The sequence below is a fragment of the Sander lucioperca genome, chromosome 2, assembly GCF_008315115.2.
Source record: "Sander lucioperca isolate FBNREF2018 chromosome 2, SLUC_FBN_1.2, whole genome shotgun sequence".
NCBI classification, from domain to species: domain Eukaryota; kingdom Metazoa; phylum Chordata; class Actinopteri; order Perciformes; family Percidae; genus Sander; species Sander lucioperca.
Window position 1 is genome coordinate 47,588,617 of NC_050174.1, and position 65,259 is coordinate 47,653,875.

At 39.0% G+C, this 65,259-nt stretch overlaps 5 protein-coding genes across 15 annotated transcripts in view; all 5 read right to left on the minus strand.

Moving 5' to 3' along the window:
- The window catches only part of LOC116056732 (ras-related protein Rab-14-like), a 6,582-nt gene extending 6,045 nt beyond the window's left edge, over window positions 1–537 (minus strand). The window contains exon 1 of one of the 2 annotated variants that reach the window (XM_031309054.2): window positions 328–537. The gene's annotated coding sequence lies outside the window, so the exon portion shown is untranslated. The remainder of the gene's footprint in view (window positions 1–327) is intronic. The other variant, XM_031309055.2, reaches the window with a different exon arrangement.
- A 2,485-nt stretch (window positions 538–3,022) lies between these two features.
- On the minus strand, window positions 3,023–23,666 carry si:dkey-220o5.5 (actin filament-associated protein 1-like 2). Of its 3 annotated transcripts, none has more exons than XM_031308857.2 (16): window positions 23,511–23,666; window positions 16,894–17,031; window positions 15,413–15,490; window positions 15,114–15,169; window positions 12,751–12,862; window positions 12,416–12,648; window positions 11,950–12,129; window positions 10,829–10,915; window positions 10,299–10,368; window positions 8,587–8,810; window positions 8,426–8,505; window positions 7,734–7,851; window positions 7,500–7,587; window positions 6,938–7,104; window positions 6,247–6,357; window positions 3,023–5,490 (listed from the first exon to the last, which is right to left on the minus strand). In XM_031308857.2, exons 1-16 carry the CDS (start codon window positions 23,524–23,526, stop codon window positions 5,464–5,466), a joined length of 1,785 nt encoding a protein of 594 aa, XP_031164717.1. In that variant the 5' UTR covers window positions 23,527–23,666; the 3' UTR covers window positions 3,023–5,463. The 3 variants fall into 3 exon arrangements, with proteins under 3 accessions (XP_031164717.1, XP_031164716.1, XP_035854959.1); XM_031308856.2 differs by having other exon boundaries at window positions 15,114–15,172; XM_035999066.1 differs by having other exon boundaries at window positions 15,114–15,190.
- Window positions 23,667–28,848: 5,182 nt separating this feature from the next.
- LOC116056638 (dematin-like) lies at window positions 28,849–56,910 on the minus strand. 7 transcript variants are annotated; one of them, XM_035999077.1, is made up of 18 exons: window positions 56,787–56,910; window positions 43,934–43,981; window positions 41,450–41,512; window positions 40,067–40,101; window positions 38,900–38,983; window positions 38,626–38,754; window positions 36,173–36,217; window positions 35,457–35,646; window positions 34,442–34,486; window positions 33,977–34,132; window positions 33,246–33,355; window positions 33,037–33,142; window positions 31,959–32,017; window positions 31,835–31,877; window positions 31,655–31,662; window positions 31,454–31,510; window positions 30,163–30,243; window positions 28,849–29,557 (listed from the first exon to the last, which is right to left on the minus strand). In XM_035999077.1, the coding sequence occupies exons 4-18, from the start codon at window positions 40,076–40,078 to the stop codon at window positions 29,444–29,446; spliced, it is 1,239 nt and encodes a 412-aa protein (XP_035854970.1). In that variant the 5' UTR covers window positions 40,079–40,101; window positions 41,450–41,512; window positions 43,934–43,981; window positions 56,787–56,910; the 3' UTR covers window positions 28,849–29,443. The 7 variants fall into 7 exon arrangements, with proteins under 7 accessions (XP_035854970.1, XP_035854968.1, XP_031164720.1 ...); XM_035999075.1 differs by having other exon boundaries at window positions 35,457–35,649; window positions 56,787–56,909; XM_031308860.2 differs by having other exon boundaries at window positions 31,835–32,017; window positions 35,457–35,649; window positions 38,900–38,980.
- Window positions 56,911–58,604: 1,694 nt separating this feature from the next.
- Window positions 58,605–63,546, minus strand: rsph14 (radial spoke head 14 homolog). Of its 2 annotated transcripts, none has more exons than XM_035999081.1 (6): window positions 63,235–63,546; window positions 62,300–62,405; window positions 61,691–61,809; window positions 61,010–61,247; window positions 59,997–60,133; window positions 58,605–58,967 (listed from the first exon to the last, which is right to left on the minus strand). In XM_035999081.1, the coding sequence occupies exons 1-6, from the start codon at window positions 63,407–63,409 to the stop codon at window positions 58,690–58,692; spliced, it is 1,053 nt and encodes a 350-aa protein (XP_035854974.1). In that variant the 5' UTR covers window positions 63,410–63,546; the 3' UTR covers window positions 58,605–58,689. The 2 variants fall into 2 exon arrangements, with proteins under 2 accessions (XP_035854974.1, XP_031164723.1); XM_031308863.2 differs by having other exon boundaries at window positions 62,300–62,402; window positions 63,235–63,541.
- A 511-nt stretch (window positions 63,547–64,057) lies between these two features.
- srp19 (signal recognition particle 19) overlaps window positions 64,058–65,259 on the minus strand; it is a 6,423-nt gene continuing 5,221 nt past the window's right edge. The window contains exon 5 of the mRNA XM_031308867.2: window positions 64,058–64,623. Within this exon, the coding sequence (XP_031164727.1) occupies window positions 64,493–64,623 (131 nt within the window). The 3' untranslated portion in view covers window positions 64,058–64,492. The remainder of the gene's footprint in view (window positions 64,624–65,259) is intronic.

The window sequence follows — 65,259 nt, forward strand, 5'->3', positions numbered from 1 at the left end:
CAGCCGGGCTAGGCTAACACACAGCTAGGCTAACACAGCGAGCTCAGAGTTAGCATGAGACGTTAAACACCATGACAGTCCCGAAGCGTGAAAGCAGTCATATTTAGCAGACGTAATAAACACAATCAGCTGACTTCCCTCTCTCAGAAACCCTTTTTTTTTTTTTTTTAGCTTAGCTCCGGAGCTAACCGGCTAACAGCTGCAGTGCTGTCAACGCCTTGCTAACAGGCTAACAAGCAGGAGGCCACTTTTATCACAACAAAAAAATATTAAATAAATAATTAAGCAGACAGACGGAGAGGATGAGTTATAAATGCGGATGTTTACCTTCGGTCCGGGTGTCTATCTAACCGGTATACCTGATTAAACTGCCGATAAGACGGGTAGTTATCTTTGTTAGCTGGTTAGCCCGGTGATCCGTCAGGAAACCTTTCCCTTCTTCCGCGATTATTCTTCTTCAGCGATCATGCGGGGAAACACCGCTAGACTGACAGGTGTCTACCGCCGCCCAGTGGATGAGAGGAGACTGATGCCTGTATCCACTGTTTTTAAAGGGGTGATAGAATGATTATATAGGGTATTTCACACTGTTCCTTAAGGTCTCCTAATAGGGTATGTAACATTGGTTGGGCTGAAAATTGCCCGAATGCTATTTTATTAGGCCCTTAACTACCCTGTGAATATGGCTCTATTTGGAACAAGAGCTTTTCTTCCAAATATGGTATGCTCATGAATATTTAGATGAGCTGCGCGCTGATTGGTTTGAGCGAACCCCATAGAAACACATTGGAGACGAGACAGCAGGTCTCATATTTCAGACACTGCAAAGTTATATGTTGTTTGTCGGGCTATTTCGTTATTAAATTCACTTCTGATACGTTTTTATGCGAGAAATGAACTATATAAAGCTCAAATATTGGCCGTTTTACGAAAATTGATGGCTAATTGCAAATTTGGTAAGACGTGTCGGACTTTAGGAGCTCCACACAGTCTGACGAGAAAACGGCAACCTCACCCAGTGAAAGTCACCGTTTCTCGGCTACTGGACTACTGGGACTCGGGGGCTCCGTGGAGCTGGCTGGCTGGCTGCCAGCTGCTGGCATAACTAGAGTATATTTAGTTTGCATTTCGTCACACCAGTTATAGAACATATACCCCAAGCAAGGTCTTATAAAGCTAACTATGGTGTCCGATTTCAATTTAATGCATTTTTGTGAACATTAGGGATTTTGTTAGCTGCTACTGTCCCTTCAATCCTATAGCTATGTGTACAGATCGCGGCTAGCTAGTTAGCTTCAATTTCGGCATAATTAAAGTCTATTTACAGTTTGAATTTCGTTACGCCACTTAATAGAACATATACCCCAAGGTCTTATAAAGCTAACTATGGTGTCCGATTTCAATTTAATGCATTTTTGTGAACATTATGGATTTCGTTAGCTGCTACTGTCACTTCAATCCTAGCTATGTGTACAGATCGCGGCTAGCTAGTTAGCTTCAATTTCGGCATAATTAAAGTCTATTTACAGTTTGAATTTCGTCACACCACTTATAGAACATATACCCCAATGTCTTATAAAGCTAACTATGGTGTCCGATTTCAATTTAATGCATTTTTGTGAACATTAGGGATTTCGTTAGCTGCTACTGTCCCTTCATCCTATGGGTAGCTAAAGATCGCGGCTAGCTGCAGGCCCTGGAGCTCCATCAGGGCCTCGGCATTTTGTAGTCCAGTAACCCAGAACCGGTGACTTTGCGCGGGTATGGAGCGCGGTGGGCTTTACTTCGTGACGGAGATCCAGCTAGCTCACAGCGAGTCTATGAAGTAGGACACGCCGAGCGGCGAGGCAGCACCGGCCGCTGTCACATAGCCTGCTGAGCTCCTGCTGAACTGCGACACACAGTCGGACAAAATTTGCAATTAGCCATCCATTTTCGTAAAACGGCCCATATTTGACCTCTACATAGTTGATTTCTCGCATAAAAAAGTCTCAGAAGTGAATTTAGTAATTAAATAGCGTACCTCTGGAGATCTGCATGACCTAGCTAGATTCAGAAGACTAAGCTGACCTCTGGTCAGTGGTGTAGCCTATGCAAATGTTGGGGCGTGACTTGAGATCATGACGTCAACATCCAGCTTTGTTGAGATTCGCCCGTTTTCAGCCGCAGTTTCAAAATGTGAGATTTGCTGAGGATAGGGGTATCAATGGGATTTTGAGCTTTTATGTATGTCTTATTTACCCACCGAACTGTCGTTATTCAACTATGACAAGGTAACATCGGTTTTGCATTCTATCACCCCTTTAAATAACTTAATTATAGTATAGTTTAGTCAGTGGTGGAATATAACTCAGTACGTTTTATGAAGTACTCTACTTAAGTACAAATTTGAGGTAATTGCACTTTACTTGAGTATTTCTATTTTCTGATACTTTATACTTCTACTCCACTACATCTAGAGAAAAATATTATACCATTACTTAATTTGTATGACATCTTCAATTACTACTTATGAACCACCCAGACCTCTCAGGTCGTCTGGGACAGGTCTCCTTGTTGTCCCCAGAGTCAGAACTAAACAGGGAGAAGCAGCGTTCAGTTTTTATGCTCCACATATCTGGAACAAACTGCAGGTCCGCAGCAACTCTCAGTTCTTTTAAATCAAAGCTAAAGACCTATCTTTTTGATGTTGCCTTTCTTTAAATAACTGTTCATTTCTTATATTGAAGTTGCATTGTTGACACTGTATGACAATCTATATAAGCTTATAAAGAGAAATTCCGATTTTATCTGCTTTTATATATTTAATTTTTTTAATTGCTCTTCAATGTTTCATTTCTTATACTGCACTGTAACTTTTATTCTCGTATTTTATCTGTTTTAAATTTTTTTATCTGTTTTCATGTAAAGCACTTTGAATTGCCCTGTTGCTGAAATGTGCTATACAAATAAAGCTGCCTTGCCTTGCCTTATTTTACAGACTCAGATTAAAAGGCCTAATACAAAATATGTATAACAAATATTTTAGGTTAATATAAATCTTTATTTATCCGCGGGGGGATATTCAGAAACTACCCAGCAGCATATGGAATTAAAATGAGCTCCACCTTCATCAGCGGCAACATTAAAGTGATGAACACATTAATGCATCAATCATTTTTCATTGAATATAATTCTGAAATGGGTCATTCTGCATAATGAGTACTTTTGCTTTTTATATACTAAGTATATTTTGATGCTTATACTTTTGTACTTTTACTCAAGTAAAATGCTGAATGCAGGTCTTTTACTACTACATTTCTACACTGTGGTATTACTACCTTTACTGAAGTAAAACATCAGAGCACTTCTTTCACCACTTTTTGTATCCCTGCTGTAATTTCAAACCTTTACAAATACTAAAAAAACTAAAATGCAGTTTTTTATATTACAGTATCATTTTACAGATCAGAGTTTAGTCCAACATCAATAAAGAAACGCTCTCCTGAGATTATTATAAAATCCAAGAAAATATAAGTCATGGAAATAAACATAGGCTAAATCATCATGTGTATAATAACATTGTGCAGATCAAGTAAGAAGAGATATAAAACAGTTTCAGTTAAAAGACAATTACATCAAAGAGAACATGTGGTATTAAACTAAATAGAACTAACTTAAACAAATGTGCGACCTGAAATTCACAACAATAAGTCATCAAACTGAACACAGAGAAGAGGATTTCTATTACAATTTACAGACTTCACCACACAGGATTAAACACACCGTAAAGTCCGCAACATATCTGCTTTCACACTGTACAGACTCCAGCTCTCTGAGTGGCTTTAAAGAAAGAAGTGCCTATAGCTCATTTGCTACAGCTGATTCAGAGCTCCAAGAACAACAGGAAGTACACTAGATTCATAAGCACCTATATTATTGCGATGGATCTTATAATATCTAAAAAAAAAAAATTGTTTATTATTTATTATTTTAGAGACTTTGATATATATATATCAAAGTCTCTAAGTGGACTAAAATAAACCCTGATTAGTGTTAAGATGAAATGTGCAGTGTGAGGGCTTTTATGTGTGTACTTATGAAACAAAGGCAGGTGTGAGACTCAAGCCTGTGTACTCACTCTCTCAACAAATCCTAAAAGCCAAAGGATCATCATCAATATAATAATCTGAAAAAATAGGGTTCCCCAATTTTGACTTCTTATTTTACTCTGATGCATTCCTGATGTATAAAGTTATTCATAATCTTGCACACCCTTCTGTTAAAGGATGCCTTGCCTATCCCGGCAGCAGCAGTGCCAGTAGGACTAGAGACTCTGCTCAGGGTGACTGGGTACCGCAGTTCAAAAGGGCCTTTGGCCTTTGGTCAGTCTGCTTTCTCAGTTAAAGTAGTGGGGAAGTGAAATTGAGTATGAAATTCCATACTCACAAACAGACTCAGGATGCTTTGCAGTGTTTAAAACCAGCCCCAAAACCAGTATTTATCACACTGATTTGATGCATTATCTCGCACTGATTGACTTTTATGTATTGTGCTGTTATTATTTGTGTAGATGCCCAGGGGCAACAGATGTAAATTAGCTGCAAGCTAACTCTTGTGCAATTACCTTCAATTGTGCACTGGCCTGCAAAAATGAACAATAAAATAAATGAAAACTACTAACATCACTTTGTAAAGGTCTAAAACCAGCCGTGCACTTTGTTCTGTTTAGACTAAATCAGGTGTTGCACATACAGACATGTTTTTTTGACATGTACAGTCGCTGCAGTCTGAACAATCATAACTTTTGGGCTGCTTGCAGAAGTCATTTTAAAGTCACACAAGGTTCTCTTGATTTTGGTGACTTGTTCGGTGAAATTAGGTAATTTCTCAGCACTAATCCAACATAATACCTAAACATTTGATGTGGACTTTAATCAGTGGTGTGAGTACAATTTTGAGATACTTGTTCTTTACTTAGTGTTTCCATTTTCTGCTACTTTATACTTTTACTCACTACATCTCAGACTGAGATGTTGTACTTTTTACTCCCCTACATATATCTGATAACTTTAGTTACTCTACAGATTCAGTCAAAACAAAATATAATCAACTAATGAATGATGATGTATTAACTACCAGGTGCGAAACTAAAGTGATGAACACATTAATGCATCAATAGTAGTAATCCAATAATATATATTATTCTGCATAATGAGTACTTTTACTTTTGGTACTTTAAGTATATTTTGATGCTAATACTTTTGTTCTTTTACTTAAGTAAGATTAGGACTTTTATTTGTAACAGAGTATTTTTATACTGTGGTATTACTACTTTTATGGAAGTAATATATACTTTCTCCACCTCTGACCGTAATGAGTAACTTCATTCATTGTAAAGCATGCCAGAAAGTTCTTCAATTGAGAGGACTGTTTGTAGATGATGATGATGATGATGATGATGATGATGACAGACGGTTGGTATCAAGCAGCAGCTTTGGTTTCCCATTCCTGTGAAAACAGTAACAGCAGAGTTACCTGGACAACAGAGACAAATGATTCAATACATTTTATGAATGGTGTTCATATGCTGCTGTTTTCTGTTAAAGTCTTTGCCGACCTCCAGTGGTTTAACTTGTCACCTTACTGCAGTGATGCACAGGTGTACTCCAAGACCCTGTGACATCACTGCTGGCTGTGGTTACAGGTGAAACTTTTAACCAGAGAGAAAAATACTGCTTTACAACCTGCTTACTTAAAAAAAAAAAATAATGTTAGCATTAATAAGCTAAACTTTAAATGCTAAACATGCTAACGTGAACACGTTAACATTAGCATGCTCAATTTTGTAGAGTAACTACTTTTAGTTAGTACTTTGTTACAGTGTGGTATTCGTACTTTTACTTAAGTACAGGATGTGAATACTTTCTCTGCCATCGGTAAACTGTAGCAGTGTCTAGATTTGAATTCACTAAAATTTGCCTTGAAATACAAAAACTCTGGATTTTTTTGACTAAATCTGTATTAAAACATGTTGACTATGATCTATCTGCAGGTTCATTTTGCCAGAAATGAAATAAGTGACATAAAGTACATGTCATTTTTAGTTTATGAGCTAAAAAGCAGCGGAGTGAACCTTTAACCCAGAGAGTTGTAAACTGAGGCATTCATGTGCAGCTATAACATAAGTTTGTGTGTGTGTGTGTGTGTGTGTGTGTGTGTGTGTGTGTGTGTGTGTGTGTGTGTGTGTGTGTGTGTGAAACTCACCTTCCTCCTCTGGAAAACCTTCCCATGTTCAATGAACAGCGCTGAAGGAGCTCGTCTGAGAGAATTTTTAGCTGAGGCCGTCCGTCGCAGCAGAGGGTTCAGGAAACCCGCCTGCACCAATAGACCACCAGAGACCAGCAGAGACCAGAAGAGACCAGCAGGGACCAGCAGAGACCAGCAGGGACCAGCAGGGACCAGCAGAGACCAGCAGGGACCAGCAGAGACCAGCAGAGACCAGCAGAGTCCAGCAGGGACCAGAGAACAGAGGATGTCAAAACCACAGTGTGGCTCAATTATAATACATACTGTATATGCTCTGAATCCACAGCAAGATGAAGTCTATGCAAATATATATGTATATGTGTATATGTATCTATGTACTTTAATTTAATTAAATGTATTTATTTAACATTTTTTTCATTATACAGTGGGTTAGCTTTATTATTAGTAATGTGTTATATACATCTCCAACAAGTAATTTTACTTGTATATACATTTAAGTTGATGTATCATTATTAATGTTGTAATTAACATTGTTCTACCCTTGTGTGTGTCTGTACACTGATGTGTAGTTTTCCTTTCTTTTAAATCTATTTCTTAATGCAGATATGCATATGTGTATGCATCCATCTTATTGTAATGCACTGTAAATTGAGATGTTTGTAAAATTGCTGTCCCTGTTTTTCCTCACCTGAGCACGCTCACTGCAGATGGCCAGCGACTGTCTAAAAGAGGTGCGTTTGTTTTGCTTTCCGACAGACGCCAGGTTGATCTCTGACCCCGCCCTCAGCTGCACCGTGCTCTTCCCCGTTAACTCCAGCTTCTGAACACCTCGTTCCACTTCCACCGACTTCCTGTCTGAAAAAACGGACAAAGATCTTGACTGGCATGTTAAAAATTACTTAAAGCTATAGTGCATAGTTTATGCCGCCCCCATGAGGAATTCTAAGTAATGACAACAAAACTGTCAGCACATCCACATGATACAAGCCTTCTGTGACCGCGCAAATATCAGCATGCAGATGCAGCTATACCAGCCTGTATGTAGCCTGAGAGGGAGAGAAACATCTGCAAAGCTCCTTTAATAACTGAAGGCCACAACTTAGATCAGTGAATCAACATTTTTATCAGCTCAGATCTTCTCTTGTCTGTACTGTGGTGGCTGAACAGTCAGAGGATTTCAGTGAGAAAATCAACTACAAACTATGAAACTGAGATCGAGTCTTCATGCTTATTTATAAGCTGAGACTCACTGTGGCCGGTGAAGACGGTGTTGCTGTAGGCCACTGAGTCTCTGGACGACACCGAGCTGCAGTGAACTGAATCCTGAGAGCTGTGGAGCTAAAACGCCACAAACACTGATCATTGTTATTATCTGTTCAATTCAATCTTGTACAAAGAAACAAGTTTTATGACAGTTTCCTTGTTTGTATGAGCAAAGGAGTGATTTTAAACGGAGCTTAAATCCTTTGCTATACGGAGCGTACCATGAGCTCCAGTATGGAGGTGTTGGAGTAGATGGGCTGGTCTTGGCCTGCTCCACTAAGGTGGAAGGGGTCGTCCATGTAGGTGTTGGCGGTGGGAAACCTTCGAGTCTGCAGCCCACTGAGGAGGGAAAAAAACTAAATCACTAAAAGAGAAGAAGAAGAAAACAAGTACAATACCACGTGGGGTGCATCAGGGTTCTTTTCTTGGACCATTTCTCTTTTAGATTTACATTAATGATCTTTTTTACTTTTTGCAGATTGTATTAAACTAATAATCTCAAGTAAGTAAAAGTCACTATTACCACACAGTAAAAATACTCTGTTACAGTAAAAGTCCTGCATTGAAAATGTTCCTTCAGTAAAAGTATTTAAGTATAATCATAAAATCGTAGTTAAATTATTAAAAGTATAGAAATATCCCCTGTGACTGTTCATTCATGCATTAATGTAAAAGCAGGATTTTACTGTTGTAGTTGGTTGAGGTGGAGCCCATTTTGAACTATTAACTAATGATTCTTTTTCATTATGAATTAATCTGCTGATTATTATCTCCATTAATCGATTGTTTGGTTTGTAAAAATAGTGAAAATAGTGAGAAATGGCGTAACAATTACCTAGAGCCCAAAGTGACAATGTTTGTATGTATGTGAACACCCTGACAACATGCTCTGTAATTGTATTAATTATTTTACCTGAGAGCTCCACCTGTGTTGATCTGTGTGTTGTCCTGCAGCAGCTTTAGCCATCGCTCCTTTTCACCTGAACTACTCACCTGAAGGAAGGAAGTATTGACACATGAAAATATAAACAGCAAACTCCAACCCCTAACCAAATGAATGCCTGGTCAGCTCACCTCCAGCACAGCCACCTGGTCACCGAGCATGCTCAGTGTGATCCTGTAGGAGTGGTCGGTGTCAGGCCCGCCTCTGACCTCACACCCTCTGAGCTGGACGGTGTACTGAGGCGACCTCTCTACCTCCTCCTCCTTCTCCTCCTCTCCAAACATTTTGAGTAGACCTGCCTCCACCTGACACAGTAAACTCTGCCACTGACAGTTCATCAGCACGCTCAGGAAACCTGTCAGTTAAACACATCTGAGGTCAGAGCGAGGTCACTCTAACATGACATCATTTAGTGACTTAAAGGAGCTTAACACTGTTTTAGCCTGTTTATTTTCTTTTCATTGTTGTCGACCAGTGGTTGCCTGGGTCCAGACCTTTTAACCCACTCCACTAAGTTGGCAGATTTGTGTGGCATTATGACATGAACCAGCAGTTTTTGGGATTAAAAACTATATAAACCCAGTTTATGAACAGTGTATGAAGCATATAAAATGAAATCAATAAAATGAGCTCCACCTCAACCAACTACGGAATTGAAGTACAGCTCACATACATCATTAATACAGTTTTTTTCTGACGCTATGGTACTATTCTCACAAGTATGTGGTAATATTTCACTACCTTAAATACAAATAAACCAACAAATCATCAAAGAAAAATATCTCTTTTCACAACTCTAAGTACATCTGACATTGACTGTGTACAAAAAAACATCTAGAACTACCAGTTTTACTATAAAATACACTATGGTCATACAAAGTACATGCATAACTTATGTATCTATACTATATGTATGGTTTTAAATTTTGCCTATTATAGTCCGATGCAAAACTTCAGAATCACCAACCTAAGGTGTGAGATTTAATGTGAGCTCAGTGGGATTTGAACCAACAACCTTAGTATTAGTAACTTACAGTAGTGCTAAAACCATCAGGGCCACAAAGAACCACTGCAATGATTACAGTGTGTACAATACAATAGTGTGGATGAGGCTTGTAATGACATCACTGCTGACCAATGTCAGGCTTGGATTCAACATTCAAGAAGATTTTTCCAAAGGTGCATGAACTATGAAAACATACATTGTGATGTGGATGAGAACTTATGGCCAAATCCAGAAGACCGAATTAATGCAGATTAGTGTAGTGTGTACTACAGAAAACGTTTGCAGTATTTATAGTAAACAATTTTCTTTCAGTTCTGTTACAGTGTTTTATTTACAGTATTTGATTAGACAAAACCTTACATAATTTTGCAATACAGTAAAAGTTTGTTGCAAACAGATCATCTTTACCACTTCAAAGGGTAATTTTAAAACATGTATCCTACATCGTTTGGTCTTGGACTATGGGATTGTTACAATAACTTAACTGAAAGAATTGTACTATGTATGATATGTTTAGGTGACTTAACAAATTTACTCATTGTATTTCACTAGAAACTTAGTGGTTGAAACATTGGTCTTGTATTGAAAGATGTTTACAAGCCAAATGAAAAGAGAATCAGTTGCTTTGAATGCAAGATTTAATGATTTAGAAGTATGATCAGTTGGGAGTCACTGCACCATACTATTGATAATAACAAAACACTGACAGGATTTTGTTGATAATACTTAACTGACATTTCAGTTTACTGACTGTAATCAAAGTATGTTTTAAACACTGCAGATTTAACAGTCTTTTCTCCAGCTTACAGATATAATAATAAGTAATGATTTCAGTACCTTTGTCTTTGTTGAGGCTGCAGCCAGCTGAAGGTTTCTCTTCCTCAGAGTCAGTCTGGACTGTACTGGACTGAAGAGAAACAACATGGACACTTTTTATTTGAATGAAGGCAATTAATTATTGTTATTGTGTCATGCATATAACTATGCCTTACAAGACACCGAAAATGTATACAAGCAGGAGCAGAGAGCTGTGTATACGTTTACAAACAACAAACAAAGTTCAGAAATAGAGAAACAGCTAAAGCATCTTTTCACGGTCCAATCGTCCAATAAATCGCTGACAAAAACATCCACTATACCGAATAAGTACGTATTAAATAATCTATCTTGCCTGTTTCTCCAGGCTTTTGAGACAAAGGTCAACACATCAAAATAGTATAGTTATATTTTACAACCTTGTTTGATATAAGACTCTCTGCATCAGAGTGGAAGAACACTTAATGTGTGTTGATTTGTTTTACTTTTATGTGTTACTGTCTGAAGGGTTTTGGTTAAAGTTAGGGAATACATTATCAACATGGCCTCACCCTGCAGGACAGCAGCCGGTCTGATCTGATCAGAGACAACGAGCTCTGAGTCTCCACTTCACCCCCAGCACTCACCTCCTCTATCACCTGCACACACAAACATGTACAGCTGATATACAGTACTATGAATACATACAGTAATTATATGTGTGTGTGTGTTAATGTATGACCACTAATGTTATCTGAAAAAAATAACAATTAATGGTGGAAGAAATTCTCACATCTTTACCAAAGTAAAAGCACAGAGCTACAGTTAGCTAGTTTAGTTCAGTGGTTTTTAACCTAGGGGTTGGGCCTCTGAAAAGGGTCACCTGATAAATGTAAGGGGTTGTCAGATGATTAATGGAAGAGAAGAAGAACAAGAAACTAACTTAGGATACAATATGTTTTAAACTTCTAACTTCATTTGAACAGTTAATACAATGAAACTGATGTATGTGAGAAGTTTAGAGGAGAAATATCAACAACTAAACAACACAAACACAAAAATGTTTAATCTTTAACAATGTATTATATTTTATAAGCTTACCATATGTATTGTATGTAAAATCTTAATCAGAAAAATAACTACAGCTATTAAATATGTTAAATGTAGTGGATTAAAAAGCACTAAATTTATCTCTGAGATGTAGTAGAGTAGTAGTATAAAAGAGGATTAAATGGAAATAATCAAGTCAAGTACAAGCACCTCACATTTCTACTTAAGTAGAGTAAAGCAAAATGTTCTGAAAACTATCAAAAGTAAAAGTTTCCATTAAAGCCAAACAGACTCTTTCAGAGTATTTATATACTCGCACCCTAAAGGAAAGATTGTGGCAGACCCCTCCCACCCTGTACACAAACCCTCAGGCAGGAGGCTGCGATCCTTTAGAACCAAAACCTCACGCCACAAGAACAGCTTCTTATCGACTGCAGCTGGCCTCATCAACAAGGCCCAGCACCCCCACAAAAATGACTTCTCTCTGAGATGTACTGAACTAAAAGTATAAAGTAGCATAAAAATAAATACTTCAACTTAAGCAAAGAATCTGATATATACAGTCACATCCCACAACTGGTGAATAGGCCTACAACATATTGAGTGTTAGTAATGAGTGCAGTGTGTGCTGTGTGTCTCTGACCCTCCTCCATTCGTCGGCCTGCTGGAAGCTGCTGTAGCCCAGCACCAGTGTCTCTGAGCCCAGTAACACCAGTTTGAGCTGGTGCTGGATCTTCCTATTGCTCTTTGACTTGTAGACGAGCTGACAGCCGCGCAGGTTCAACTCCAGCTGAGGCAGCAGGTCCTGAGCACACTTATAACACTAATACACACACACACACACACACACACACACACACACACACACACACACACACACACACACAGCTGTATTTGTAACTGTTTGGGGAACATCATATTTTATGAACTCTTTTTATGTTTCGTTTGCAAAAATCTTAATTTGTAAAGTAGCTAAAGCTGTCAGATAAATAAAGTAAAGTAGAAGTGTAAAGTGGCAGCAAAAGAAAAGTACAAGTACCTCAGATTTGTACTTAAGTACTTGAGTATATATATATATATATAATAGGCTACTTAGTTGTTGGTCCTACCAGCATCACGTCGCTCCTGATGATGAACAGCTGTTTGGTCCACTGTCCGAGCCACTTCCTCTTCCACAGGTAACCACAGAGGCGGGACTCGGGGATGGGTCTTAGGCAGGGCTGGGAGGCGCTCCATTGGATGTAGTGAGCTCTGTCCTTCACAGGCTTCTCATCATCATCATCATCATCATCATCTTCCTCCCCGTATGACTCGTAGTGACTGCTGTCTGACTCCGCCTTCTCTGAGGGAGGGACAAAGACGTTTTTATTAAAGCTTTCACATCATGTTTCTGCGCGTGTGTGTGTGTGTGTGTGTGTGTGTGTGTGTGTGTGTGTGTAGATACCAGTGTTAGACATGGTTGTGTCAGGTAGGTAAGGTTCCGCCTCCTCATAGGTATCTTCATCATCCTCATCACCTCCGAGACCTCCTGGAGGTAGGGGTGGCACCTCAGGGCCCTGGATGGATGGAGGGGGGGAGTTAAAGGCTGATGTTTGTAGACGTTATCGACTTAATTAAGATTGAAAGTTAAATACATTTACTGAGGGGAAAGAGCCTCCTCCATCGCTGCCCCCTCCCTCTGGAACTCTCTCCCCCACCACCTGAAACATTCTCCTTCACTCACATCTTTCAAAAAAAAACTCAAAACCCACCTATTCAAATCTGCTTTTCACTGTGGTTATTGTTTCTTTCTCATAGTTGTAGTTGTATTGTTGTATTTAACAAAAACAAAGAAGTGGAAACATTTCCAGTAGGGTTTGAATATCCATGTGACTCCTGTATTAAAGGAATAGTTTGATGTTTTGGTAAAACTTCACTATTCAGATTGACTAAAGATTGAAGTTTGATATCGTTACTGGTTGCTGGTTGTGGGTTAGGGAAACATGTTTCACGCAAAACCAAATGGTACTACAACACACAACAAACTGTGACTTTCTCGACTTCTAAAATTATCTTTTAAATAGACAAACATATGTGTAATTAATGGCACAATTCAAACGTCATCAAATTATTTGTCCCTTGCCATTGACTACTGTACATATTGTTTCCACAAAAAGGTTCCATGGGGGACACTGGAAGGGGAGGTACTTTGCCTCTCTATTATTTGTGTATGGGACAAATAAACCTTTGAATCATTGAATGGGTCAAACCTAAGTTAGAACAACTAAACCACTAAACAAAGTACCAACCAAACTTTGTGCTTATGGTTAAATATTGAACAGGTCAACGCTGACAAGTATTAGAGACATTAACCCTTGTACGTCTGTATACTCTCACTGTCCTCTCTGCTAAAAAAGTCACACTGAACTGAACTGAAGTGGAACTGAACTGGAGCTAAATACATTTGCAAATTAGTTGCATACGAACAAAATTTCCCAGGAGACAGAGTTAGTGTGTGTGTGTGTGTGTGTGTGTGTGTGTGTGTGTGTGCGTGCGTGTGTGTGTGTGTGTGTGTGTGTCCATCACGTAGACCAGATGCTAATCGCCCGCCATCAATGACCACTTCCTCCCTCTGCAGAGCTCTCAGCCAATAGGAGGACAGATAGAGGGGAGATGGCCTCATATGTAAACACTGAACATCCTGTCACTCCCTCCAAAACACACACAGACACAGACATAGACACACACACACACACACACACACACACACACACACAGACACACACACACACACACACACACACACACACACACACACACACACACACACACACACACACACACACACACACACACACACACACCGCCATCTCCTCCCTAACCCAAGGAGGATTCAGTCTGTCATTACTGACCTACATCACAAACCCTCCTCCTTCTTCTTCTCCTGTTATCTAAAAAAATGTCAGTTTTTCTTTAACCACAGGGGGAACCATCATGAGGTCAAACAGTGCACGAGAGTAAAAAAACAACACTGTCGAAACCTAAGTTAGAACAACTAAACCACTAAACAAAGTACCAACCAAACTTTGTTTGTATTAGAGACATTAACTCTTTGTACATCTGTGTACTCTCACTGTCCTCTCTGCTAAAAAAGTCACTTTGAACTGAACTGGAGCTAAATACGTTTGCAAATTAGTTGCATACGAACAAAATTTCCCAGGAGACAGAGTTACTGTGTGTGTGTGTGTGTGTGTGTGTGTGTGTGTGTGTGTGTGTGTGTGTGTGTGTGTCCATCACGTAGACCAGATGCTTGACTGCAGAAATGTCAAGAAAAATGACTTTAACCATCAAAATAGTTCAACTCATTGATAACGGTTTTAGCTGTACTTATATAAATTGTTGGGGAGTTTAATTTACAACAAAACATAATGTTTTTTAATACACTCGTTATATGTTTTGTGTATAAATTCTGAGGAAAATACTGTACTTTTTACTTATCTACATTTATTTGATAACTATAGTTACTTTACAGATTCAAATTATTAAAACAAAATATAATCAACTAATAAATGATGATGTATTAGAGATTAAACTACCCGGCAGTGTATAAAGTAATTAAAATTAGCTCCAGCTTTACCAGCTGCAACATTAAAGTGATGAACACAATAATCCATTAATAATTATAATACAATAATATACATTACTACTTTTACTGAAGTAAAATATCGGAGTACTCCTTCTACCTCTGATTTTGTTTAGAGTCGCAGGCTGGAGTCTCTCCCAGCATGCATTGGGTGAGAAATGTGAGAGATGTGTGCAGTGACTCACCCCTTTTGTCTGCCACACAGGTGAGTCCTGATTTAAGACCAGCTCAGACTGGACACCTTCTGGACAAGCAAACAAATCTGGTTTCAAACTGTCTTTTATATCACAAACAACATGTAACATGTTTCATTTTCCATCTTTACAAACATTATAACATTGTTTTTAAGTTTAACATGAATTTGTATATTCTGTAGAATATTGACCAAAATTATCTGGAATGTGTCTCATTTCAATTCAAGTTGAAGGATCAGAAAATATGAAATTCTGAGTGCACGTGTCTTGTGATTTAAGCTCAGTGTTACCTGTCCCAGGTGTGTTTGCCAGCTCATTGCTAGGAGACGATGATGGACAGCTCATGATCATGTACTCAGCATCTTCTACTAGAAACACAACAGACATATTCATATGTGGCAGTAAACCTCAACAGTAGCAGTTATTACTGGATTAATCAGTTAGTTCTAACTGGTTTTAGTGGTAGAAGTGGCTCCAGCATTTTAACTACTTTCACATCTTACAGTCAACTGACACTTCAACTGCTTACAGTGCACACACTTCAACTGTCTCCAGCCCTTTTCAGAAATTTCAGCTACATTTATCACATACAAAGTGACAATTTGCCTCCTTTAGTGGTTAACTGACACTTCAACTGCTTTCATCTCTAAAGGGCCGTTCAGTGTCAGAGTGTGCGCTGCAGTTGACTGGAAAAGGCAGTTGTGTTGGTAGACTATAACCTTCTATTTTTTGTTCATAAAATGTACCTGAATTCACGAATATGTAGGATATTACTAGTGACATTACTGTAATCTTACATTGCTATGTCTGCTGTATTGGGTTATTATGTGGGCTATTAGAGTGCGTGCTTGACGCCACTGTTTACAGTACATTATCATTCAGCAGTGTGGATGCTCACATTGTTGTAGTTATAGGTATGGTTATATCATTCTTGATGTGGATGGCACTTTACTCTCCAACTGTCATTATAACTGCTTATAGTGCAACCACTTTCACTTTAACGGTTTCAACTTCACTCAGCGCTGACACTTAAATTAACACTTAAACGTCATTCAGTGCTTACTTAAGTGCTGACATCTTTCAGTAATTATATTTTAACTGCCACTTCAACATCTTTCAGTATTTCATCTATTTCAAAAGTTTCAACTACATATATTAAGCAGCGAGCACACAAAGGTTTTTCTGATAATTTTGCCTTTTTCCACTTAGTAGTAGTATTAGCATTGGTAGTAGGAATAGTAGAAATAGTATTTTCAGTAATAGCAGTAGTGTTTTCATATTTTACTCTTTAAACTACAATTCAACCGCAGTAGGCTAATTGTATTTTAACTACCACTTCAACTCCTTTCAGTATTTTAATGATTACCTCCACCAAGTAATGTTTTCAGTTTGGTTTGTTGGTTAGTTAGTTTATCTGTCAGCAGGATTATGGAAAACCTACTGGCCCGATTTTCAATTTACCTTGGTTGACGGGTGTGGCATTGGCAAAGGAAGAACCAATTACATTTTGGTGTGGATTTGCATCACGTGGCGAATACAGAAACTAATTTTCCTTAACCCTTGTGAGGTAGGGGATTGGCCTTGGCAGAGGTCTGCGCTCTCCGAGTGCCCTTCTTGTTTCAAATGTTTTCAACTGCAAATATTCTGCAGCGATCACACAGATTTTCTACAGAAACAAGCAGTATTACTCTAGCTTTGGTGGTAGTAGTGGTAGCAACAGTAGTAGTAGTAATAGTAGTAGTATTATTATGAGTAGTAGTATTATTATTACCAGGAGTGTCGTTTGTTTGCAGTTTGGACAGCAGCTCTGAGATGGATTTCTTCTGAGACTGAGCGATGTAACTCAGGTTCTGTTCAGAGTCCAGAACAGACAGGAAGGACTGCAGATCCCAGATCAGCTTGGCCAGCACTAAAGACAGAGGGACAGACAGGAAGAGAGTCAGGTGAACAGCTAGACCCACAGACTCCTCAGCTGTCTGCCTGTTTGGCCTCATTAAGGGGGTAAACTCTAAAGGGAAATAACAGAGAAAATCACCACCAAACAGTTTGACAGACTTTATCTCTGAGTCATTTTAATTGTTGACAGAGAAGCAGAGCCATGAGTCATGTTTGATTACTCAGTATCTGTCTCTCTAGCATTCTCTTTGTACTTGTCTAAGGCGGAATGTAACTAAGGACATTTACTCACTGTACTTAAGTACAATGGGAGGTAATTGTACTTTACTTGAGTAATGTGTTCTCATGCCACTTCCTACTTCTAAGAGAAAAATGTACTTTTTACTTCACTACCTTTACAGCTTTAGTTATGAGTTACTTTACAAATTCAATTAATTAAGTTTTTGGAAACAAAACACATGAATGTACATGAATTGAAACGATTAGTTGATTAATCATTTGACAGAAAATGAATTGGAAACTGTTTTAATGGTTGAAGTCATTTTTTTTCATGAAAAAAGATTTCATTGTTTCCAGCTTCTCAAATGTGAAGATTTGCTGCGATATTGTTATGATTTAAAGTAAAGTTTGACCAAGGTTTGTTTGAAAACGTAATGTTTAATTGAGCTGAGTTAAAAATATGTATTAGAATCAAAGTTTAAAAAAGTAAATTCGTTAGATAAATGTTTCTGTCCTCATTTCACACACAAAAACTGATGGGGGCTCCGTTTGTCGTCAGCAGGTTGATAAAACATGTCTGTGTTCGTGTCATGAATGAAGCTGTTGTTTCTCTCTCACTCATTGAATACTTACTTTGTGTTTTGGCTTCAGAAGAGTAAAGAGCTGAAATCATTGAAGGCAGCGACGCCCCTCACTTTATTATCCACTACAGATAAAAATACAAACCAAATATTGTCCTCTTATACAACTCATATCTCTATGGCTATGCTATGTCTCATTATTTACAATAGGGGCTACATCCCCTATTCCAGGCGTATGAGGTGCTGCCATCAGGCAGAAGATATACGGTGCCGTCCTTACAAACCAACCGGGCTCGCAAATCATTTATTCCTACCAGCATTACACTACTGAATAAGTTAGGGAAAATAACTTGATCCTTTCTGTGTGATAATACTGCACTTTGGTATAATATTAAAATGTCAGTGATGATGTGGCACCTTACTATTGATAGCCCACTGATGCTAATGAAACTGCACTTTACTATTTTATAATGTAGAGATATTTGGTGTTGTGTATTGTTGTTGTGCAGGGGGGGAGGGAGGGTTTAGTGGTCCTGTTGTTGTCTTTTGTCTATGGTCTGTTGTCTGTCTCTCTGATGAGCTGTATGGTGCAAGATGAATTTCCGAAAGGATCAATAAATGTCTATCTATATTTATAATATGATCCTGTTTCTTTTGAGTTTTTATGAGAAGTCCTTGTATAAGCTTTTGTTTATTGACTATATATAGGTGTAAATGTGTCTTGTATATGACTGAAATATCTATAAGTGGAATTTTTGTGTGTTTTTGAATTAAATAAATAAATAAAAATGTCCTCGTCAATATGTAATGTTCTAGCTCTCACTGTAATTCCTCATCAGATATTTTTCAGTAACAGAAGACTTCACGTTCCTATGATATTTGTTCCAAAACTGACATTAAGGTGTTGAAGGGTGAAACTCTGTCTGTTGTTCAGGTTATTGATTCTGTTAATGAAACACTGAACTGACTGCACCTGTTCAGGTCAAATTTCCCATCACACTATTCAGATGCTCTGGCCTTGACATGTTAACTGATGTGACAGATACACACTGATAAGCTACTGCTAATGTTTGACACAGAATAAAGAGTGTGTGTGTGTGTGTGTGTGTGTGTGTGTGTGTGTGTGTGTGTGTGTGTGTGTGTGTATGTGTGTGTACGTGTTACATCATTTAACTGAAGGTCCCTGTACAATAACTGAGAAACAGGAAGAATGTGTCTGCAATTCTTTCAGGAGGGACATTTTTCATTGATTTGATAGACAACAGGGTTGTGTTTGTTTCTGTAAACACCTACCACCTACAGGACATGTACAACCACCTCAGTGACCATTAGAACCACTAATGGGATCCCTAGACACTCTTCAGTGATCCCTAATACATCTTTAGCGATCTCTTCAACCTTCTTAATGACAAATTAAACCTCCTAAAGAAACACTAGAACCACCTGAAGGAACCTACAGGAATCTTCCTCACAGTTTTCCTAATGACTAGAACCACCAAATGGACTAAGAAAACCTCCTCAGTGACCACTAAAATCTCCTAAAACAAACCAAGAACCTCCTCACTGAGCTAAAAGAGTTCTACCGCCACCAGAAGGACTCCTTGTCCCTCCTCAGTGACAACTGGAACCTCTTAAAGAACAATGCCAACAACTTAAAAGGCCAATAATAAAACATCCTCAATCCTAGAGCCTCCTAAAGAAACAATAGAACCAACAAAAACCTTTAGAACATCCTCACTGACCACTAGAACCCCTCAAAGACATCCAACGCCCCCTTAAGGACCCCTAGACCCTCCTATAGCATGACTAGAACCACAGATCTAGAACCACCTAAGAGACCACTAGAGCCTTCTGTAGGTCTGCCTCCTGAAAGAGCTAGACCCTCCTACAGCATGATTAGAACCACCAAAGGACAGCTAGAACCTCCTGAATATCCATTATAACTTCCTAAAAAGATTGTCAATTTTAAATGTATTCCAAACTTGTGTTATTATATCATATGTAGTCTATATCCACAACGTTCCACTTCCGGGATTGCTCTGTTGCCAACGAAAATTCTGCCGGATGTCATTCTTTTCAGACAGATGTCTGTCACTTTCCGCTTTCTTTGTATTGGAATTTTATTCTCTGGTTGATTTCTGAGGACTATGGTTAACTGATCCTCAGATCTCTGCAGGGTAAATCTAGACAGCTAGCTAGACTATCTGTCCAATCTGAGTTTTCTGTTGCACAACTAAAACAACTTTTTAACGTACACATGTTCCACCAAAACAAGTTCCCTCCTGAGGCAATGTGGCTCTGTCCGGTGCGTACCGCCGCCCAAGATGATTGTGATTGGTTTAAAGAAATGCCAATAAACCAGAGCACGTTTTTCTCCCATCCCGGAATACTGTGTGGACTAGCCAGACCTTCCTCCGCAGTGCTGTGGAGGAAGGTCTGGCAAAGTGAGACTGTATCATATGACATGTTTGACAGGACCAGACCCAGTTAAACCACAGAGAACATCAACAGTTATATTGGTTAAAAGGGTTCAACAGGATTTCTGTTGTTTCCTGTTGCTGGTTAAAACCAAACTGAAGTGAATGGTCCTGAGAAGTTTGACTGAACCGATCTCATAACAGTCTGAATTATCATCAAAAGGGAGTTGAAAATGTAGAAAATGCAGAGAAAACAGATGGGGATTGTGTTTGAGCTCCATTCAGAAGGACAGAGTCCAGTCACTCTCTGAATGAGTGGGAGACGGAGGTTAAATGTGTCAGATTAACTCGTCTCTGCTGATTTTAAGGATCCAACAGATCTGCTTATCAGCCTGCTGCTGTTTTAAACACTGAGCTGCACATACCTCACACACCCACAACACATCGTCAACAACACACCCACAACACATAAAAAACACATCAACAACATATCAAGAACAACAACAGAAAGACTCAGAGACAAGAGGAAGATTTCACAACAGAAAAACTGCTGCCGGACTGAGAAATAAAGAGTTTGTGTTACTGAACGCTGCCTATCTGACCATCAACATCACTTCCTGTCTCTGGCTTTGATGCTGCAGAACACACACACACACACACACACACACACACACACACACACACACAAATTAACAATCACATCAACAACAACACCTACAAACTTAAACAACTATACAAGCAGAATGCACAGCCCTTTTTATATCTATTTCACTGAATTATTTTGGCATTACTGTAATCTCTAATGCTTTAAAAGTTATGTTGGTTGTTGTGTTCTCTACTTACTGCAATCTTTGTCTTCAGTTACTGAATTGTCTTGCTCAGGGGTGAGGTCAAAGACAATTTTCTAGTGAATGTAACTGTAACTAACAAACAAACAAACTAACTTATGAACTGACAAATTGACTTAACATACTAACAAACTGACAAGCAAACAAACAAAATAAGTTTTTTCAAGATGCCTCTGTCAAGAAAAATAAATTACAAGAAGTATTTCATTCCAAATGTGAATAAAATATTTAGCATGTTCCTGTAATTAGAGTTTTTAGTGGTTCAGATAACTCAAGATACTAAAAGCACATTTCCTCTCTTCCCTCTATAGTCCTGTAGTATAAATTCAGTCAGATAGTTGTATGTGTCCAGGTTTGTATGTGTCCAGGACTGTAGCTCAGAAATGCAAATGTTTCTATTTTTACCAACCAGAGGATGAAAGAGAAAGCTGCTCCACACCCAACAACACACTAACGTTTTCTAAACCTTTTAACTTCAGCCAGCTATAGGATTGGCTTTGACCTGAACTCAAATTCTTTGACTTTTGACTCAAAGTCAAAAACTAGACTCAAATCTTAGTTTAAAACATTGTGTTTTCAGTGTAGCTACTGTAACTGCGTTATTTTGTGGTGTTACAGTTTATAATAAAAGGGAAAAAAAACCTCTGTTCAGGACTGCTGTACTAAAGAAGTTGAAGTTGAAGACAGGGTCAATTCTGTTTTATAAAGCTGATCATCTGATGTTCACAGATCTCAGCTATGAGCACAATAGTCAAGTCGAAATTTCAACGTAGCACAAACTTTACCCAAATTTCCAGAAAATGGTAAAATGAAAACATGAATGAAAGCTTGTGTTGATATTAGTAGGCTTATCTAAACAGCTGGTGGAGCTAATTCTCCAGTCGGTGCCATTAAACCACTGCAGAAGAAGAACAGGTGCTTGAAAGAGCTCAAACGATGTAAAACCATGAGGAAAACATGACGAAAATATGACATTAATATAATGCGAGGCAGGTTAGAGTGTCTTTTTCGCTCCACCAGATTTCCTATTTTCAGTTCTTCATGCTTTGTGTACGTACAACATCATCTATTCACTAAGGAAACACTTTTACACCTTCTTCTTTAAATTTCCGTTTCCGTTTGTTTGTCAGGTTTGTTTTATGCACAAAATTAAACATGTGCATAAAAACAGACTGTTACTATTATTTCTGATAGAAAGGGCTGAGAAAACAACCAAAATCAAACCCAATTTGAATAAAGTGGATTTATCCTCATTGTAAGCAGTTAACACATGAAGTCATACAGTAAAACCAAAAGTGAGTACAACAGTCAGAGTGTTTGTAGCGGGAGAAAAATGCTAAATTGTGGGTCTGGAGACTTTATACACACTCAGTTTGAGTCTAAACAGTCTATTAGCTCAGTCCCCTGAGGGCAGCAGGAGGAGGAAGTGATGATGATGATGATGATGATGATGAAGGAGGACAGACGGGTGTTTCCAGTTGTTGTGCTGCTGTAGTTTACATACCATCAGTGTGATAAAGACTCTATAGTTTTGACTGATTTTGATATTTTGTCAAATTAAAAGTCATTATGCCGTGTATTATTCTGAAGCTGTGAGTGTCAGGGCCCCCGATTTACTATGTAAAACCTATAAACATTTAATAAATGCTTTGTAACACACAATAATGTAGTTTTTGTTGCAGATAAAAGGTTCTTTATTGTTTTAGATAGCACCCATAACTGCTGTATACACAGATAATAAAAGACAATTTAGTAAAAAAAAAAAAAAAAAGAGAAAAATATAAAATGTCTTCATATGAGAAGTTATACTTGTTGATGATTACTGTACATTTAAAAAAAAATCCTTGTGTTTCCAACTACAATATACTGTGTTATAAACCATTTCTTACATGTTTATAAATGCTAAATAGGGGGAAAGTAAAGTGTACACACTATAAATAAAACAACATTAAACAGTGCAAACTTTTATGTACCTCATATGTACCTTTAGTACAAACCTATGAACTTACGTGTTTTAATCGCACATTTTCAGGGGAAATTTTAGTTGTTTGAGTATGATTGCTTCTGTATTTTTATTATATTTTGATTTTGATTGTATGTACTTCTAATTATTAATCAATAAAGGCTTATCTTATCTTTTACATGTAATTATTCACGTGTAATATGGCATTGAATAAATGTCAGATTCACATACAGTATGCATGTAGACGCATGTGCCACATTTGACACTTATTTCATGTGATGTATAGAATAGATACTCCTTAATGTTCCAGAAGAAATAACTGAAATAACATTTAAAATAAATGGAAATCGTATGTACCATTGGTCAGGTGAAATGTCCACAAGGTAAAAACATGTGACTGTGTTTCTGTGGTGTTATATCTGTAGTATTTTTCTGTAGCTTGTATAATAAAGGGAACACAGTACCTTTCTGTTTGTCCATGTCTGTCTGTCGTCTCAGTTGCTGCTGATCTTAAGTCTCATTTCTCTGCTCCAGAGTCCAAAACATCAAGCAACAGAAACAGAGAACAGATTTCCTTCTCAGTGAACTCTTTCTTTCTGCTCTGTGAAGAAGCACTGAAGCTTGAGTCCTGCCTCTTTGTGACATCATGAGGGAGGAGAGAGAGGACAGACTGACACACACACACTCATTATGACTGGAGAGAGAGTCAAACACCTCACTGAGACAAACCATTTTAATGTATATATGTATATATGTCTTAAAGGGATAGTTTGGATATTTTGAAGTGGGTTTGTTTCAGTTACTAATTCAGTTCAGTTTGCAGAAGCAGGCAGGAGTACTGAATCTTTATCAGTTTTAAGTGACTACATTTAGAATATCTTTATTGCTTTACCTTGCTGTCAAACATCCCTTAATACACCATAATTAGAATGACCAGTCTGTCCTCCACTTTGGTCCAGACTGAAACATCTCAACGACTGGATGGATTGTGATGAAATGTGGTTCATCATTCATGTTCCCCTCAGGATGAATTGTAAAAACTTTGATGATCCTGACTTTTCATCTAGCGCCGTCATTGGGTCAACCAATACCTGCAGAACTTATAACATTCCCATCAGCTTCAGCTCGACTTTGTGTTTACTGATAATTAGCGGATGTTAGCATGCTGACGCTCTAAACAAAGATGGTGAACATGGCACAAGGTATACCTGCTAAAACATTAGCACGTTAGCATCGTCATTGTGAGCATGCTGACGTGACGTTAGTAACAAAATTCTTCCAATGAAAACTGGTGATTTTTGTAATGTATCATATGATACATACAGCGTACAGAAATGTTAACAGTCTCCTCAAAGCAAATAGAAATGTTCTTTATTGGAACTCATGTTAATCATTCACATCACCATTCGTCTGTTACATCACCTGCATCTAGATATGAAAACAACAACAATATTGATATTGCCATTCAGTGGTTCAGTATGTACAGCAGCAGGGCGGCTTGGGATAGGTGAGTCACCGTCAACGACGTCTGATCTCAGTCTGACCTTTGACCTCCGTCTGACTTCAGTCTTACTTCAGAGTCCAAAAAGTCATCGTTTCAAATCTAGAGTCGTGCCTCTGATCCAGGAACCTGTACCTGTAAGTGTCGTTATATCTATTTAATTCAATTTAGTTAAATAAGAATATGACATCATCATCATGACATCATGCATGCAGCACTTAAAATATCCGACAAGTTGACGGTGACATGCGTCCAAGTCGCCCTGCGTATTAAAATAATTCAATAGAAAAAGAAGAAAAAAACACTTTAAAATGTACAAAAAGAAAAAAAAAACATGGAACAATCTTTGTGTCATCATGGTGTTAGTCACAGCAACCTACTTCCTGTTTCTAACAACACACAACCAATCAGAACAAAGCGTAAATCCTCTCTGTATCGTCAAATAGCGTCAGAATCATTCCTCACAAAGAAAGAAATAATAAAGGAAATCATCAATGTAAAGTGACCAATGCTCGCTCACTCCAACTGACAAATATTCATCCACCGATTTTTTTTCTCTCCAGTCTTTTTTTTCTTCTTTTTTCACAGATACAGGAAGCGTGTGGCGGCGAGGCAGACGTTTGTTATGCAGGATGTGGTGGCGGTGATTTTGGCATTTGCAGTGAGAGTAAATTCATTCTGAGCAACTCTCCAGAGCTGTCCTTAAACCCCACACAGGTTTAGGCTGCTGAAATCTGATTTAAAAAGGTGCTGCGAGTTTTATTTTACCTTCAATAAATCACATTAATAAAAAAATAAATAACACAATGACTGTAAACATCTGAGAACACACTGATGGACACTGAAATGTTTGGAATAACATTTGGAATAATGTTCCAGTTTGTATTATATTGTTTTGTTTTTGTTATTATATTTATGCTCTTTATACTTTATACATCAACACATATTGTTTCCATTTTATAATTTGCTTCATGGATTAGACAAATTTAAATATGACCTATAAGGACTGTCACGTTTACCTATATATACTTTTACTTAACGTTTTACTTTACTTTTCATACATATTTAATGAGCATTGTTGGAGGGAGCCTGATATCAGACTTTCATTGCCAATGGCTGCTTCTCTGTGGTTGTTGTGCACATGACAATAAATAAATTGTTATATAAAAACAGTGACTGCAAATTGGATTTTTTTTTATTAGCAATACTTTTCTGAACAATCCCTTTTATTGTGAGTATACTATCAAAAAGTCAGAATTACTCGGAGTGATACTGAACCAAATTTATAGGGATAGAATAGGGGTTTTTCTCGCATATTTATTATAATTTTACTTATTTTTCTGTTTTGCATGCACACAAACCTGATCTAACTAAGTCAAAGACTTATCATGACAGGAGGAATAAAAAACTACTGAAAAAATGATTTTGAAATGTTTACATCCTCTTCATGGTGGGTGCATGGAGCATTATAGTAGTCAACTAACTTACAGTAATTATACCAAGCTAGGTGTTTTAATTAGATTTATTAAAAGATAAACTGAAACACGCTGCACCTTTAAATTGTCCGTTCAGATCAAGGTTCAGTTTAAAACCAATGCCTTTGTTACTTTTAATACGCTAAAGGTGCTAAAGAAGTTAACTAATCCATGTTTATGGAGATCAGATATGATGCCGATGGATATTACTTTCTAGATATATAACTACGTGAACTAAAGATGTACTGAGGTGTCTGTGTGGCAATGACGAAGATGTTCAGTTCACTTCTAGTTTGCTTGAATTCCTGTGTTGAGGTGAAAAATATTCTCCAGGTATTTTTCATCATGCCTCTGTCCTCTTGTTTAGAAACCTCAGAAAAGTTCAGGAAAACTTGTCCTTTTTGTCTCTTTTCTGTCCGCACACTTGTCGTCTTCTCTTCTTTTCTCAACATTCATGTGTGTATATATGTATGGATATAATTCACTTTTTCATATGGTTTTACATTTCATTTTAATAACAAACATGCCACTCCTCTATGTATTATTAAAAAATAGCTGCACATAATTTGGTCACTAAGCAACACTAAATGTCTACAACCTGCTTATTGGACAAACCAGAGCTGTATAGAGACAGAGTTACGCTGCTCTAAAGCTCTGGTTTTAAGGTTTTTATTGTTCTTCTACACTGCAAAATGTGTGTTTTTGTATTTGTGTGTGTGTGTGCATATACTGAGATAAAACAGGGCAGTGGCTTTTGCTTTATTACGAAGAAAAAAAACGCGAAAGAGACAGTTTCATCGCAGCCAATGGGAGCTGAGTTTGATCTGGTGATAAACAGTCTGAAGGTTTGATCTGCTCCACCCTGATATCAAGTTTGATTTAATATGTATTTAAGTGTTTTGAGACACTTGTGAAAGACTGAAGCTGGCTGAGCTTTGATAAGTGAATACTAAAATAAACTCCACATCAAACTTATGTTTAGACGTCACATATAGTATTTTTAAGGTTTTCCTTCCTGAATGTATTCGTTTGAATTACGTCCTGAAGTTGAAAGTAAAGCAGAGGGAAAACAACATCCGACTACTGTGACCAAACTGTCTCCTTGTTTTTCTTTGTAGGTGCTGGGAAAGAAATGCTGCCATTATGACATCATAGCTGGCTAAACCAGTAGGAACTGACAGGTATGTTCCTACAGTCAGCAGTTTAAAATCTGATTCAGAGTCAGCAGGAATGTTTGTTTTAAAGCCCGACGACAGCTGGAAGCTCCTTAATAAAATATTTGCTGCAGTCGGATGGAAATAAAGATCTCTGTCAGAATATAGCAGATACACATCAGCCTGCAGCTCTAGTCTGTAGCCTCATGTCAGTCTACAGACGGTGTGATCTGTAATGTTTAATCTGGACTATGGAAAACTTGTACTACTTAAATTAGAGGGATTAACATATGAACCTTCTTTGATCCAGAAAGACTCCAGTGATATCAACAGTAGAATCAACTGTTGGGAATCAACTTTCCCAGAATTCCACCACTACAACCGAACAACTCAGCTTCCCATAGGAAGAGCAGATTATCTGCTGACCAGAGTAACAAACCAGAGGATTGATTACCAGCAGGCTCTAACAGGACAAACGTCCAACTAAAAGAAACCCTGACATTGTGCCGGGTCACACCAGAAAATGAAAATAAATCAATGTGTCTTTGAGAAATATGTGGTATAGAAGCTTGGTTGGACAATATGACGTTATAAATCTGTCTATTGCTGTATATACCATTTATACCAAGGTATCTGTACCCTTTTATGTCTCTGAGTATAGGAAACCAGTGGGCTGTAGGACTGATTTAATGATTTTTTTGTGTAACTTTATAAACATTAACATGATGAAATTATTTGATATGTCTGATATTAAATTTCCTGGATTAGCCAAAAACACAAGAGACATTTCTGTTCTGTGAATATGTTATCCATTAATAATTTCTTTGTAATGTATATTTTATTAGTATATTTTAAATTATTCATATCGCCCACTCCTCGACTTGGCAAGGGGCTGGCTGGTGAGCTAACTGGTAACATTAACCAGCCAAAATAGCTCGCAAAGCTATCAGTAGCAAGTCAGCTATGTAGCTCAGTAGTTGCTAACTAGAGAAAATGGTAATCGACCTCCTGTGTGAGTGCATCTTCTTTAGGGAGAAGTTCAAATTCCAACAGAGCAGAGTTTTATAAACCACAGGCAAAAGAAAAAACATGTTCATCACTTTGAAGTTATGTGTAAAGTTATTCTTAATTTGCTTTTTTTTATTATTATTATTTGCAGTGTTTTTGTTATGTGTTTTTAAGTTGCGGTGCATTTAGTCTCGTTTTGCCAGACCTTCTTTCACAGCGCTGCGGAGGAGGGTCTGGTGAGTCCACACAGCATTCCGGGATGGGAGAAAAACGTTCTCTGGTTTATTGGCATTTCTTTAAACCAATCACAGTCGTCTTGGCCGGTGCTAAGCACTGGGAAAAGCCGCAGTGCCGCTGCAAAATAGCCTCGGGAAAGAACTTGTTTTGGTGGAACATGTATGTTCAAAAGTTGTTTCAGTTGTGCAACAGAAAACTCAGATTGGACCGAAGGTCTAGCTAGCTGTCTGGATTTACCCTGCAGAGATCTGAGAAAATGTTAACCATAGTCCTCAAATCGACCAGAATTTAAAATGCCAACACAAAGGAAGTCAAAGGCAACAGATATCCGGCCTAAATGAATGAAATCCGGCGGAATTTCCGGCGGCAACGGAGCAATCCCGGAAGTGGAACGTCAAGAATTTAGACTACGGTGCATTGAGCTCTGTATCCTCTGGACTGTCATATAGTTTCAAAGCAAATTTGCTTGTTAAAGTTGCCCAAGCTTGAACTTTATGCAAACGATCACAGATTTAATTTGCCTTCAGAAAAGAATCTACTGATTGCAGCGATTTCTCCGAAATTAAATGAATTTAGCTCAAACGTCTGCTGTTAAAAATGCTGGTGTGACCGGGCTCCTCACTCCCAGTTTAAACCCACTGGAGTTTGCTTTGCTCTCAGGTGGAGTTTTTTACCTAAACCTGCTCTGTGCTCCACATCTTGACCTGCAGGTTGATTCTTTGTGCTCACTCTGTAGTTTTGTTATTAACACATTTACACAGACATCTAGAAACTGAAGCTTATTAAGTTCTGCAGCTCTGCAGGCGGAGTTCATGTGTGAAGCAGGAATCTAAAACCACTCTGTGCTTTCATTCAAACCTTCACTGTGAATCAAACCTGACGTCTCACTGAGCGCCAGACTGTGATGATGATGGTGGTGGTGGTGGTGGTGGTGCTGATAATAATGAGTCTGTGTGGTTTCAGGACCCTGTGGTGATCCAGGAAGAGCATGGGGGATTGTGAGAGATGCGGTCTCAGCAGTGTCAGAAGAGACAGACTTTCCTCTTCAGGTTGTTCCTCTTCCAGAGAGAGAGGCGGTCAAACTCCTCGATGGACATCCCGAAAACACTGAAGAACTCCTCCTGCGAGAGGTGTCTCTGCAGGGACGAGAGACATAGAGAAAGACAGATGAACAGAGGGACAGAAAAGGAGTTTTGTGCAGTGAATAACATCCACTTAATATCTGAGCTGATCATTTAATCCAATCGAGATCATTAAAAACATTTTTAAAATTCTGGGAAATGTGGGATAATAGGTTGTAACTCATAAGAAAAACAATAAATCAAATATAATAATATCAAACAGCTCTTGAAGTCTATATTCTAGTGAGGAGGTCAGGTTTGTTTTTAAATGTAGTTTAAAGGGACGGTTCGGATATTTTGTGGGGGGGGTTGAATGAGGTACTTATCCATAGTCAATGTATACCTACAGTAGATGGCGGCCGGCACGCCCGCATCCCCGGGAACTGAAGCAGTTATATCCATTTCTCATCAAAGCCACCCGGCTACTTTGACAAAAGTAGAACACAGGAATTGCTGGTCTACCACTGCCTTGATCGGCAAGTTTGTTTGTGTTATTGTGTGACTTTGGTGTTTTAAAAGGGTTATCAACTAACAAAACTAACTAAGAAACTAACTGATAACGTTCTTTATAACTAGTTTCAAAGGGGGGTGGCGAGCTGAGAACACACTCTTTGTTTTACCTCCAGCCTGGTTCTGTCCACACCAGGGGGAAATTTGTGTCGCCCTCTATGGGTCACCACCAGCATCTCATAAGGGCATATCTACAAAGATCAATCAATCAATCAATCAATCAATCAATCAATCAATCAATCAATCAACAGATGTAGCTACAATAAATTGTGACATAAAGTAATAAAGATGAAGCTGATGTTACATCTCTTACATTAGTGACTTCAGTTCACTCTAGAATTAAAGGGCCAGTTCACCCTCCCCTCTCCAGCTACCTAGCTGATATAGTTTATAGAGAACATTTTAGATCCGAGACGAAACTGACAAATTCATCTGCTACTTCAGCACCACAGACAGCGCCATGGATTCATCAAACCCATAGACAGTTAAAATAATGAATGAAGCTTCCGGGTCTGAAGTGAAGCCAATGTGGAAGTGACCCTACTTCTCACTTGATTTATTACCTCAATAAACATTTCCCTAACAAGTTTACGGCCTCAAACGCTAGTTTCAAGTCTTCTTCAATACAGCATGATGTTCATTTTGTAAATGATGGTCCCATTTATTTTAAAATTGATGATAAAGCAAGGGATGCTTTAGGGGTGTGACTACACCTGTCAATCAGGACAGAGGTTTAGCAATGGGTATCCATGGCACTGTGTCCATTAAAATAGCTGTTAACTTGTTTTGGGGTGTTGTCCGTGTTTTCATCTTAAACCTTGACCCTCTCACTGTGTGTTTTCACTTTATCAAAGTTAATTGGAACATGTTGGTCGCCTTAAAATGTCTTGTTCAATGTTCAGTGGCACCTTGCGCCAGCACCTGGAGGTCCATTCTGTAAAAGCTCTGAACAAAGACTCTCTCATCTGTTTGGTATCATCAATTTGTAATTGTTGTAATTCCTGACGATTTATGTGTTAACCTACCTGGAATCAATCCAAATCAAAATGTATATATCTCTTTGTGTCTCATTAAACCTTTAGAACATTTGTGTCACTTTGTGTCACTTCGTTCTCCAAGATCTCTGAATAACTGTAACCAAGCCAGTAGATGATAGGATACAAACCAAAAAACGGATTGTTTTGTAACACCCTCTTTAGCATTTAGCTTAGCACAGCTCCATTGCAAACATAAACGACACTGGCTTGGCCACGTCATCCTCCCCAGCTCCACCCTCTCGTCCAAAACTAGTCACTTCCAGCTTAAAAAAAAACAGATGGTGACAGCCAAAATTGCCAAACTCAAAATTTCATACTTTGCATTGCAACTATCTTATCTTAAAAAACTACATAGAGCTCTCACCTTATGTTCCAGCATACTGGGGAGAGAGTTTCCTCTGTCCATCCTGGAGTCTCCGTTCTGTCACACACACACACACACACACACACACACACACACACACACGCACGCACAACACACTTATATATTATCATATCACCATCAGTAACACAGACACTTATTAATGATTAGAACATGTTTAAACATGAATGAATCAGACTGTACCTGAATATCTACAGGAAGAGAGAAAGAGAGGGAATACAAAAAATATTATTTACAATCTCCAGCAGGTGACGTGAACGCCAGATAATTAAAAAAATAAACAATCTAAATGTCATACATACATTCAATATTGATATGGCAAATAAAGAGGGTAAGACAAGTGTCCAAATAGTATCTTTGTACCTGCAGGAGTTTTCTCAGATGAGCTGAACTCTGCTGACTGCAGCTGAAAACAAACAGAAACATGTTCCTCACCATCTTCTGTAAACTCTGCTGTGATTGGCCGTTTCTGTTCAGCAGCACTCACCCTGGACAGGCCGCTCTTAGAAGATGCTGGGAAATACACAGACCTGGAGACGTTGGACCCTGAAGATGAGGACGGAAATGAAATGAGTTACAGAGAGAAGCAGAGAAAGCGGAGAACATCAAACATCCAGGGGTCCTCGTTAATAATTGTAATGCATTAGTAATAATGTTGAGGTTTGAACTGTTGGTTGGACAAAACAGACGTTGTGAAGAAGTCACTTTGGGCTCTGGGTAATTGTGACGCCATTTCTCACTGTTTTCACTATTTTTACAAACCAATCAATCAATCAATCGATTAAAGGTGAAAATAATCAGCAAATTAATCCATAACAAAGTAATTTCCCAATTTGGGATTAATAAAGTCCATCTATCTATCTATCTATCTATCTATCTATCTATCTATAATAAATTAGTTAATACTTCAAAATGAGCTCCAGCTCAACCAACTACAACAGTAAATTCCTGCTTTTACATTAATGCATGAGTGAAAATAATCTAATGATAGAATATAAAATAGTATAATAGTCAGGGGACATTTTTATACTTTTAATACTTTATCCACATTTTCATGGTAACACATTCTTTAACTGAAGAAAGATGCTGAATGCAGGACTTTTAATTGTAACAGAATAATCTTAGAGTTGTATTTGTTATTTGTACTGCAGTAAAGGATCTGAATACTTCCTCCATGACCGTATAAGAAGTTGTTAAATTAAATGAAGAGGCTGTCCACATATTTATAAAATAAACAAACCCTCATTCACCTGAAAAAAAATCATTACGTTGCATTAATTGAACTTAAATTTGACTGTGATATATGTATTGATATTACAGTAAATGTACAGTCAAATTCAGTCACTTTATGTTGCTTGTATTCATCCAGACCACTAGGTGTCACCCAGTTTCCCTGTGAGCTTTCTGGTTTCGCTGTGACATAAAACCAATGGACCAATCAATGAAAACAATCCTAAAAAAAGCTAGAGCCTCCTATAAAACTCTTTTTGGATCATGGATGAATGCTTCAGTAGAGCTCATACAGCGCTGTGTCTGGTGTGGGAATATAAGTGACAGTAATGTACCAGTGTGCTGATGTGGGTCAGGTAGTGAGCGAGTTTTCCTCCTCAGAGGAGCTGCAGATTTATCCAACTCCTCCTTAAGGATGATTTTCCCCAGATTAGACTGGATCTGAAGAGAGAGAGGGATATGTTATAATCTGAGGAGTTATACTGGCTGGTGTAACCACCACAGAGCTTTTAGATACTGTACATTACACTGACTGGTCCTCTACCTTGTTAAGTTCTTGTTTCTGAAGCGCCCTCAGTCCCCACAGCTCATCATCCAGCTCTCCATCCTCCTCCACATCTTCATCTCTCCGATCCTTCTTCCTCCACTCCTTCTCTAGAGGGAGGAGGAGACAAGAATAGAGAGGAGAGGAAACAAGGACAGATGAAAGGAAACAAGGATAGGGGAGGAGAGGAAACAAGGACAGATGAGAGGAGACAAGGACAGATGAAAGGAAACAAGGATAGGGGAGGAGAGGAAACAAGGACAGATGAGAGGAGACAAGGACAGATGAAAGGAAACAAGGATAGGGGAGGAAAGGAAACAAGGACAGATGAGAAGAGACAAGGATAGAGAGGAGAGGATCAAGGACAGAGGCGGAGAGGAAAAGAAAGGAAACATGAGAATGCAATGAAAAGAGGGGAGAGGAAAGGAAAGTAAATTAAAATGAAAGGAAACAAGGCGAGAGGAGTGAAAGGAAATGAGAGAAAAGGAACAGGATAATACAAATAAATAGAGAAGAGAAATGAAAACAAATTAAAGAAAAGGAAAGGAAACAAGAGGAGAGGGGAGGTGACTAGTCTGAATAATACATGAGGCATATGTCAGGATTTAAGCTCAACTGGATTTAAAAACAAAAATGTGGAAATCCCATTTTTCTAACATATACAGAATGCAGCACGAGATGTGTTTCACTGTGTGTGTGTGTGTGTGCGCACACTTCAGTCTGGATCGTACCAATCACAGCCAGGGAGGGGGGGCAGGGCCAGTATTCGGTCTCTATCTTGGAGGGCAGGTTGGGGTCCGGAGGATGAGCTGCTGGAAACTTTGAAGACTCGATGATCAGATCCTCAATGTGTTTCCCCTGAGGAAGCTGAGAGGACACACAAGCATCTGTGCGCGCACGCACACACACACACACACACACACACACACACACACACACACACACACACACACACACACACAGTGTGGTATTAGTACTTTTACTGCAGTAAAGGACCTGAATAGGCATGTTTCTTCCACCTCTGGCTAACAAGCTCATGGTTAAAGACAAAGTGAAATGAAAGATACATTTTCCACATTCTGATCCTGTGTCAATGTGTTAATGTTAATGTGTTAATTTATCTGTCATTAGTGTTTACTGACTGAGTTCTGAGGGACTGAAATATCAAGATTACTGTAAATGTGAGTGTAACACACCTTGTTTGTAGATGGGAGGCTTCTTATAGATGTTGGAGCCATTTTCTGAAGGAAGAGAAAAATGAGGTAAGATGGAGGAAAGAGACGAGGAAGAGGAAAATACTGATGTCTACATTTGAGGGTTCCAGTTAATATTCATTTTATAATATAGACACATAACATCAACAAACATGTATAATAAAGATCCCTTAAATTTGGTTATTAAAGAATAGTGACTACATTTTACAGTGTAAATATAAACCTGTCAGCGCTCTCTGGTGGAAAACTCTGTTTCTGTTAGGCTACTTATCGGCCAAAATATAAACTGATGTTTTTATCTGCAACAAGATGTGGTGAAATTGTCCAATAATATCCTCCCAGTAAATACAAGAATAGAAGACAGAATTGTGGGATAAAGTACGATGGCCATGGTAGAACCACACTGCCTCACTTTGCAAGGTTGGATCAACCTCATCACACCACATATGTGTATTATGCCTGTGGTGGATGACCAAATCAAACTATACCTGGCAATCAGATTTAGCAATATGATAATACTTGTGATTTTAGCCCAGTATCACCATGTTACCATAAGCATCTCACTTTGAAGAGACACTGCCGTGAATTGGGCCTCTTCAGGAGAAGGTGAAGGTTGCTGTTTTTTGCATCAGGAACTACAATGCAATGGACAGATGCAAGGATATCGCTGGTTACATCATTCCCTGTTTACTGGCAGCGTCTGTGGGGTGATGAGGTTGAACCTTGCTAAGTGAAGTAATGTGGTTTCTTGACAAAAAAAATATTTTTTTCTTGTAAATGTATGACTTTATAATCTCAGAGAATAGTGTAGTAAATTTCTCGTACATTTGTGGGTTTTTTTCTTGTAAATTTATGACTTTAATCTTGGAAAATATGATTTTTCTTCTTACAATATTACCCCTTTTCCATGTAATTATAATTTTTTTTACCTACAATGGCCCTAATGCGCTGTTGTAATAAAGAGTAGCAGAAGAAGCTGAAAATAAAAAGTCATTACCAGGCCTGTGGAAGTGCTGCATGGTGCTCTTGGTACCAGAGGAGTGTGTGTTTGGTGTGTTTGGTGTGTGTGGTGTGTTTGGTGTGTTTGGTGTTGGTGGTGTGTGTGTGCTGTGTGTCCTGCTGGTCTGGATGGTGGAACTAGGGGAGGAACCTCCTGGAGAGCGGTCCCCCAGCCACTCCCTGCACTCCTTCTGGGAACATAGAGAAACACCGGAGTCAGACAGGTGGAGGGGTGATGCCTTGCTTAAAAGTTTTTCTTTTTTTTGGGAACTGGTTTAATCTTTACTAATGTATTTTATGTTATCATGTTTACTAGTAAACCAATAAAGTAACTAAAGCTGTCAGATAAATGTAGTGTAGTAAAAAGTACAATATTTACCTCTGGAATGTAGCAAAAAAAGGAATAATTAAGTACAAGTACCTATACATTGCACTTACATACAGTCCTTGACTAAATGTACTTCGGTCCATAAAGTTCAGAAGAGAACTTCCTCTGTGATCGATCAGTTTAAATATCAGTTGATCATCTCTGATCATTCACTTATTGGTTGTCAGGTGCTGTGACCTTTGACCTGCTCAATAATGGCTAACTGGAGATTATGTTGCTGTTGCAGGTCTAAACATAAACCATCACGATGTAAACAGGAAGAGTGAAAACTTAAAGATAAACTGTATGATGATGATGATATATGGAGAGAGAGGGGGGGGTCTTACCTCCGGGGAGGGAGGAGGAGAGATGGAGCGAGGAGACAAGGACCTCTGAGGAGGAAAGAACATAAAAATAGATTAAAAACACTCAAATATATAAATAGATTCAGAGAACGAGGAAGAAGCTCCACAGAAACAAACCCAGATCTACATACTGTACACAGCTCTGATGTGAACAAGCCGACATGTATTTCTTTACCTGTGTGTTACTAATGATACGCGGAGCATAAAAACTGAATGCTGCTTCTCCAGGTTTGGTTTTGGACTCTGGGGACAGGAAGCAGACCTGAAACAGACCTGAACCAGACCGTCTGAGACCTGAACCAGACTGTCTGAGAGATCTAGACGCTTCATAGCAGAGCAGCAGATCAGAAATAAACCATTCAGTGCTTTTATAAACCAACAGGAGTGTTTTAAAGTTATTTGACAAACAGGAAGCCGGTGTAAAGATCTGAGAACTGGACTGATCTGGTCCCTCCTTGTCTTAGTGAGGACTGATCTGAGACCTGTAAAGACAGCTTTATAGTAGTAGTCAAGCCCACTGAGTTTTTCTAAATCCTTCTGATTCAGAAGTCCTTAAATTCTTGATATATAATTCAGGTGACATTTAGTTAATTTGTTTTTAAAGGGTTAGTTTGGATTAACCAAAGTCAGTCAATAACACAGACAAACTAACCAAACGAGGCAGCAGTAGACCAGCAACTCATGTCTTCTGCAAGGTAAAATGACTGTTTTTTTTTTTGAGTCTGGTGACTCTGAAGAGAGCATCGATAACGGCTTCAGTACTATCGGTATTGGTCCTGTACTTCTGCATGCTGTCACTACCCGATGTGAGTCGAGTGCAGATGTGAGTTGCGCATGCTCAGATTTAAATGGTTTACGGCATAACGCCAAGGGATCCGGATCCGGCAAATGCCAAACGTTGCTACATAGCTATCTATGATTGTTTGATTGCTAACACTAGCTCAAAACGCTATTCAAGTGACAGCCTTTGTTGTGTTTGATTGCTAACTTGTAGCCAGCAGTGAACAAACTTTGTTATGTAGGTCCATTTTTATTGTACTGACATTACAGAAGTCTCTCATTAGCAGGTTCTTGTAGGCTACTTCAGCCTCTAATCTAGAACTGACATCAGGGATCATGCTGTGAAAATGTGATGCCTTACGCTAAATAATAAATTACTGCTATGTAATGTACCTATCTCATTATTCTGTGGCTAACAGCAAAACAGATCTATGTGAAGTCGCAAAGTGACACACTCGATTCACATCTGCACTCGACTCACATCAGGTAGTGACACCTGCTTCTCCAAACTGGGTACATGCTGACCGCCATCTAGTGTAGGTAATGCACTGACTATGGATAATACCTCATACAACCCCACTTTAAAAGATCCAAACTATCCCTTTAATGTAGATGTTAAAATGTAAGTCTGAGTTCAGGACTACACCAGGAGCACTTTTTACCGTTCTACTTTGGCTCGAAAAACAATTATTTCAGTTTTATCATTGTTTAATTGAAGATAACTTTATTGAAGTGTAGCTAGAGTGTGCCGATACACTGACTGTATATAGACACATAACCAGACAAAATTGACACCGCTCCCATCCACCCATCCACACACACACACACACACACACACACACAGGGTCTCAGCTGTGGTAAGGAGCTGTCTGGTCTCTAAGCAGCAGATTGATGTCTTATGTTGCAGCCAAATGCAGAACTAACCAACCGATAAACTAACCGACTGTCAGACCAGCCACAGTGTCTGCTTCTAAAGCCCCTTTCACACTACACTGCAACCCCTGAACTTATCTAGACATTACCCGGAGGAGCTGTATGTGAGAACACTAATGTCCTAATCAGTTGGACCGGACATTAAACAGACTTTACCATGGCAGCTCCCAAGTATAATAATGTAATGTCTGATTGAGCCCATGTGTGAATAGAGCAGCTCATTTCATTGAAATTCACATTATGTCCACTCTAACCAGGCGCCACCTCTAAACCAACGAGTATTTCCAGTAAGTGAGAACACATCTAAAACAGACAACAGACAACAGTCTCCTTTTGTGTGCTACATGTTTGAAAGAGCACAAATGTTTAGTTGTATTAGTAATTTCCTAAAACACCTTTATCAAACCTTTATCAAACAAACAGGAGGAAAAAGTGCATTTGTTGAGGAGAATTTTTTAGCAGAAAATCCACATTTGGTGGTTTAGTGAGTATTTGGTGCAGCAGTGTATGTGGGGTTGAGTCAAAATAAACTACAGTGTGTGTTCACGGTGATGAAGGAACAGTGATGTGTTTTTATGGCACAGAGGAAGAAGATATATCAGGCTGTGTTACACACACAATTCTTGTTAGTAGATACATTCACTGCTGGTTTGATTCTGAACATGAAGAGAAATATAGAATATTACTAGACTTCTAGTGGAAGAAACATGATATTAAATCACCTCCAGTGGGCTGTAGCTGTAGTGCTGGTGGTAGATCATCAGATCTGGTCTCTCTATATCCAGGATGGCTTTGTCTTTTGGTAACGCTGCCAAATCCTTATAGCCGATAACCCCGTCCTCCACTCTGACCTGAGGAGAGAGAGAGAGAGAGAGAGAGAGAGGGGAAGGAGCTACAGATTACAGATTACTGCCTCAAGATTAATCTGAAGGATAATATGACTTGATCTGTGTGTGTGTGTGTGTGTGTGTGTGTGTGTGTGTGTGTGTGTCTCACCACAATGGCGGCTGCAGGGGACCCTGGGACGCTGGGCCCTCTCAGCGACAACACACTCCCTGGAGACGTCTGAGCCAGCTGCTGCTAACACACACACACACACACACACACACACACACACACACACACACACACACAGAGGTCAGAGGTCAACCACAAACTGCCAAATGGAAGAAGACTTCAGCTAATGAAGGAACTGATAAAGATTATTTAGGTTTCTGCTCAGTGAGATCAAGAGTTTTTTAAAACCTGAACAGTCCACAGCTAGCAGGCCTATGAGGCAGCAATGGTCTCTGTAGAGAAAACAGAAACTAGAAGGGCACTCAGAGAGCGCAGACCTCCAAGGCCAAATGCCCTATCTGACAATGTTAACGAAAGTGAAAACAACATAACACATAACATTGTGAGATAGGGAATGCCTTGGCAGAGGTCTGTGCTCTCCGAATGCCCTTCTAGTTCTTTTTAGAGTTTTATTCATTTTTATTGTTAATGTGTTATTTATCATTCATTTCATTATTTAAATTTAGCATGTTAAGGTTTGTTAACAGTGGGGGGGTGCGGGGGGGTGGGTGGGTTGTTTGGTAGTCTAGCTCAAAGGTTGTGCATTGCTGGAATAAAACCTGATATTCTGCGCCTGTCCTATCCCACTCGTTACCTCTGCCATCGGGGTTCAGCACCGCCCAGGACGGTTGTGATTGGTTTAAAAAAACACAAAGCTACCAGAGCTTTTTTTCCCTCTATCCCCAAATAGATACAGTAAGCGTGTAGCCAGACTATACTCTAGAGCTGACACAGTGCTGTGGAAATAAGTCTGGCAATGCGAGACTAGCTGTTTGGTGACGAAAGCTTGCACCATAAACGTCACCCAGCAACAGATCAGCCGGGTTTTAACCAGTAGAGCACAGTCTCTATGCATATTTAACACACAATATGTACAATTAGAATACTTTGCACTAAAATGTAAAAAATCGGACCTGAATCCATTACTGTAATATCTTATTTTCTGCTCTAAGGTTCAGCTTTAAGGAGTTAAAAATAGAAATTCCAGAGAATTTAAGTTTCTTCTTCACAAATTGGCGACCATCAGAAGCAAAAACCTATAGAAAATAAAAAATAGTTCGGGCTGTTTTTTTCTAAATATCATAGGTGAGTGAAAACAGTGTTTACCTTGGGCATCATCCTGGCTGCTGATTGGTCAGTTCCTGAGAGAAACAATATATGTATTATATTACAGTGTACAGCAAGTAAAACTGAATATAAATGACAACCTTGTAGCAGAGAAGGTGTGTGTGTGTGTGTGTGTGTGTGTGTGTGTGTGTGTGTGTGTGTTTTGTGAGGCAGCTGGAAAACAGAAATCTGCTGCAGAGGCTTTCTATGACAGACAGCTGCCGGACCAGAGCCTTACGTACACTAAAGTTCAGTCAATGACATTCACAGTTAGAACAACTGATCTGAAGATACCACTGTCATTGTCACACACACTGAATAAAGTTTTTTTTTTTAAGTGTAAGAAGAATCATCTAATTTAAGATTTATTCTGAATATTTTGTGTTCAGCTTCAGTTCCTGTAACGGGCACTAGGTGCTCCTCTAAGAAAACTGACTGTATAGAGCTCAACAGTGTGGTTCCGGAAGTAAAAATCCCATTAATTAATTTTTATATAGTATAGTATAGTATAGTAGCCATAATGTCAAAACCATCTGAGGTAGACTGACCACGAGCTACAAGATTGTGAAACGAAGGTTTCTGCTCCTGTAGAAGCCAGAAGTCCTTATGATATCAACCTTGTTTTAAGAAAAACATGTTATATTCCCGATGGAGAAGTACTACACTACCCACAATCCTAAGCGTAACAGCGACGTCTCTGATTGGTGGAGCTCGCTGTTACCATGGAAATGTTTACCGCAATAGCAAACCTGCGAACGGCAATAGCCGGCTGCTACCATTAAAATCTATGAACGTCAATGGAGCATTTGAATGGGGGAAATCACTTCCGGAACTAGAGCCATTCAGAAAGGGATCACTGTTGAGCTCTATTGAATTGAATGGGAAAAAGCCCAAAATTAACAAAGTGCATAAGTGCATTCATTTCATCTAATGTGAGAGATATCCAGGATGTTGTTTAGCCTCGCTTAAAGAGAGACTAGAAGCAGGGGGAAACTGCTAGCCTAGCTTTAGCTGTCTGATTTACATGTTCATCAGGAGAAAACAAAGAAAACAAGAAACAAGCATTTAAATGGCAGAGTGATTGTTTGACCAGATTACTGTGTGATTCATGTAAATCTCAGACAGTTAACACCACTTTCAGTATATATGGCTCAGCTGCAGCTGCTGGGTTGTCAGTTCTGTATTGTCTGATGTGAGCGACGGACACAAAGGGATTATTCCAGAGTCCACAGCTTTGTCCAACACACGCACGTGGAAGTCTGGGTAACATACGGTCAGTGAGATACACACACTGTAATTCTGTGTGTGTGTGTGTGTGTGTGTGTGTGTGTGTGTGTGTGTGTGTGTGTGCGTGTGCGTGCGTGTGCGTGTGTGTGTTCAAACCTCAAAAATAAAGGATCATGTCTGTAAATGTTAGTCTTCAGGGCTCTGCAGCCTGATCAATACCTGAAACGTACACATGAATAATATTATTTAAATGTAATTTTATATAAAAAATATAAGAAAAAGTATTTACATATTATCAGTCAAATGCACTCAAAGAATCAAAGTAAAAGTACATGTGACTGATACATTTTTTATATATAACATTATTAGATTACAAATGTGTTAGCAGCATTTTACTGTTGTAGCAGGTTAAGGTAAAGCTAGTTTTAAATACTTCATTAATGCTAGAAACCATTGGTTTAATCTTCAGCAATGCTTCAGCAATGTATTTTATAAACTTATTTTATGATTAGTTTAGGTAAAATCTGAATATGTAAAGTAACTAATACACGTAGTGCAGTTAAAAGTGTAGTATAAATATCAGAAAATAGAAATATCCACGTTTATAAGGTAATTTTTCATATTTCTGTGTACGTTGTTTACAATTTTCTGCAGATTTGTCAGATTTTGGTCAGACTGCTCTCTGGTCTTTAACCCCCCTGTACTGATCTCTGCTGGTGTCTGGTGTCACACTGTTATCCCGAATTAGTTGACTTTACTAGAAATTTACGTGGAAACCCATTGCCTTAAAACATTTAAGTCTTCACAAAAGGTGAAACTTAATGGGTAAAATTGTATTACCACTAGTGGTGGGCGGATCGATCCAAATATCGATAATATCGATACCAACGTTATACCAGTGTAATGAGAGCGATACTTTAGTTTTAGTTTCTCTCCAGTATGCACTACACACAACTAATGTGATTTAGTAATGAATATGGTTTTTAACAAAACATGAAATAATAAGAAGTGACCACTAAAAAGTTTAATTACAACTACATCTGGGTTTACAGGGCACTGACACTCTGAATAATGAATATGGTGATATGTATTTGACTGGCTGACCGTTTCACTCTAATTAGTAGCTGTGGTCACTTTCTCCAGGAGGAAACAAGGACGTCTCCAGCTTTCAAAGGTCTTCTTCATAATGAGTAGTGGCGAAGTAAAAGTATCAGTACTTAAAGCCAACCACGGCGGGCAAAACATTGTTTTTTCATGCACTGGTCAATTTTGAGATTTTGGGCTATTTTGCTTCCACATGTCTTCTTTCAGAGTAGAAAGAAAACATCATCAACAACAAGAGAATTATTAACATAGTTTCTAAAAAAAAAACACAAAAAAAACAGGGTTAAAAGTTTTCTCTGGGTTTCTTTTTCTCTCTGATAATTGGTGGATGTTATTTTAAAATGGAGGCTATAGAAAAAGCCCTCACTCTGAGAGAAACCAAAGTGCTCTTATGTCTTGAAAAAAAACAAAACAGCAGCAGCCTCACAAATTCAGTCTGTCCCCCGAGACAGATCGTTTACAATCCGATGGCTCCTGGTGACCAATAGTCTGATCAATAAACTGGAGGAATCAGGTATCAGCTCCTCAGTCAGTTGAGACAGAGAGGACGCTACTGCTCAGAAGCAGGTCAGAGACACATTTGATCTCATTAAAGAGACAAAACTGTTTTTCATGTTTTGTATAAACTATTCATAATCTAGGTGTTCAGCTTGATCCATAAGGGCTCATAAAGGTGATTTTCACCTGTGTTATTTATTAATTATTTTTTCATTTTCAAACAGGGCTGATTATCCTCAAAAATAAAATGTGCAATACAGCCATGTTTGGATCTAATTACAACTTTGAAAGTTAGTGCAAAAACATACTTTTAGTCCTGGGATTTAAAGTCTCGAAGATCCCTGTTTCGTTAACTTTGGCGGCACATCGCTCTTTTCTTTGTTTGTTCGGCCATAGTAACCATTTACTTGCAACACTAGCAGAGAATGGTGAAAAAAGCACGCCGCTTCACACTCAAGTGAGTCGAAGAGCGAGTCTGTGGCGCTAGCTCCGCCTACCCTCTCTGGCAGACCAACCACTGCTGAGTGATGATGCCGCTAACTGTGCGCCACTTGTGAATTTTCCTGGGAATGTCACCAAAGACCATAGGCCATAGGCTCAATCACCATACCTATTTTGACGATACATACAGTAGAGACTTAAGAAAAAATCTTTCAGGTTATTACTTTAAAGGGTTAATATTTACAACGTAGGGTCCACAAAGATTAACCATTAGGTATGAGAGTTAAGACTTGGTTTTTGGTCAGGGTTATGTTAAGGTTGTTATGATAGAGGTAGAGATACGTTTCCAGGGTAAAACAACTCTCCCTAAATGTCCTCCTACTGTAAATATGTGGGTAATTTGACTCATTTACTCTATATTGCTCCAAGAAATTGTATGAAACTATCTGGTGCAAACAATACATAAACACAAAACTGAACTTAAACTCTCTTTGAAAACAAAACAATGTCTCTTTGTGTTAATCAAATCATCTAAAGACGATTTGTCAGTACGAAAGAATTCAAATCATGCTTTAAATCTCGGAAAGGTTGACTTACATCCTCACAGTTGATTTTGCTGCAGCTCAGATTCTTCAGATCACCAGTCTGCAGAGAGAAAACAGACTGTGTAACATAACTGACACACAGAGGACAGGAAACAGCCTCATCCTTCAGAATAATGTGAAAAATTTCTACAGCAGACAGGCGAGCTTCAGTCCAGATGAAACTGCAGAGTGGATTAAAACTCTCTGTTAGAATCAGCAGATATCTGAATGGACTTCTGAATGGAGGCTGAGTCGTCCTTCTCTTGTTTGCTCTGTGACTATTTTTAGATTCACGTTTTTATTTCTGGGAAGTCGACACTGTTGCTAAGCGATGATGCTGGCAGGAGTTTGTTCTGAAAAATGAAATCTGTCAAATGAATGAAAACACGAAACTGAAAAATGTTCACTCTGACATCCATGTTTGACTAAATGAGTGCACTGACCAGATTCACTCGTCCTGTTTACTGAATGCTGCTGTCAGATCATTCATTGTTTCCAACAGGTGAACGATAACGTTCTTCACCTGCACACCATTACATTAACAGGAAGTGATGTAGGCAAGTGAAGCTTACAGTAAAACTGACAACTACTATTATTCAGTATTTGAGGGTCTGGGAGGAGGTCTAATGGGGCCTGTAGTACTTTTCTAGGGTCTTACCATTAGGCATATTATATTTTACATATAACATAGTTTTGTTTTTGATGACTCTGAACAAAAGAATTTTTTTGGAAATCATATGGATGAACGATAGGGTAATTGAGTCCATGCAATGTTTAACTGCCACTGACTAATATTTCAATACTAAGATTTTGGAAACATATGACTTTGTGCAACCATGACTGTAAATTACACATCTATCAAAAGGCCATGCACTCCACAGTTTGTGTCACATTTTTGAACTTTCGCATACGCTATACAGTGCATATATTTCAAGGTGATAACTGGGACATTCAATAAAATTGTAAAAAGCAAAAGCCAAATGAAAATAGACATGTATGTTGTAAAATGGTTAGTTATACAATCACTACCACAGCTTTAACAAGAAAACAGCTAATATGAACACTGTGTCAGGCTAAGTGAATGAAGCACGTCAGTCTGATTATCAGACTCACAATGAATATAGTCTGGTTGTGAGAGGTGATTCTCAGTCCAAATTACCCATTGGAATGAGCCACATCTGGCAGCCATTTATGGACCAAAAACTGGCATTTATCACAACCCTGTCTCCTAAAAGATTATGTTCCCATACAACTAAACTGATTTCTCGATTAGGTTTTAAGGAAAACTTTTTTTTGCCTGACTTTTGATTACAAATGCCTCCAGGACAAAATAGGTTTCCCTTGAAACGTAATTGAGAATGTAGTTTAGTTGAATGGTAATGTAATTTTTAGGGCACAGGGCTGCAGCTGAATGTGCCGACACTCTCCGACTGAACCGACTCAGCTGACTACCTAAACTGCATTTTGTTTGAATAAAATATCAACATCTTAGCTGCAAAATATTTTAAACCTCGATCAACAATGACGTTGAACTTGTCCACAGTGAATACTGTTTGTGGATTGGCTGGCAGGAGTTTGTTTAAAATTAGGACTCCAGACAAACTTCTATTTTGCGTTTGGTACGTGCCCATTATATAAGTGTAATCATAATATATATTAATCTCTGAAGCTTTCTAAGAAAATCTTCTCTGCCTCCACCTCCTCCATCATCTTCATGTATTTATCTCTCACATATGTGATAGATATCTTTACAATATGTAATTGTTGAACATAGTTTGTTCAGGCTCTCGTTCAGCAGTTCTGTGAGTCTGGAAGATATCTGAAGGTTGCTAGGTTACCACACCCAGCGTCCAATCAGGTGGCAGAAATGTGGGAGAGACGAAGAGAGAGATGCTGCACTAAAATAGACCTCCCACTATCAGACCACCCCGAAACCAATTGTGTTTGCCCATTCACATTGTTTCTAATACAACACACACATACACCCAACACATGTGATGGCATGATTTAGTTTTTTGGTGAATCCACCTTGTCTACAGTAGTTAATGATTATTCTTGCAATTCCCAGAATTCCTATTTAAGTTCAGAGTGAAGGTGCTCTGTCAGCTGCTGGTGGTGTGTAGGAAGAGAGTGTTGAGTTGAGAGTGTGAGTTCACACTCCTGACTGATTACACAAACCGTTCTCCGTGGAAGAAACAAAATGGAGACAAAAATAACGAAAAACAGCAAAGATCTTTTATACGCTATCAGTTTATCGGGATTGTTTGCAATTTTTTATACCACAGCCAAGAAAACGTTCAGTAAAACGATAAAATTGCCAAAACTATGACTTAAATCAGGAAATATCTGATCAAAGATTAAGTCAACAAGTTACACAAATACCACAAAATACTGAGGTTCAATCCTCAGTCGTGCCTGCACATCCAGCAGAAATAGCAAAATATCACTTGGTTGTTTTGTATTTCCAGATAAATGTCGATACTGTCAATTTTCAAATAAAAGCAAGAATTCAAATAATATCCATAACCAGCAAGAACAAATAAAGGCCAAGTGACTGACAGTAGAATTACTTCTACAATTCAGTATAATATCCATTTCCACAGCACTTATTCATTTTTATAACAGACAGGTGAAAAAAATATTCAAATCCTTTACTGCAGTAAAAGTACTAATAGGCTACTGTAAAAAGAAATCCACTACAAGTAAAAGTCCTGCATTCAAAACCTTATGTGATCAGCAAAATATAGTTAAAGTACTCATTGTGCAGTAAAATGTTCCCTGGTCAGTGTTTCCTATTATATCTGATGTTTCTGTATTAATATTACTGCTGTATTAATGTGTATGTTGCATTTTACTGCTGTAGATGTTTAAGGTTGAGTTCATTTTAACTCCTTTATATATTGTCAGGTAGTTTAATCTACAACAATGCATCATCTTCTATAAGATCATAAGTTTGTAGCGTCGCTGTCCTGTGAGAACCACGTATCTCTAAAAAGTCAACTTTTCAGCTTTGTGACATCCTTCAGTTTATCACAAACATTGAACATCAACACATCCGGAGATACATGGTTTTCATTGGACAGAAAGGGGATGAAAAACTGTCATCTGAAAAACAACTAAAGCTATCACACAGATGTAGTGGAGCAGAAAGTACAAAATTTACCTCTGAGATGTAGTGGAGTAGATGAATGCTCAGGTAAAGTAAAATACCTCCAAACTTTACTTAAGTAATTAAGTAAATGTACTTATTAGTTACATTCCACCACCGACAAGCAGAGGGACATTAACTGACTGGTTGACTTTTCCTCTGGGCGTCTGTCTTCTTCTCTCTTTGTGTTAAACACGTAAATTATCTTGTTAATATCACAGAGGAGGTCGTTAGTACCGGTCACTGCACACATGTCTACACAGAAAACACATACTGTGGTCCTGCGAATGTGTAGACATTCAGATTTATAACTGTCGCGCGCGCGCGCGCGCACACACACACACACACACACACACACACACACACACACACACACACACACACACACACACACACACACACACACACACACACACACATACACATGCACACACGCACACACACACACGCACACACATGCACACACACAGCATGTTAAATGTTTTAATGTTAAATACGGGCTACCATATGTAATGCACCAACAAGGACAAATCAGTTCTTCAGCTCAATTTTTCAGGTTTATCTGAAGATACAAATGTACAATGTTCTCTCCTATTTCCATCTTGAGGTTCAAAGCTGCAGAAATTCCTCTGATTGTTTGTCCTGCTGGTTTCACACTTTGTTTGTCTCATCACGATTTGTCATCAGAGAGCTCTTGTCGAGTCGTGATGCAGTAAAATGTAAAACATGTTGATGCCTGAAGCTGTAAGTGGGTCAGAGACTGAAAACTGCTGAGTCACAGCTTCACATTTACATCTCTGACTGACTCTTCTAATTATTCCGTAAGTTGGTGAACGTTTAGTGGTCTGCAAGTATTCTCATCTGCAACATTTTCACACCAAAATATTTTCACATTTACTCTTTAGTGCATTAGACTAAGAAGACAAAAACAGATAAGGAACGAGGAATGATGGAGCTGAACAGTATACTGTACAGTGTTTACTTACTAAAAGTACCAATACATGACGTAATGTAAAAATACTCACGCAAATGTACACAAGTATTATCAGCTTTATGTAGTTAAAGTATTAGCAGTAGTAGTAGTAGTAGTAGTAGCAAACTATGGAAATACTCAAGTAAAGTACAAGTAGCCTACCTCAAAATTGTACTTAAATGCAGTACTTGAGTAAATGTACTTAGTAACTTTCCAGCCCTAAAGTACTGCAGTACTATCAGTGGTTGCATGCTATGTAATAAACTGGCATGTTTAACATTCAGACAACATTCAGACCCTTATGTACTTTTCACTCATTTTTCATGAGCTACTTCCTCCAAATAATGAAGGTTCATGAACTGACACTCTCAGCCAAGGAGGCGCAAAGGAATAAATCAATCACATTGATCAGTTATGTATTAATCAGAAACAGACAGTAAACATGACCGCCTGTCAACTTGAGCTGTTAAGTTTCGTTCTAACTCAGATACAGAAAATCACAAGACGCAACAGTTTCAGCACGCTGTGTGTGTGTGTGTGTGTGTGTGTGTGTGCGTGCGTGTTGGCAGGCTTTTATCTCGCTTCACAGAGGTGTGACCACACCCAGCCTGTCGTCTATAAGTCAACGGCTGCTTTCATTGGCCAACGCAGATGACATCACAGCGTCCTGAAGATGTTTGTGCTGAAGTTCTGATTGACAGGAGTTCAACTAGAGTGAGGACGTTGTCTTTCCTTACTTACATACTCCCTTATTTCCTCCTTTCCTTCCCTACTCCTTTGCTCTCTTAAGCTTCTCCTTTCCATCCTCTAAACGCTGTCATTTCTGACTATATACTTTTTTCCTAAGCTATATTCTCCTTTCCTCCCCAATGTCAGCCTTCCTTCCATACTCCCTAATCTTTACCCTACCTCTTTCTTTCCTATCAAACTCCCTCATTTATTTCCTTATCTCCTTCTTTCCTTGCCTACATCCTATTATCTGCCCTCATCCTTCTGTCTTTCTCTAAATCTTATTTAATTTCCATTCCTGGTGTTTTCCTTCCTTCCATACTATTTCATATCTTTTACTACATTCTCCTTTCCTTCTCAACCATTTTTCTTTCCATTCTCCCTCATTTATTTGCCCTTCCTCCTTCTTTTTTCCTTTAACACACATCCTTCATCCTTTTCTTCCATATCGCTTCCTTTCTTCCCTCACCTTTCCTTCCTAACGCCACACTTCCTCATTCATTTAATACCTCTGTCTTTCCTTCCCTGCCTACTCTTGTCCTCTCCTTGATCCTTCTTTCATTCCCTATCTCATAATTTTCTTTCCAGTTCCTTCCTTCCTTCCTTCCTTCATTTCTTCGTTTCTTCGTTTCTTCATTTCTTCGTTTCTTCGTTCCCTTCTTCCTTCCATCGATCCTAGTTAGTTCCCTCCTTCCTTCCTTCCTTCCTTCCTTCCTTACTTACATGCTCCCTCATTTTCTTTCCTTTTTCCTTCCATCCTCCTCCTCCCACCTGTTGTTTCATTATTACTCATCAACACAGTCCAGCTGTTGTCATATCTTTCTGTTGTCATGACGACAGCTCCAGTATGAAACAGTGATTTGATAAAAGCTTATAAACTTCACTGGGACCCACTGTCAAATAAGTGGTTAACAACAGACTTTGAAACATAAGTCCATTCCTGCCTCCTTATTTCCTTTATTAATATCTTTCTTTTATCCTTGCCATACTCCCGCATTTCTTTCACTACCTCATCCCTTCCTTCTTGTGTTTCATTATAACCAATCACACAGTCCAGCTGTGAGTTACAGGAACACACCCGAATTGTGTGATCTGCTGTAGTTGATTATACAGCTGACAGGTCATACTGTTATATTAAGACGTATATGACAGCAGCTCACCGAGGTGAGATGACAAAGCAGAGCTGCATCTTTAAAAGTATCTGCATGAGAGAGTTCCTGTTCTGATATTAGAGGAGAGAGGAAGGTTTTGTTCTGTCATATCAGCAAACACACTCAACTTAAAATTCCTGCAACTGAGAATCAACTGACAAAGCTGACGGCGAGTGGACAGCAGCCTGAACCCCTACAACACACAAACAGGCACGCACCGGCGCACATACACAAACACACAAACATACACACACACACACACCCACACACATGCCACCACCGCTGGCTGTGCCTGTGGCCTCATTCCTGCAGCATCAACAACCCCCCCCCCCCCTTTAGCCCCACTCGGCCCCCTGCTGCTCTCAGAGATAAGAGCTGAGGCCTCCATCTGCTGCAGGAACACACTGGATTCAACTTACACCAGTTATCAGACAACATGAGCCATCCAACTTGTTTGATACCACCTGATGTCATGCTACAGACTGTCCTTTGGTCCCCTAAAGCAGTGGTTCCTGACCTGAGGGCTGAGGGTCGGTAGGGAAGGAAAAAAGGAGTAAGGGGAAGAAATAAGGGAGCATGGAAAGAAGGAGGAGGTAGGGAAGGAAAGAAGGACATAGGCGAGGAAAGGAGGCGATAGGGAAAGATGAAGGAGTTAAAGAGTCAAAGTATGGATAGAAGGAGAAGATGGAAATAAAAGAAATAGGCAGGGAAGAAAAGAGGGAGGTAGGAAAGTGGTCAAACTACAACCTGAAGAAGAGATAGATTTGAAGGTGGAGGACAAAACACAGTTCAGTGAAGAAGCAGATTTCGATCTGCTTTATTTTTGACCCGATACCAAGCCAATAAAATATGCTCTCATCAGTATCGGGACAGACGACATCAAGTTCAAGTTCTTTACCACACACAACTTTAAACTTATCTAATTAACTGGAGAACACACTCAAAAAAAGCTTTAAAAGGGAAATGGACCAACAATTTTAAGAGCAACAAGCACATCCAACACAGGCAGATAAATAGTGCACATGGTGGAAGATTCCTTAAAAAAACCCATCGGTTTTAAATTGGTCCATCATTCATCTTTTTTGTGGATGAATATCATTTCTTCAAAGCTTGTTAGTAATTTTTTGTGGCCCAGGCCTGCAGCTTGAGAGGTGTCAAGAAGAAGAACAGCAGCATGTTATTCTAGCTATTATGTATGTATATTGTATATCTTTCACTGATTAGCCACTTAATTTGATCAAATACTCCGCTTTTGATCTGTTCATGTTGCCAGTTGAACTTTATGTTACTGGTTCTCCAGAATCACAGGCAGCGGAGGAGGAAGTATTCAGATTGTTTACTTAAGTAATAGTCGCAATAAGTCAAAAAGTAAAAGTCCTACTGAAATAATAATGTTAGCTAACGTAATGTTAACCTGTTAACCTTAGAATTAGAGGAGTTGACTACCCATACAGCTACTGTAGCTAACGTTATGTGGCGAAATAAATCGTGGGTTAGCCTAGCGCTGTTATCTGTGGTCAAAACAATCATACTAAAAATAACTTTATGATCGCGTTTAACGTTGGTGTAACCTTATAACGTTACGGTAAGTTTTAGCCACCAAGCATTAGCATGAGCCAATTGTCATCGTAGCACATTGTAGTAACCCTAAGCTAGATCGATATTGAAATATCATATCAATAAATTAGGTCTATACTGTATTACTGTGTTGCAAAGTGGCATGCAATTAATGAAAAGATGATGCTGTGTGTATTACGGTTACTGAGTATAATTCTGTGACATTGTATGATTTACAATTACTCTCAAACGTATCATCTGGTGTTTCCCGTGTTTTGCCACAAGTTAGAGCAACTAGAGGGGTCAAAGGTTATATGACGCTATTGACAGATGACCAAATGTAATGGACTGTTACCCTGAATAAAATGACAGATTTCTCTGGGTTTGAACATTGTTGGAAATTTAGGATAATGTAAGAAGACAACTCAACAAAATATACATAACATAGGTCGAGTTGTGGAAATGTGGAAAGGTTACAGATTATATATTTAAGTAGAAGCACTTACAGTAAGTATTATAAGCAAAATGAACTTAAAGTATAAAAGTAAAAGTAATCATTACATGCAACAATGGGCTCTGTCAGTGTTCCATTTTTATATGTTATGCTATTGGATTATTATAAGTGATGCAATAATATCCAAGAAGCATTGTGTTTTATAGGATCATTACAGGTTGTTTTTTTAAATCCTAATCTGCAAAGTAACTAAAGCCGTCAGATAAATGAAGTGCAGTAAAAAGTAAAATATTTGCCTCAAAGTATAAAGTAGAAAAAAGTCAAAATAGGTTAAGTACAAGTAACCTAGAATTGTACTAACTACAGTACTTGAGCAAATGGACTAACTCCAAGAGAATCAGACTAAGTTGAACTCACTGATGCTTCAGGAGACACAAACTGCAGTGAGGGATTCAAACCAGCAACCTGACTGAGCTCTACTCCTGCTTTCTATTTCTGTTGCAGTAGAGTGCCAGTGGAGCAAAGTTTCTATTGTATAACATGAGTGAAGATGACTCATGTGTCCAGAAATAGAGGAGAGCGCCCACGCAGCACTGAGGCATTCAGGGACCGTACGAGTACAGGACACCACCGACGAGAACCAAACATAAACTGTGAATGTTCTAAAACCTTAATTTCAGTTTACAGAAAAGCTTGCAAAGACTTCAGTTTAAAGACTCACTGACGTTTTATCACTGCATCCAAAAACAATTTGGGGAGAAGTGGTCTCTGCTTTCAACAACAACATACCTCATGACTGAAGCATCCAGACCTTTTTAGTTAACGGACCAATCAGTGATGGTCCAGATGTTAATCAGAAGTCTAACAGGAAGACTAAACAGCAACCATCAAACACAGCAGGCTGATTCTTTAAAATGATGACCAAGTGAAAAAAGATACAATATAAACAGAGGTGGAGAAAGTATTCTTTACTGCAATAAAAGTAACTAATATCACACAAAATGACTCTGTTACAGTAAAGGTTCTGCAGTGAAAATGTTCCTTCAGTGAAAGTATGTAAGTATAATCATAAGTATATAAAGAATACAAATGTCCCCTGTGACTGTTATACTATATATTTTATATCATAAGATTACTACTCATCCATTACAGGATATTACTGTTGTAGTTGGTTAACCGGGAGCTCATTTTGAAATATTAACTAATGATTATTTTCATTATGGATTCATCTGCTGACTATTTTCTCCATTGTGTGATTTTAGTGTTTAGGAACTAACAAAACTAACCAACTAAATTTGTTTGTTCTTGTGGGTTACTTTTTCTGCCCTAAGGCACTATGAAAATCCAAGCTTAATTGATAAGCTCAATGGAAATAAAATCAAGGTTCTTCTCATTGGTTCAAAGTCCACGCTGTCCAAAACCCACCCATTCACCATATCGGTTGATGGCTCTCCGATTCCCACCTCCTCCCAAGTCAAAAGTCTCGTAGTCATTCTGGACAGTACGCTTTCCTTTGGCCCCCACATCAGCAATATCACACGCAATGCATGCTTTCCTTATTCACGCCCTGGTCACATCCCGCATAGACTATTGCAACCAAGGGGGTAAGCGTCTGTCAACAACCCGTAGATCCTATGGCGTCATTTTGATGCTAACAAGCACTCACCCGCTGTTAGCATCCCATTGACTGCCATTCATTTTGGCGCCACTTTGACAGCGAATAACTTTACATCTGCAGCGTTTAAAGACTTTATTTGTCCATTGTTTATTTCTAAAGAAACACGACAATGTATAAAAGGCTCCATTTCCTTGTATCTCACGTTATGGCTCCATAGCAGGCGTATTGTAAAAATAGGCTAACGATTGTGTCATAACCAAGCAACATACTGTCGCATAGTAGAGGATTTACCGTATAGTACAGGAGAAGCTCGCAGGCAGTTTCGACTTACATTAGCTGTTTAAGTTTAATTACTAATGTTAACTAGCATTTTAGTTAGCAATTATTAGCCTGTGCCCATGTTATCTCCTTACATATACCTACGCTCTCCGTCTCTGCAAAATTGGGAATGATTGAGATTTCTCTTGTCACAGCTACCAGAAGACTTACAACTTTCAGACAGGTTGCTCACGTCACATTTACGTCGTCTCTCTCAATTGGAGGCTGCGCAGTAAAACTGGAAAAGTGCTTCTAATGGCCTTCACTGGTCTCCGTCCAGAGCAACAGGATCTGTTGGTCCAGTTTACATACTGTCTATGATTGCAACGCCCTCCTCACGGGCACCACAAATAAACTTCTCCATCACTTCCGATCCATTAAGATCTCTGCAGCCTGGTTCATCACCCGCACCAAATCAACGGACCACATCGCACCCCTCCTCACTCTGCTCCACTGGCTTCCTCTGCCCCACCGGATAAATTACAAAATTCTACTGCTAACCTTCAAAGCCCTCTACAGCTTTGCACCCCCCCATACCTCTCAGACCTGTTTCTTCCTTACACTCCTCCCCGAACACTTGGTTCTTCTCAGCTGCAGATTTAACTGCCCCAACTTTCACACTCAGCAGACCCTTAAACTGCTCTACTCCACGTCTCTGGAACTCTCTTCCACCTCACATCCATCAACTGGACTCTTCATCAATTCAAATCACAACTTAAAACACATCTGTTTAGATTAGCATACCCGACATAACTTTTACCATGTCCACCTTGATTTTACTATTGCTTTTAATAATGTTTTATTATTTTTTGTACGGTGTCCTTGAGTGTCTTGAAAAGTGCCAAAAAATAAAATGTATTATTATTATTATTATTATTATTATTAAAAATGTAAATGTGTGTTTAGGAATGAAGAGATGAACAGATTTAACTGCAGCACAGTCTGTCTCACACACACACACACACACACACACACACACACACACACACACACACACACACACACACACACACACAGAGGCAGCAGCAGATTCTTTCTAGCTCCCACTGGACTGTGAACTCATTATTCACAGCTACAGAAGGTTCAGTAGGACAGACAGTCATCTGTCCGTCTGTTACAGTTTTACAGTTCACATTATGTTTGTGTATCTGTGCCGGGACCTTTGACCGCTGACCTCAATCAAATATTCAGTACCAGACGGTTAAAACTTCTTTGCAAAAAGATACCAAAAGTTCTATTTTTGAAAACAATTCACATAACGTCCTTCAGCAGAGGCTCTGTTGTTCAGTGTTTCCATGACGACGCCTCTCTCGCATCCCTCCTCAAAAAACAACCATCTCTATTCTCCACATTTTAAACCTAACATACATGATGAACCACATTTTATCACAATCGATCCAACCGTTGTTGAGAAACCAGACCAACATTAGTCGCTGCTAATATCACTAAAAACTTAACATTCACTTTAAAAAATCACTTTGATGGGATTTTATACTGTAAAAAAGCTCAGCCAACCTAGGTATAAATATACATACTGTATACTATTCTAAATATACAATCAAGTAACATAATGTCAACACTGTAAAGTCATCATGAATTACCACAGGCTAAGTTTATAAATCTGTCATCTGTAAGTTTATAAATTATAGGAATTAGACAGCTATAGCAGAGGTGGAAGTCTGCCTATACTCAGATCCTTTAGTAAAATACCACAGTCCAAAATATTCCTTATACAAGTAAAAGTAGGCTACTTAAGAAAAAGGTCCAGAAGTATTATCAGCAAAAAGTATTTAAATAGGCATAAAGTACTGGTGGCTCCTCTCAACATGTTATAGTAGGCCTATTATAAAATAAAACATATTTTATTCTGTTTTTATCACTAATAAATTGATGTAAGAGCTTTTTAATGCTGTAGTTCATCGTTGTGGAGACAATTTTAAATACTTTGTGTTGGGTAGGTTAGTAGCACTGCATCATATCACATAGCCTAACATATCAAACAGATAAATGTGCAGTAAAAAGTGCAGTATTTACAGACAGACAGAGATAGATAGATAGATAGATAGATAGATAGATAGATAGATAGATAGATGATAAGACTCCACAGTATTAGATATTGATATTATCCTTAAATTACCGGAACATTTAAAAGATATGATGGGACTTTTATGGCAGATGTTGATGCTGGATGAGGAGGGGAGCTGTTACATAAAACCATCCTCTCCTTAATCCCCCCACCCGTCCATCCCTCCATCCTCCATCCCTCCTCTCCTCCGCCGGTATGCTCACCAGCAGCCTCTTACATAACTTCAGACAGTGTTTGAATCATATCTGATAAATTCTCTATAATCTGATGATCAAACACTGTTTGGTTTCATATGTTTTAAGGTGACACGTGAGACGCCAGCAGGAGGGAGGGAGGGAGGGAGGGGGGACGTCGGAGCTTGTCTGCCCCGCTGCGGCGCACTGCAGCCCGGCGTGTCACAGCGCCGGTTCTCCCGGACAACATCGACAACAGCCATGGAGAGAGTCTGGCCGAAGTCCCGCTAAAACCATCAGCATTTAATTCCTAGCCTACAGTATGTATTCCTATAATATCTCTATTATATTGTGCGTACGTAAGAGACTATTTCAATCCAAACTTCACTTCGCAGTTGTGTTGGACATCAGAATATCAAACATGGGCTAGGCTACATCTCTGTAACATTCTAAGCTATTTTATATGTAGCCTAGGCCTATATTACTAAAAACTGAAAACAGGCTGATCTGTATTTAGGCTACAGGCTAATAGCATATTTCTATAATGTTCTACATGAGGACTGCAGTTTGAATTGTTACAGGTGATATTTGCGGTCACACACGCAGAAACATGTTAATTAAACCGACAGCAGTAGGCTAAAGCAAGAGGCGGATCTTACCTGTTAGTTGTTACCGGTGTTTGTCAGAAACATCCAGCATGCAGCTCCGGCATCAACTGTTTCTCTCTGCGTTCTCTCACAAATATAATCTGAGTGCGCTCGTGAGAGTGTGCGCGCGTATGTGTGTGATAGCAGCAGTGTGCCTCTCTCTCTCTCTCTCTCTCTCTCTCTCTCTCTCTCTCTCTCTCTCTCTCTCTCTCTCTCTCTGGACAAGTCCATTTGCAGCAGTGGGAGGGGAGGGGGGGTTAAACATGAATCTTCTGTTATGCCACTTAATAAGTTATGCTCTCATGTCATTTTTAGACTATAGATTTTTCAGTATATTCATGTAAATACTTTAAGAGTTTAAACTGGAAGTGTCAAGCTGTAACATTTCTATTATGTTCTATGTCAACTTTCAGTTTATCTGTTCAGTTATCAGAACGATTTTTTTAACAGGAGGTGGGGAACTCAGATGGGTGGGGGGGGGCAACGCCAAGTTTCTGCAGGTTGATGTTTATAAAAATTAAGTCTAAAAACGGATGGATGATTTAAAAAGTAACCATCAGTTGTTAGTTATTGGTTTTAAACAAGTTGGCATGTCAGGTTCATGATGTTGTTATGATGTTGTTGACTTCTTTGATCAGATAGTTCCTGATTGAAATCATTTTATTGAGACAAAGTTCTCGTTCGGCTGCTTGCAACATTTAACATTCAACAATAACTTTTGTTGCTGAATGAAAAAAATATATATATATTTGGTAGAAAAAACTGTTTATATTTTTCAAAGTAAATCACTTTGATGCTGAGACTCAGGTATCGTATGTCAGCACTGATATTAAAACATTCCCCAAGATGTTGTTTTCAGTGTCCCTCTCCTCTTCATGTCAGCGCCCGGAGCTTCAGCAGTAATCAGAGCTCAGTGTTAGTTTCAGATAAAGGAGCTCCATTCATGTTCCTGAGCTCATGGCCTTAATTTGACTGAAGGCTGATGGCTGAATTCAGAGCAGCAGGTCAGAAAGGAAAGTCTATTCAGGATAAACACACTGCTGCAGGTGATGCTACTCAGAGGGACTCAAACTGTGGGATGTGGCCCTGCTGGGGTCACCGAGACCTCCAGAGGTCCTCAGTAATTTGAGACACTCAGATTTCACTGTATTGAAGTTTTTATGATTTTCAGAGAGAGCCTGTAACAAATGTATAGAATTTTTTTAAAAGCTGCGCAACTCTGGAAGCCCATTTCTGCCAATGTGATTGAAAAAAGATCCTAGTCCTTATAATGAAAAACGTTTAGTACCTCAAAATAATGAGAAACATTCTCAAAATTTGCATAGGCCTAAGTCAAAATATTGAGAAAGTTTCTCATTATAAATTAGCAGTTATGTTGATGTTTTTTTTATTTCCTTTAATAATAACTCTTTTAACAGCATTTAAATCTGTACACATTTTGATGCTAAGCTTCCATAGTCTGGCTATCACCAGACTAAGCTCAATCTTTCAAGATTGAACATTAGTCTGGGGAGTCTGCTCTGAATTTTCTACTGCACAAGAGGTGTGATCAACAATGACTGCTGATTTCTTATATTCTTATTTAACTGTTGCTCAGAAGGATCTTTGTCTTTTTCTGCCCTGTCAATTATCAGTCTGGTTAAGCTATTGAACAGCGTTTTGTTCTCCATGTACAAAACTAAATAACATCTATTTGTAAAGAGGACTTCCTAAAACCGAAGACCATTCAGACATATAGAGTAGTCCTCTCAGATACCTGACTGGACACAATCAAGCTTTGTGGCATGAGATTAATAACTTTTCAACGATAGTGTAATGAATAATAATAGATAGAATTTTTTTACATTTATTTATTATGTAATCAGCAGAGGTTGACCCAGCAGGTCTGTTCTGGAGGTCAGAGGTCATCAGGCTCTCAGGGTCTCCAGTTGATGACTCTGACGGCGGTCTGAGCGTCCCGCCGGATGTCGTGGTCCTCCTCTGCAGCCTCACTCCTCCTCAGCAGCAGGGGAAGCTGCTCCAGCAGGAGGCGGCGGCCATCCGGAGCTTCAGCCAGGGCAGTCAGAGCGCGCAGGGAGTACATGACCAGGGCCTTCCTGCTCTTCCTCTCCTTCTCCTCCTCCTCCTCCTCCTTCTTGGACACCAGTTCGAGGAGGATGGGGATGACGTCCAGATCCAGACACTGCTGCTTACCTGCAATCAAACTCTGTTACCTGATAGGTCAAGAGGAGTCACATGGTGCGTTTAAGGTTCAGACAGAAGACAAACTCTCCTGTTGAGTCATCAGAACAAAAGATTAACAACTGTAACAACAGAATATCTGATCCTTTAATAAAAGATCAGAAGTACAAGAAGCCTGTGTACATATAGTCTTGCGTTGCCAGACCTTCCTCCACAGTGCTGCGGAGGAAGGTCTGGCTAGTCCACACAACCTTCCAGTAAAGGAGAAAAACTGTGCTCTGGTTTATTGGCATTTCTTTAAACCACAAACAAACCAAATCATAATTGTCTTGGGCGGCGCTAAGCGCCGGACACAGGTACGGTGCTTCTGCAAAATAGCCTCGGGAAGGAACTTGATTTGGTGGAACATGTGCACGTAGGGAGGCGACCTCTGGAATTATAATGGCTGTCAAGTGTGTGATGAAATACAAAAACAAAAAAAAAAGATAAATATAATTTGATTGTCGGTTCTAGCTCGGAGGATGTTTCCCGAATCGACCGGAGTTTAGAATGCCAACACAAAGAAAGCAGAAGGTGAGGGACATCCGACAGAACCGCCGGCGACACCAGAACTATCCCGTGAATGAAACATCGTTGATATACTGTAGACTAGTGTACATAAAAACAAACGAGAGAAGTCCACCAGACTCCCAGGGCGCGTTTCACAAACAAAAATCCAATCGTAGAGCTTCACATTATGCTGTGTGCTCTGCTAACGAGGAGCTAAAGCTAAAGATTGTAGTAACTTAATCAAAATAAGTTCACTCTCTGTAACAGGTTTTATTCCTTGGCTTCTTCTTCTCAACAGCAACTGAGGCTCATGGGTATTGTAGTATTAAGAGACAGAATAAAACCTGATTTGTCAGAAACAAAGTTGTAACAATTCAAACTGAAGGTCAGAACATGAACCTGTGTGATCGTTACATCATCCAGGAAAATAAAAAAAAAACTTGAAATGGGAATTCACAGTGAGGAAAAATACTTCAAGGTGTGTATTTGTACCTGTGGTGATGATCACAGTGTACATGATGACTCCTGCAGCGTTGGCCTGAACCTCGATGTCTTCGTCATGCAGCAGGTCGACCAGGACAGGAAGTAACGACTCCTCACACACTTTGAGCTTCCCATCCTCACAAACACTGGAACCAGCAGAAGAAAAAACGAGATTTAAAGATAATATTTCTAGCTTTTTATTTGATATTACAGACAGGAAAGCTGGGAGAGAGAGGGAAATATGCAGCAAAAGACCACGGATCAGATTAGAACCGGGGCCGCTGCCAAGGACTCAGCATACACAGGGCGAACACTCTACCGGGTGAGTTAGAGGTCGCCCCTATTTTGACATTTTTTAATGGGATTTTGCATGTGTTTGTTGTATGATGAATGAGATACATATCAATGTGGGAAAAGTATCAATATTAATATTGCAATCGGTTAACAACATGTCGCCCAGCGCTAACATGCATTTGTTCTGCAAAGGAGAGGCTGTTAACTTTACCTTATTGAGGTCTTAAAAAGCATCAAAAGTTTGCAGTACTTTGGTGTAAGCATAAAGTGGAAACACTAAAATTAATGCTGAAGTTTCAGTTTAACTGTAAGTGAGTTGAATGAATTTGAGGTGTGGGTTTAATTGTTAAAGCTTAAGCACAAAAAGGAGTTTAAATGTTAGTGCTGACTGGAACTGAGTTTTAGTTTTTTTCTGAATGAGGTTTAGGTTTGAGTTTACATGTGAGAGCTGAGTGAGGTTAAAGTGAACCTGCTGAAAGAAGCTCAAGTGTGACTTTAAATTCAAAAGTTTGTTGAAGTTGTCAGCGGAAACACTGAGAGGAATTCTGAAGTTTCAGTAAAGTTGTAAGACTTGAATGACGAAGTGTGAGTTTATGGGCAAGCGTTGAGTTCAAATGTAAGTATAAGCCCTGAAAGAAGTTGAGGTGTGAGTTGAAGTGACAGCGTTGCAGCAGTATATAACAGCACACTTCCCCACTCTTTGAAACAGAGCCTGCATGGTGTTTAACCTGAGGGCCATCATGACTGCAGCTGCCTCCCTGCGGATGTTCGGGGAGCGGTGGGAGAGCTTGTGGCCCAGCAGCGAGACACCGTCAGAGGCCAGAGCCGGCAGAGCATCCAGCCTGGAGCAGGAGCTTAGGGTGGAGAGGAGCAGCACCTGCACCTCCTCTTCCTCCTCCTCCTCATCTTCCTCCCCTCTCAGCTTCAGCATCAGTTTAGGAACCAGAGCCAGGAGAGCGTCTGCACCTGCAGTGATATAATCTCAGGTCAGACTCATTTATTGGGAGGAGAAAACAAAGGTGAAATATTAGAACTGTCTGTTATAAACATCGACTCCTGCTTCACCGTACTAACTGTAGTTGTGCTCACACAGTTTACCTGTTCAATGAGAGTTTATTAGCCATGTTTATACGACAGAATTTTTTTTTTTTAACAGCTTTTACAATCACTTACTAGTTTTACTGTTAGTGGGAAAACAATTTAATGGAGATAGTGTTTGTTATTACATTAATATATTCAGTGAAATAACAGAAATAATACTTCTTTTTTTCCCCTTTTAGTAGAATAAGGATAGTTTTAAATTGCTGACTTATCAGTTTTGGCTGATTGTTACCAAACTGAATCAAGGTTTACAAAACAAATAACTGATTAAGAACTCCAAAGTGTTGATGGAGACATGATGAGTTTACCTGCAGGCAGCAGAGTGAGGCGGTTCAGCACTCGGTGGACGTTCCTCCTGCAGGAGGACGAGCTGTCGTCCACCAGCTGAGAGAGAGAAGGGAGGAGGGAGGAGGAGAGCAGGGCCTGTCTGCAGGAGGAGACAACAGAGACAAACAGTGGGTTTTAAAGCTATACTTTAGTTACACTTCTTGCTGTCTGTCACTTATTTGCAAAGTTAAATCTTCACTGTGACAAAAGCCTTCACTACAGTTTGATTCTCAGTAATTTGTGTTATACTGCCACCTGCTGGTGACATCATAGAGTACAGCAAGGACAAACTGCTCATCACTGAATGTATCTACTAACAAGTATTGTGTGTGTATCACAGCCTGATATATCTTCTTCCTCTGTGCCATAAAAACACTGAGTGACATGTTTCTTCATTACCATTAAAACCATACTGAAGTTTATGTTGACTCAATCCCACATACACCGTCCTGCTGCCACAAATTCTCACTAGAGCACCAAATGTGGATTCATCCACCATTGAAAATAGTCCCCAACAAATGCACTCTTTACTCCTGTTTGTTTGATTAAAAAAAACTACAGTGAGTGTCTGTTTTAGTCTGTCTACCTACCTGCCGATGCTGTGGGCAGTCATGAGGTGAAGCAGCTCACAGGTTTTTGTTCTGACTGATGAATCTTCATCCTCAAACAAAACCTTCAACTGCTCCAGAAAACCTGCAGATGAAGAAGAAGAATATGTCAGCACTCTGTATGACAGGAGGCCCAAAATGAATTTTGATTTTCTTTTTCCTCCAATTGTAGAGTTAATTTCCTTCCCTTTCCCATCTCTACATTTTATAAATCATCCAAAATCAATTATACGTTTGGTTCCAAACTAGTTAATAGTTCTTTTAATTGGATAACCAGAATGATTTTCTGTGTAAACATAGAAATCCTGAAAAACACTAAGAGGAAAAATGAAATCAAGGTACCTCAAAAAAACAACAGAAAAAAACCCAGATGCAACAGATGGTAGTACTCAGATCCTTTACTTCAGTAAAAGTGACAATACTATAATGTAAAAGTACTCCATTACAAGTAAAGGTTCTTCAAAATCCTAATATTATAGTAACAATATAGTAGTAAGTATTATGAGCTTTATAGCCTAATTTCTATTATGCTGGTTTTGCACATTACCATAACACTAACTTTTGCACTGCAGATTCCCACCAAACCCAAGTCTCTTAAGAATTTGTATTTGTAGCTAACTGTAAGCAGTATTTCATTACTATGTAATGTGTTTTGCTTACAAAATAGTAACAGCACATTTTCCCACTCTTTTAATTAATTAATTAAAAGCCAATTCATTTTCTGTCTAATTGATTAACGGGCTAGTTTTTTTTAGCTGTAGGCTACTGTTTAATTTATATTATAAGCTAACATAACATCCGATTTTTACAAATTCTTTATATCTTTTGTGTGTACAAATCTTAATTTGTAAAGTAACTAAATGCTGTCAGATAAATACAGTGGAGTAGAGAGTTGTGAACTCGGAGTTATTAGCTACCCCCGTTAACAGTCTGGTAGATCCGCTCCGGGTCGTGCATCAGGTCGCAGAGTGAAGCCAGAGCCCGCAGCCTCCTGTCCGCTTCCGGCTGCTGCAGCTCCTCGAACAGCTGTGGCACGGCCCGCCGCCCAAAGGCCACCGGAGCCCGGCTCGGGTCTATCAGATAACCGGCCATCTGGTGTTCGTTAATTAACTTAGTTTAAAACCCCTAGTTTATCATATAGCCCACCGGGCTAGCTAGGTTGTAAGTTAGCCAAAATGCAAAAACACCGTTGCCTGGTAACCGCATACAAAGAACCGAAGAGATGACGTCTCGTCCGGGGTACATGATCTATGGTTAAGTCTATGGCTACAGGTAGAGTGAAAGAGAATCTGGTTATGGCTACAAGGCACTGGTTTTACGGGGACACTGACGCGGTTCTATGCTTCTTCTTAAAGCCACCATTCATTGACAAAAACTGTCATTGACTATTCATACACTTCAAGAAATAAGAACTGTCCCTTTAAGGATCTTCATGCAACTTCATTGAACATCCAGTTTAGCTGAATTTAAGCTCGTTTTGACAGAATAATCAGGTCCAGTTTATTTTTTAAACTCCCTCAAGTTCTGGTTCAGCTGGACTCGTTCTAAACTACAGCTAAGCTAGCCACATGCTAAGTGACAGAGCAACAGCCATAAGTTTGGAAGAGGTCAAATTGCCAAATCGCTATTTATAAAATTTGAAAATAAACTGTAATTTACCCGAACATGCTCAATACAACACGTTTCTTTGATTACTTTTCCAAGGATGATAAATTTGCTAAAATGAAATCAACAAAAAAGTTGAGAAAAGGAACTCTTTATTCATCTGGTCTTCAAAGAAAAACACATTTTACAAAATGTGGGGAAGGAGGGATAAGGTATTAAACAGAAGCAAAAGATGCACACCATCCACTTTGAAATTTGAAGTAACACAGAAATGAGTTCCTTTCTCCGTGTTTTTGGAAACTACACAATCAGCTGTGAGCAGGTTTCACAGGTCTCAGGTCAGAGAAATGTTCAGTCGAGTCAAAATACAAGGACTTAAAGGGGAAACAGATATATTTTAATTTTGTAAGCCTGCAGATGAACGGGTTTCTGAGGTCTCGATGACAATAAACTCTTCAAAAAAAAAAAAAAAAAAAAAAAAAAAAACACAAAACTTCAGTATAAGTTGAGGGTTTGATTCTGCCCGACGATCAACGTAAAATTAATTTAAAAAAGAAAATGTCTATGCATTTATTTCTTCTTTTTCTTGCTCTTCTTTCCTCCCTCTCCCTGCTGAGAGCTGGTGTCTCCTCCTCCACTTTTCTGGGTCCGAGTCTTTAGTTTAGGGATCATCTCTGCTACGTAAAACATCACATCTTTACCTAAGGAAATAAATAAAAAAAACATCAGAACTTGACTCATGTTTAGCCGCCGCTGACGTCACTTTTACCAGTTAAAATGACAAATGTCTCCGGCGGCAGGTCATATCAGCTGATCACTAACAAATGTTAATTCAGTCTGCAACTTGAAAGTCTCACTTTGCCAGACTGGCTGCTCCACATAGCATTCGGGGATGGAAGGAAAACCTGCTCTGGTTTATTGGCATTTCTTTAAACCAATCACAAACGTCTTGGGCGGTGCTAAAAACCGGAGAAAAGCCGCGGTGCCGCTGCAAAATAGGCTCGGAAGGAACTTGTTTTGGTGGAACATGTGTACGTTTAAAAGTTGTTTTAGTCGTGCAACAGAAAACTCAGATTGGACAGATAGTCTAGCTAGCTGTCTGGATTTACCCTGCTGAGATCTGAGAAAATGTTAACCCTAGTCCTCCATAAATTGACCGGAGTTTAAAATGCCAACACAAAGGTAGTCCAAGGCAACGGATTTCCGGCCTAAATGAGTGAAATCCGGCAACGGAGCAATCCCGGAAGTGTAACGTCAAGGATATAGACTAGTAACTTGATGACAGAAACAAAAGGTCTGTGTGTCTTTAACTCGACCACAGATCATCTGTGAGGAGA

Bases quoted from the DNA above. Each gene is read 5' to 3' on its own strand.
- rsph14 (XM_035999081.1), bottom strand. From the start codon at position 63,409: ATGGCCGGTTATCTGATAGACCCGAGCCGGGCTCCGGTGGCCTTTGGG. The intron at 62,406-63,234 runs GTAGCTAATAAC...CTTCTTCATCTG, and splicing joins CTACCAGACTGTTAACGGGG to CAGGTTTTCTGGAGCAGTTG. The intron at 60,134-61,009 runs GTTAAACACCAT...TGCTGGTTCCAG, and splicing joins GCAGTCATGATGGCCCTCAG to TGTTTGTGAGGATGGGAAGC.
- LOC116056638 (XM_031308860.2), bottom strand. The intron at 36,218-38,625 runs GTGATTTAATAT...TTTCCTCCTCAG, and splicing joins ACAGCTACAGCCCACTGGAG to AGGTCCTTGTCTCCTCGCTC. The intron at 35,650-36,172 runs GTAAGACCCCCC...CTATGTTCCCAG, and splicing joins CTCCTCCTCCCTCCCCGGAG to AAGGAGTGCAGGGAGTGGCT.
- si:dkey-220o5.5 (XM_035999066.1), bottom strand. The intron at 12,863-15,113 runs GTGAGTCACTGC...CCATCCATCCAG, and splicing joins CTGTGTGGCAGACAAAAGGG to GGCCCTGAGGTGCCACCCCT. The intron at 7,852-8,425 runs GTAAAATAATTA...TTCCCTCCTCAG, and splicing joins AACACAGGTGGAGCTCTCAG to TGGGCTGCAGACTCGAAGGT.